The sequence below is a fragment of the Delphinus delphis genome, chromosome 14, assembly GCF_949987515.2.
Source record: "Delphinus delphis chromosome 14, mDelDel1.2, whole genome shotgun sequence".
Lineage (NCBI taxonomy): Eukaryota > Metazoa > Chordata > Mammalia > Artiodactyla > Delphinidae > Delphinus > Delphinus delphis.
Window position 1 is genome coordinate 85797367 of NC_082696.1, and position 72089 is coordinate 85869455.

Here is a 72089-nt window from a genome sequence, read left to right on the forward strand (position 1 = left end):
GCGTAGACGAGGACCTGTCCCTCTCTGGGAGCGAGGAGGGGCTGAGCTTCCGCTGCGCAGCCTCCCGCCAGACGGAGACCAGTTCCTGGTGTCGCCCCCACGTGTCTAAGCGCCCCGAGGCCATGGCAGTGGCACCGGCTTCCCGGCAGCTCCAAGGACGGTAGCGCCAGGTCCCAGGGGGCGGTCCCAGGGCGGGCGAGAGGGAGCTCCGGTGGCTGAGGTGACGCTGTCCAGTCGGTTGGCGGCTCCCGGCACACTTTGTTGGACTCAGACCCTCTGCTCGCCGGTCCCTGCAGCGCGGACTCAGATGAGAACTCGGAAGATTTGGGGGCCAAGTTACTCCCTCGCTGTTCACCCCGCCGCATCTGCATGGTGGAACCCGAGATGCTGCGCCCCGAGGAGGCCCGACGGGACAGAGGTTCTCAGCAGGACCCGGAGTCCCTGGCTCTCCCCAACGCTGGCAGCGCGGCGCTCAAAGCCACCACGGTGACGCTGCCCAAACTCGGCCAACTCTGCGCCTGGAGGGAGCCCAGTGCCAAGGGCGGCCAGGGGCTCCTGTCCTGAAGGTCCTTAGTCCCCAAGACGGCTGCTCTAGGCCTGTCCACTTCAGCCCACCTACCTGCTCGTAGGTCCAGCGCAACTGCTCAGCTAGTCAGCAATGACCTAGGCCAGCGCAAGAAAGAGGGCAGGCGGCCGGTCCTGGATGCTCCGCTGGCCGGCAAACGGTAGTGGGACCGTGGCCTACAGGTGACTCTGATCTCGCCTTCGATTCTGTGACAGTGCGCTGTGGTCCAAGAGACACACGACCCACAGAACATCATGGTGCTGGGCCATAACACATGGTGTCGGTGCAGGGCGAGGCCTTCCCCACCCTCAAGGTGGAGTTCCAACCCCGATGCAGACACCCACCCCCTCCACCCAGAATCTGTCGCTGTCTTGAGATTCACGTGTCAGAAATAAAGCAAATGCTCTAAAAAAAAACAACAAAAAAATCCCACAAAAAAAAAACCAAAAAAACCCACGCAGAGTACCACCCCTCTCCCCAATGTCCCCCAATGTCCATGTATTCTGTGAATGTTACCCTACATGGCAAGAGGGACTTTGAAGGTATAATTAAGGTTATGCGGAAATTATCCTAGATTGTCAGAATGAATTCAATCTAATAAAAATGGAGAAACTTTGAGACACCATGGAAAATGTGACATCACAGGGAAAAAGTCTAGAGCCTCCAGAAAGGAGTGCAACCTGCTAACAACTTTATTTTAACTCAATGAGACCCATATCACATTTCTGACGAATAGAACTGGAAATTTACAACGTTTAGTTGCTTTAAACCATGAAGTTTGTGGTAATTTATTACAGCAGCACTAGATATAATTCGGTCATGGTCATTAGCATCTGGAGCAAGACTGAATTTGAAATCTAATGCAATGGATGTACTTGAGAAACAGTAAACTATACTGTATGTTGGCAAGTAAAGGTGTCTGACTAATATTGCACAGAAAAGGGGAACGCACGCCATGAGCATTTGTTTTTGTTTCTGTTTTGTTGTTTTTCTTTTACTATGCAATTTCTAAATATTTTGGATATAACCAAGAAAAGTTGGATATGGGGCCTGGCTGTCAGGGTTAGAATATTAAATGAGGACAACAGGCCTCTTCTCAGAATCATTTTGGAATAAGTAGGAGCATAGGAAGTGGAAGCTAAGAGATGTGGTGGTGAATGTTCTGGAACATCTAGATCCTGTGGCATGGCAACAAATTTCTAGTAGGTGGAGTCGCCCTAACAGATTCTTTGGTTTATGGGGTTTTCTTTAATTTGTGCCGCATTCCATTTCTGTAGTTGGTTAGCTAGATAATATATTTTCTGGGCCTCCTGATAACTGTCCAGTATTTTTTTTTCAGCAGAAATGACGTAAGTTGTATTATATTATTTGGTATTAAGAATAGTAACTGGGCATTTACTCCCTGATCCTAACACAACCCCCTGGCCCCAAATCCAGGAGTGAGCCTTAACTGGCTTTTATCAGTTTCTACATCCAAGAGGTACTATGGTGGTTGGGGAGTGTGGTCCAAATGGGTCCATCAACAAATGAGGCAGCTTCTCCTAAGGCATTTTATTTGCTTTAGGGCTTTGCTACCTAGTGCCATAATACTCTGAAATGGTGATTTTTTTAGAAAAAAAACCAAAAAGACAAAACATAAAATATCCATCATTCAAAACAAGAAATGGAAAGTCTATAACTTTATTTTGGAGTCAGAAAATCCTAGATTCTTATTGCTCAGTATCTGGGTATTACAACAAACACCAAAAAATGTGTGTGTGTGTGTGTGTGTGTGTGTGTGTGTGTGTGTATGTTTTGTCCTAAATAGTGACAGAGGTAAATGGAAAAATTAAGCTTGAAATAGGTATAGGGAGCAAAGGGGATATTTACCTTTAAACAGTATGGGAACAGGATGCATTATGTCTTGAAAGGCCAAGATTCTTACCACAGTAAATAGAAAAGAAAAGAATACATTGTAAAACAAAAAGAAAAAATTATTTTTAAAGACATAAGAAATGAAAGGAAGCAACAAGGACCAGATGCTCTAAAATTCCAAAGATAGAAATGAAATGTTTGCCAGCATTTCATTCCTCTGGGAATGTGCCATATCTTGGCACAAGTTGTGTTTCTACTGGCCCTGATGAACAGACTTTATAGGGGAGTAAAGAAACGGCAGAAATTTTGACTATCTCATGGTGCTGAGATCACAGACTGGAAACTAGAAGTTCTGGTTATGCATTTCTTTGAAACAAATCACGCCAAATTTAGGCTTAAACTTAGACTTAAAACAACAATCACATTATTTTCTCTTATAGTTTCCATGGGACAAGAATTTTGGAAAGTTATCAGCGAGGTGATTCTGGCCTAGAATCTCCCAGGTGGTTGTAGTCAGATGTGACTGGAGCTGGAACAGCGGATGGATAGAATAGCTGAGTCCTAGATGCATCGCTCACTCTCTCTCCATGTGGTCCCACAGCTTCTCCACGTAATCTCCATGGAACAGTTTGGGCTTCCTCATGGATTGGTGGCCTCAGGGCAGTTGAACTGTTAATATGGCAGCTGAAGGCTAAATGAGTGCGAGAATTCCAGTGACAAAGGCTGAAGCTGAATCACTTTTTAGGAGCTAGCCTAGGAAGTCATGCTGTGTTGTTTCCATCCTACTTTATTGGTTGAAACAAAATCCTGCCCAATTTCAAGGGGAGGGGACAGGCATCCCACGCTTCAATGGAAAAATTGTCAAAGTCCCATTGTATAAAGAACATGTAGCATGGGAGATATTGTGGCATCTTAGGGAAATACAACCTGCTCCCAACCAGACATAAGGTGACTTTTCAATGTGAGGCATTTTCTGTATTCTGAGTCAATGGTGAAGAGTCAGGAACTAGGCCAGAAATGTAGGGTGAATTCTCCCATAATTTTCCAATGTGTGGGAAACAAGTCTAGCTGGAAAGAAGGGTTCTGCAACAAAGCCAAAAGGGGTCTCCCCTCAATCATTCTGTAGATCATTAATCTGCTTGGAGTGAAGTTAAGAATTTAGCCTCAAACTTTGGAAGGTAGAACTCTCAGGGCTAAGGAAAAAGCCTAGAAGGAGCCTATCTTAGTCCGTTTGGGGTGTTCTAACAAGATTGGGTGGCTTATAAACAACAAAAATATATTTCTCCCAGTTCTGGAGGCCAGAAGTCCAGGATCAGGTGTCAGTGTGGTTGGTTTTGTGAAGGCCTTCTTCCAGGTTGCAGACTGCTAGCTTATTGCTGTGTCCTCACACAGTGGCAGGGTCAAGCCAGCTCCCTGGAGTCTCTTTAATAATGATACTAACCCCACTCATGAAGGGTCCCTCTCGTGACCTAGTCACCTTCTAAAGGCCTCACCTCCTAATACCATCACCTTGGACAGTAGGTTTTTCACTTATGAATGTGGGCGGAGGGAGTCATAGCAGAACCCATGTGTGGATTTGGGGAAACAGCAGTGCTCCGAGTCTAACCTGTAGACACGCCCCCTGACCCTGCTCAATGCCCTGTTAGATTGCTCTGACTGGCCCTTACCCCATCTGCCCAACCCAAGGAAGTGTATGCCCTTGCTCTGGAAGATCTTCTGGAGCCTCTACAGCCTATTCTGTACACTGTGGTGGTTGTTTCTACATCTGAATCGAGTTTTAAATGCTTTTACTTCCTCTTCCCATTAGTAGCAAAAGGAATTCCCCAAATGAGAAAAAGCCACATGTAGAGAAGTGCTGGGGACTTTGGGGTCTCACCCTCTAACAGTCCTCAGAGCTGTGAGTCTCTGTGCCTGACCATGTTGACAACTGGGACCTCTAACAATGGGAAGCTGCCCGCCTTGAGGATTCGGGCTCGTTCTCTCCCTGGCATGTCAACCAGACACATTTATTTTCAAAAGCAGCCATTAGTTTATTATGAAATTCTTGTATAAACTGAGCACGTGACCCATGGTCTGGTGACTGCCGAGCCCGATATTCCTGTTTGGGGGTAGATCAACTCAGACTCAATGATTAACAAAGAACGTAGGTCCCGGAAACCTAGCTAGTCAAACGGAAAAGTTATATTCCAGAGCACAGCTGACTTGCTCCAGTGGCCTCTCAGTATTTTCATGAAAAAGTGGCAACTATCTAATTAGGGAAAATTTCATCCCCACTCCCTTGACTGAAGCAAAGCTGCTGCCTCAACAGGGCCCTTGCTCCACAGATGGTTCATGGATGGTTTGGCCAAGGTGGAACCTGATGGTGTCCACGAGCCTGCTGCACTGTTCAATCTCATCATCAGCTATGCAGATTAAAATGACGGTCTCTTGTTTAGTGGGCCAAACCAAAGGCTGTTCTTGTTTACCTGAACAATAGTACCCTTGATTAGCCTTGTGATAATATTTTCAGTGATGCTTGAGCTATTTCCCAAGAGGCTGGGTTCCAGTTTAATCTCCTACTTTAGAAAACTAGGGACTGGTGGGTTAAAGACACCACTCTTGGAAGATGCACATGGTGGAAACAAATCATGGCTACTAGTCAGTCTCTCGATCATCACAAAGATGCCCACAGTAAGGGGCCTTTAACTGAAAAGACCAAATGGAGTCAAGTTCCTCATCAAGAGACTTAAAATCCAGATCGTCCCCACTGCTGCCTATATTGATAATTGTACCAAACATGGCAACAGAACTGCTCTCCTAGACTAGGCACGGAGTAAACAGACCTATGTGTCTGATGCGGAGGCCAGCACTGACTGCCAGATTTGTGGCTCCTGACAGAAGTTGGTCCATTTGTCTCATGACAACATGGTGTGGATTGTGGCCCTGCTCACTCCTGGCACACCGATTGCCTGTACTGGACTTTGACCATTCTCATGACTATTTGGTGGGGCCACACCAAAGTGGACACTTTTTCAAGATATGGTGGTGCTGTTCTAGTGTGATCAGCTGCCTTTGGTCACATGATCATGGCTTTTGAAATTAATCTGTGTTTTGTTTTCAGCTTTCTGACAATCTTATGTGATAATAAAGCACACTTTTTCACAAAAGCCACTCAACAATTGTCTGGTAACCAATGTTTTCAATAGAGTCTCCACATACCCTAATAGACACAGGCATTTGGTGTCCTTGATTATTGAAGCATCCTCCTCAAAATTTATCCAAATATCTTATCACTCTATTTCCCTCACCTGCTCCTAGTCTGCACACCTTAGTAGGGCAGTTTGGTCATGAATCTGACACGGACATTGGAGACAGCAAGAGATGACCTCAGACTCTGCATATCCCATGAAGGAATACTTGTCAACACCTCCATTTGTATTTCTCGCCCTATTCCCATAGCCAACTATCAGACGTTCTGTGTGGAGGGAGAATGCCACATTGCTGGTGATGTGGACAAATAGGTTGTAATGAAAGCAGTGAGGCAGTCATTCCAAAAACAAGGGCTAGATTCAGTCATTTTAGCTGAAAAGGGAGCTATGAGCCTATGAGGTTTACCATCTGAGTGGAGAGGCACATTGGAGGCACCATCAACGGCTCCTGATTGATATAGGTCCAGTGTGCTGGTCCCCAGCAAATGTCAATATTTTCTTCCCAGTGAAACCATGTGCACTCTTGGGACTTTGGAACCAGGTATTAACTTGTTTCCTTACCCCAAACATGGTGACTTGCACCTTAAGGGTTGTCGTATGAGACTTGCATGTACTTGAGGAAATATCACCAATAGATCATGCATTTGAATATGTCTGCAAAATGAAGTGAAGCTATTTTGGTTCCTCAGGGAAGACTCTGGAAGAATGTGTGTGTGTAAACATCAATCTCTCCCTTCCATATTCTCCAAAACCAAGTTCTTAAAAATAATTACTTGGAGTTTTAAACACATTTCCCATAGAAATGCTGTTATTAAAAATAACAACAAAAAGCAAGACATGTATCTATTGATTTAACTGTGTCTGTAACTAATGGCTGGCAACTTGGTTTCTGAGGTCAAAGGATCCTGTGGCTCAAGGGAAAGGAAGAGTTGGAAACTGATCTGGTCAGCACTGTGGTCCAGGGCTAGCCACTGAAAACAATTCAAATATCTACAACTCATCTTTGGCACTCAGAAAACAGGACTATAGGGGGGTAAGGTACTTAACTTGGGCATAAAGTTTAAGAAGGTGCCCCCCAAAATCCTCAGGAACCAAAGACATAATTTAATGTGTTATTTTTATTTAAAAAGTACATCATATTGACAAGGCAATACCAGTGGACTGGACACTGGTTTTCATAATGAAATTTATTGGGATTGGGACACCCTCCTAACTAAATTTATGCATTTCTTTCTCATTTCCTGGCAAACAGACTCTCTAAATTTCAGCCTCTTACATTGCTTTATTATATCTACTGGACACAGTTAGTTTAGGGCTATGATGGCTGAGGAAGGAACTGTTTAAAGATGTGTGCACCCACCTGAATGTCTTGTTAGGATTTGACAGTATATCAAAGTGAAGTACACAGTTTATGGCATTGTCCTCTGGGCCCACACAACTGGGTAGGAGTATTTGGATTTAAACAGATAGGGAAGTCAGCCCCAACTTTGAGTCTGTTCCTGGTTCAATACTTGGAATCAATCTTTCAGGTTTTTAATACCTCTGGCTCCTATTTTGGAACTCACATATTTTCTGAAAACTGGGGTTCACATGTGAGTTGTTGCTTTATTTTCACAGCATTTATCATGACAAAGGCAGCAGCAACATCTCTGACATGAGGAGTGAGGGAGAGGACAGGATATGAATCATGGTTGGGGATGAGGATTTGTAATTTAGGAGTTTATTTGGGTAAAAAGCCCATATACGACACCTATTTCTACTGTGACCCAAAGGAGCTGAAAGAGTGTGAATTATTTGATGGAAATCCACATTGGTGTTACTTATGTAGACAAGCCGGTGATTACTGGTATGCTGTATAGCATTTCCATTATAAAACTAACATTTCCGCTATGGGTAATGACACAGACAGGAAATCTCATGAAATGCTGCTTGGTAAATAAAAATGAGAGGCCTAACATTTTTCTGCTACTAAAGGTTTGTTACCTTCAATACTAAAAGAGTAACTATATTAATATTAGTGAAATAATATCTTTATGAGTCCTTGTTGTTAAAATTGTGAGAGCCCCACACATTCTTATTCAGATTATTATATTTATACTGGATTGTAAAATAACCATCCAGGAGACAAGTGGTAAAACTATTTTTAAAGTGCAGAGACTTATATTGCATATCAGGTGATGATTTTTAGGGAGAAAAAATCAAATTCTATCTTCTATGCAGCAGGATGGTATTTTATGATAATAGAAGACTCTTGCAAACAAGTCTTGGTGTAGTTTTTAAAATTAGACCCTTCTCTACTTCTGAACATCACTTTTATAAATGATCCATCAATGGCTGCTGCCAACATCCTCTCTCCCCACTTATCTTATTTTCCCTTTCTCATTTTGTTTTGATTCTGGCAGCTAATAATGTTTATAAGAACTGGAGGGACTTCCCTGGTGGTGTAGTAGGTTAAGAATCCACCTGCCAATGCAGGGGACACGGGTTCGAGCCCTGGTCTGGGAAGATCCCACATGCCGCGGAGCAACTAAGCCCATGAGCCACAATTACTGAGCTTGCACTCTGGAGCCCGTGAGCCACAACTACTGAGCCCAAGTGCCACAACTACTGCAGCCCGCAAGCCTAGAGCTCATGCTCTGCAAGAGAAGCCACCACAATGAGAAGCCTGTGCACTGCAACGAAGAGTAGCCCCACTCGCCGCAATTAGAGAAAACCTGCGCGCAGCAACAAAGACCCAATGCAGCCTAATAAATAAATAAATAAATAAATAAATTTAAAAAGAACTGGAGATGCAATTCTTAGAAGCTGACATGTCTGGAGCACAAACCAACACACTGCATGTCCTTGTATTGCAGCATGTTCCCCACCCTACTCCTGGGGCAAGAAGAGTGATTCTCCATCTTTATTTATGGCCTAGAAACTTAAAAAAAAAAAAAAAAAAAAAAACCAATTCTAGAAAACAGAGAGTGATTCATGAAGAGGGAGAAGAGCCCCAGTTGGAGAAGTAGAAGTACTTCATGTTCCCAGAAACTAGAAACCTGTACCAGAATAAATATGACACTATTATATAAGTATTTGTAATTAGAAAATATGAAAGAAGAGGAATAATAACCATATATACAAATGAAACTGTCAGTAAGATAAGATGAAGTACTGTCTGGGAAATTCATCCAAGTCTACCTGAGTTATTGTGGGAGTAGGTCACAGAGAAGTGCAAATGTGGCTTCTTCTTAAGAGGAGTGAGAGGAAGAAACCAAGACTAAGAGAGTGAGAAACTCAGGAAGTGAGACCGAACAGCCAAGCTGGGACCAGCAGCATTAGCCTCATTTATGGAGTTGGATCTGATACAGATATGACTCAGTCTATCACACCCCAGTACCTTCCTCCTGGAACAGTGTTTTCCCCTATCATCAGAATGTCCCTTAAACTTAGACCAGGTCTCTGAGCTGTGTATGTTTGTGTGTATGTGTGTGTGTGTGTGTGTGTGTGTGTGTGTGTGTATGTGTGTGTTTCTTTGCAGAAATAGGTATGGACTCACTATTATTTGGACAATAAGAAGACAGGAATCTTTCCTAGCTCACTTGGCTACAATGAAGATAGGTATTATGAGGTGGCCTGAACCAGCGAGAATTTTTTCTTGTCCTGTGGAAGGAAAGTTAAAGCAGGGTTAGTAAGACATGTGATTCTGACTCCATGTAAGAAAACACTCAGTATACAAAGCATCTATCTCATTTAACAAATCAACAATTAGTGGTTGAGGGTCTACTATGTCCCAGGCATTTGACAAAGTCCCTGGGGATTTGATAAAAGGCAACAAAAACAAACAAAAATTCATGCCTGGAAAGAACTTCCGTTCTCATGGGGGAAGAAAGTGTCTTCAGGAGTTCTTACATAGATAAAATTATTTGTAATTGAAAAATATTCCTTGAAAATTCTTTTAGGGTAGAAGATATAGTGCAGATATATCCAAGTTCTGTGAACGGAGAGAGAGAAAGGAAAGGGAAATGAGATAGATTTTGCAGAAGACTGTCTGCTTTGTTACACTTAAGACTCCTTCAATATTGAATAAAGTACAATAATCATGAAATGTTTCTATGTGTGCAGACTTGTTGTCATGAAAACCAATGACAAAACCAAGCTTTGGATCTGGATAACACACACACACACACAATCTGAGACAACCTTTGGACAGCAGAGTGCACATGAACAGGTAGCAAACACCAGGAGGGGAAAGGCTCTACCTGTGGACACAGTAGCATCAGCACAGAGCCTCTCCCTGATGAGGTATGCTTACCATGGCCAGATTAGGTCAACTTTCCTTCAGCCATTCTACCTGGAGCTCCCCTTCCCCCCTCCCCACCTCGTTCTTTCCGCAGTAATTTCTCAAGCAGATTAAAACATTGAGAGCAAAGCTTTTTATCCCGTTTTGGACAGACACTTAGGAACTTTTGAGCACACTTAGGAACTTTTGAGCTAAATCTCTACAACTTTACAATTTGTGAAAATGTTATTCCCAAATATTAAGTCTTACATAAAAGCAAGTTCCAGCTTGCTTTTACTTATACAAATTATAGAAATTTCAAAGTAGTTTCTGTTAACTAAATAGCACAGGTGAGAATTCATCTTCTGATGGAGACAAGCATGATTGTTTTTGAAACAAGGCAAAGTGTTAAGTTTTATACATAAGTTCATAGCCTTTCAAAGTCATTAAAAAATATTTTCTCACTCCATAAAGAGTTTTATTTTATTTCAGTAATTATTTTATTATTTATTTCTTTAATTATCCCTGTCATTAGACCTGAATGTGTCTTTATAATAAATACATATTTTCTGACTTTATTCTCAGAAATCTGATTCTGAAAGCCTAGGATTGGATCTATCAACACACTTCCCAAGTAACTCTGATGTAGTTGGTTTAAGTAACACACTTTAAAGTATACTGAAATCCTGATGATTTACTTACAGTCATAGGTAAGCGTATTATAGTGGCCTTTCCACCAATTATACTACAGTCGGCTTTCTTTTATTCTCAAACCACTGAAATTGATAATCTTCTTTCTGAAGACATTATGAAATGACTATTATTAAGGCTGAATTTTCTTACAAAAGTTTGAAAATTAAAAACCACAAATAAGTAAATTTGCAAGTGGTTTTGTTAGTACAAGTTTTTGTTTTAAAAAATATATGAACTCATTTTGCTAGCAAAGCTATAAATGATCTTTGACATTCCTCCATATGAAAATTTAAAATCAGAAAACTTCACTAGAACTGGGTCTATATCTTATTAAATTTAAAGCAAATTCTATAAATAACTCTAAGTCATGTAGGTAGGGCAAATAAATGTACCTTTAATGAAGGAAGAATTTGACTTGTAGAGGTAGAAATAAATCTCAAATTTAATCCTATTATTTTGGAAAGTGCAAAATGATTAAATTAGATCAGTCTACTATAAAAATGTTTAAATATTCACACAAAAAATGGTGAATTACAAGGAGAACAAAGACATTATATTTTGGAAGTCCTGGAATAAATCATATTTATTTGTTTATATGTATTATCTGTCAGTAGTTCTGTAAATAATTTAAAAACATTTCTTCCTCTGTTGTTGTTTATGAATACTATAAAGATCCCTTTGGCCAGAGGTATAAATGCAGTATTCTCTTTTGGGGAAATTGGTGAAGTTTACATTTTATAGTCCCAAGGTTGGAAAGGGCATTAGAGGACATCTGATCTAAAGTTCCTTTGATGTTTCAATCCTTTCTCACTACCTTTGTGAGAATAAAGCCCAGTCTCATTATGGATTCAAACCATAAGAGTAACTCCACTGATGGATGAGTAACTCGACACTTCCTGATGGAAACTACTTCATCTTTTAACATTGCTGAAGTTTAGGCTGTTATTATTTTCTTTTTTATTTATGTTTACTCATATTGTGCTAAGATCTAGTTCTCTTTAGGACTTTTTCCTTGGGTCCAGACATTATCATCTGGAAAATATAGAAAAATATCTTATCTCTATTACCCTTGAAATGAGATCAAAGTTTTGAAAACAGCAGTAATACTCTACCTCTTCTCTCTAGTTTCTCATTTCAAGATGATTAGGTTCTTGTAATATTTTAATATATAAGGTACCTCCAACTTCACTGAATAATAAATTTCAAATTGCCAGAATCCCTCTTAAGGTGTCAGTTTATAATTCCAGAATTGTAACTTGTTAAACATGATCGAATATAAGCAAGTCTGTCAGTGATATTTTAAAGTTAATAAGTCAATCGTCCTTTCAAATATGGCAAACACATGAAGAGTATTTTAATACACAAAGGGTTTCTAGAGAATTCATCTTTGAACTGTGAAAAGGATCTAGACTTCCCTTATATTTTACAACTCCTTACAACTGATAAAGTATATAGATAATTAATTTTTCAGAAATATATATATAATTAATATATAATTATGATTATTATATATAATAATAATTATGTATAATTATATTATATATTATTAATAACATAATATATAATAATATATTATATTTCATTATATAATAATAGTATTTCTATAATATATATCTATGATATAATGGTATACAAAATATGACACATGTTATAATATATAATGTAACATTATAATATTATAAATATATATTAAATTATTATATTTTCATTTATTATTTTATTTATTTTCATAAAAATGATATATAATATTATATTATTATATATAGTATAACATTATATATAATTTATATTATATAAAATATATATTTTTAATTTATATATTATATAAAATATATTTATTTATGTATTATATATTATATATGTTATATATTATACATTATATAAAATATAATAACACATATATATTATATAAAATGATAATTAGCAATAATTATATATTACATATCATTATGTATTATAATCATATTATAATTATATTATAATTATAGATTATAATACATATTATAATTATATATTAATATATATGATTTTATATATATTATACATAATATAATATATATTCTGTACATATTTTAAAATTATATGTATAATACACATAATATAATATAAATATATTAAATGTATAACATATAATTGTATAATATATATGGTTTATAAAATTATGCAGAACAATATATTATATAACATGATATATGTAATAATAATATTATAAATATATATTAAATATTATATAATATACATTATAATCATATTAATTTAAAATATCACATATATAAAGTAGCACTAATTACTACTAATAATTAGTAATTGTATTATTACTAATAATAATTGTTAGTATTACTAACACTAATTATGATACTAATTATAATTATTATGTATATTTTAAAAATATTATACGCTTTTATAAATATTATATTACCTACATAATATATAAGATGTAAAGAATATATTATTATATATTATAATTATATTATATATTTTATATTAAATATATATTTCTAAATATAAATTATATAGAATTTAATATTATATATAATATATATATATATTATATATTTTTGTTTGTTTGTTTGTTTGTTTGTTTTTTGCGGTATGCAGGCCTCTCACTGCTGTGGCCTCTCCCACTGTGGAACACAGGTTCCGGACGGGCAGGCTTAGCGGCCATGGCTCATGGGCCCAGCTGCTCTGTGGCAAGTGGGATCCTCCCGGACAGGGGCACAAACCCATGTACCCTGCATCGGCAGGTGGACTCTCAACCACTGCGCCACCAGGGAAGCCCTATATATTATATATTATATAAATATATTTTATAATTATATATGATTGTATGTAATATATATTATGTAACTATATATAATATAATATAATAAATATATGATATAAGATATCCTTATATATTATATATATTTTATTTGTATAATATATACGTTTATATATTATACACATTAATATTTATGTAATATATAAATTTATATATAATATGAATAATATATAAATTTATATATTTATATTTTTAAATAACAAAAATTTATAGAATCCTTACATATTTATATATTAGTATTATATTTAATAACAATTAATTATATTATATATTATTACATTATACTATGTAATGTATACCATATAATATACTATATTATATATAAAATATATAAAATAAGTTATATAAAAATGCATATACAAATATATATAAATAAAGATTATATACAATTTTATATATGTATATTTTATTTTATAAATAATATATATAAAATAGAGTATATTTAATATAAAAATATAGATTACATATAATTTTTATATTATATGATATATTACATTATATTATATATCCTATATTATATATAAAATATATAATATACATTATATATTATATGTGTATGTATACTTATATATATATGATTATATATATTAAATTATATATATAGGTTTTATAATTGAATATTTATTATATATAATTTATATAAAATCCTGTATGTTATATTTATATATTATATATAATACGATATGTTATATATAATGTAACATACCATATGATATTTAATATATAATTATATCAAAAATATCAATAAGGGCTTCCCTGGTGGCTCAGTTGTTGTGAGTCCGCCTGCCAATGCAGGGGACATGGGTTCGTGCCCCGGTCCAGGAAGAAACCACATGCCGCAGAGCAGCTAGGCCCGTGAGCCATGGCCACTGAGCCTGCCCATCTGTAGCCTGTGCTCTGCAACGGTAGAGGCCACAACAGTGAGAGGCCCACATACTGCAAAAAAAAAAAAAAAAAAAAAATCAATAAAATTATAATTTAAATATTTAAAAAATATTTATCATGTAATACATATGATATTACAGATATTATGTAAAATATATGTGCATATTATTATTCTATATAATTATGTAATATAATAATAATTAGTAATAATGATATAACATATATCATTATATATTATAATTGTATTAATTTTTATATATTAATTATGTATAATTATATATAATTTATATAAATGGTGTATATCATATAATATATAATAGTATATATAATTCAATATATATTATTATTTGATAATATTATAATATATCATATATAATTTAATATTTTATATATGATATATAGTATATGGCATAATACATATTATTATATAAAATAATTATATTAATATTATATCATTATGTTAATTACTGTAAAATAATTATATTTATATTATATTAGAATATAACATATTATATAAAATGTATTAATGTTATATTATTGTTAATATAAAATCAATATTCCTATTATATTATATAAAGTAGATATGATATGATAACATGATATATGTTATATAATATAAAATATATAGTATGATAGATAATATATTATATGTAATAAATATATATTAGAGTATTTTAAATCCTAAAAATATTTTTCTTATAATTCTTAAATTTCTAGATCTGTGTTCATATTACCTCCACCAAGCCTAACTCCAGGGACACTCATTTCATTGGATTAAGGGAAAAGAATGAGTAATTTGTTAAAAAATTAGAATTATAGGAGAGATAAGGTGAAAGATTCAGGCCCAAATATTATGTCAATGGAATGAACAGTGGCAACTAAAAAGGGACATACTTTTTATCTGCAAGAGATGGGACAGAAAGGGGATACTTTTTATCTGTGAGAGATGGGACAGAAAGGGGGAAGGTAGATTTTGGTGTAAAGAGGAAGACTATACAGGAATTTTAGGTCAAATGACTTGAATTTTCATTAAAATTATAGTAACTACAATACCTTCCACCAGTTAGGGTGACAACTGCTTGGTTAGAGATCTGAGGAAGTAAAGATGATCTAGCCAACAACTATGGTAAATGCAACACAGAGGCCATAACAGTTGTGTAAAAATAATTGTCAGCAACAGTGAATCCCTAGAGAAGACAAATCTGTACTGGGCATCTTTGATGCTGTGACAAGTTATCCCCAGCAAGTCACAGTATCTTAAATGAAAGGGAAATGGAGGAAATTGAGATATTCTAGAGATGGAAATAATTTTATCTAAATTGTTTGAAACCATTTTCATGAATTTTACCACAATATATTTTTAGGATTTCTGGTCTAGACAAGATGATGCAGACTCATTTCTCTGTTCTTCTCCCCACTAACTACAAAAATTTCTGGAAATATCAGAAGAGGCAACCATAAGAGAACTCGGAAACACTGTGTATTTGTCACCCATAGTTCTCAAAAGAAACAGAACCAAGGGGATATATGTATATACATGATATATTGAGAAAACAATTATGGAGACTGAGAAGTTCCAGAATCTTCTGTCCTGACCTCCACTTAGGAGATCCAGTGGTGTATTTGAGTCTGCATCTTAATTCCTGAGAACACGGGAACTGATAATATAGATTCCAGTTCTGGTCTGAAGGTCTAAGAAGCAGGAGCACAGAAGGCAGGATTAAACTCATGTCTCAGCCCAACAATCAGGCAGAATTCTTCCTTCCTCCACATCTGTGTTCCATTCAGTCCCTCAACATATTGGGTGATCCTCACCCACACAGGGGAGGACATACTGCTTTTCTTAGTCGCTAAGAGTTTGCTAACATAACTAAATGTCTAGGATATAATTTAATAAAAAAAAATCACCCTTCATACTGAGAACTAAGAAAATCATAACTTCAATAGGAAGTGATAATAAACTGATATCCACACCAAGCAGTGTCATCTATTGGAATTATAGGACAAGATTTTAAAGCAACTATCAAAAATCTTTCAATAATTAACAATTATTTTGAAATAATTGCAAACTAGAAAATTTTAGTAAAGAAATCAAAATTATTAAAAAAACTAAATGAAAATTTTAAAAAGAAAAAATACAATAAATTTTTTTAAAAACTTGCTGAATAGACTTCAATAATAAACTGGATGTGATAGATGACAGAATCAGTGAACTTGAGGACAGATTAATAGAATTTGTCCAATCTGAACAGAAAGATAATAGAAGTAAAGCCTTAGGGATCTGTGAGACAATAACTCAAGATTGAACATTTGTATAATCAAAGTTCCAGAAGGAGAGGGGAACAAAAGGAGACTTAAAGAATATTCAAGGAAATAATGACTGATAATGTATCAAATTTGATGAAAACTCAAATCTGTAGATTCAAGGAGCAACGGAATCCCGAAAAGGATAAATTCAAGGAGATCTACATTGAGACAAATTATAATTGAATTTCTGTAAGTTACAAGTTAAGAACTGTAAATTGCAAACAAAAAGTTTTATATCTAGCATATAATTATATGTTGCTTACAAGAAACTCACTTTAAATTAATTCAATGATACAGGTAAATGGAAAGTGAAAGAATGGAAAAATAAGATATTCCATGCAAGCATTAATCAAAAAGAAAGCAGAAGTGGCTATATTAATATTTGGTAGACTTCAGAGAAAATAAAATTATCAGAGAAAAGAGGTATATTATATAATTAATAAAATATTAATCCACCATGAATATATATAATCCTGAGTGTGTATGCACCAAACACAGAGCCTCAAAATTTATGAGACAAAACCTGGTATACATCACAGGACAAATAAACAACTCCATAATTAGAATTATAGAATATCAAACCCTTTTCTCAATAATTAATTTAATAACTAAACTGAAAATCACCAAGAATATAGAATAGTTGAACAACACAATCAACTAACAAAGTCTAATGGACATGTATTTGAACACTGCACCTAATAAAAGCAGGATACACATTTTTTAAGCACCCAGGGAATATTCAACAAGGTAAGCCAAATCTAGTACCATAAAACAAAACTCAACAAATTTAAAATAATATAAATTATACACAGTGTCTTCTCCACCCTTACTGGAAACTAACTAGAAATAAAAAATGGGAGACAACAAGAATATTTCTAAACATGTGGGAATTAAATAGTGTATTTCTAGGTAATCCGTGTGTCAAAGAGTAAGTCTCAAGGGAAGTTTTTAAAAGTCATGTAAAGTAGAAAGAAAATTAAAAACAACATGTCAAAATATATAGAATGCAACTCAAATAGTAATGAGAGAGAAATGTATAGTACTAAAATGCTTACATTAGGAATGAGGAGAAGTTTCAAATAAACAGTTTACCTCAAAAAACTAGAAAAAGTAAAGCAAGATAAATGTAGAAGGAAGAAAATAGCAAAGATAAGAAGTCATTGAAATTGAATATGGAAAACAGAGAAAATGAGTAAAACAAAAAGTTGGTTCTTTTAAGTCAACAAAACTGATAAACCTGTAGAAAGATTTCAAACAGTATACTTTTGCATCTTTAGAAGCAATGGGTTTCCAAAATAATTTGCATTACATTAACCAAATTCAGATCTAGAATGGCATTTGACTCAGAACATGAACACACGTATCTTCTTTGGTTCTTTGAAAAAGTATTGGATGAGTCACCTAAAACATCTCTATAGCAAAGTCATCCAAAATATTTTATATGATTTAAATATGTTATTCACATTGGAAATTAAAATCATATGGTAAAATTTGTAGAAGCTTACACTTGCTTTTGGAAGACCTGAATACAATCCATGATCCAAAATGTCAAACTACAAAAAAAAAGTCAAAGACATATGTGCTGAAATGTTCAAAAAATTCAGGACACATGTTTCTTTTGGAAATGTTTGCTTGATTAGTTTATCTCATTTATCAGCAATATCAAATATACTTTAGTCTTTTAGGAAGGAATTCTTGCAATACTCATGTTCCATTTGAATTTTCAATTATTCAAGTCCATTTATTGTGACAATTATCATTATCATACACAAATCATTCCCTAGCCCTTTCTTTGGCATTTAATTTAACAGAAAGTTAAAATGTATTTTATAATTTTAATTTACTTGATTCAAATAAATACCATGTGTATATATATATATATATATATATATATATATATATATATATAATTTCTCTGGTAGTGTTTGTATGAAATCTTCAAAAATATATCTCTAGTTATACAGAATCAAAAACAAGATAAGTAAAATAAAAACTATAAGAAAAATGGTAGAAAAATTCAAATTTTGAAACATTTACTTTTGAGAAAAAGTAGCACTTTATTCTTCTGGGTAAATAAAAGAGGTAACTACAAATCCAGTGTAATATAATCACATGAGGCAAAGAAGACTGGGATTTGAAATCTGAACAAGTTGCCCTCTGGCCACAAAACTTCACCATTTTTGAGCTGGAAAGAAAGAATGGCTTTTCAGCTTCTACAATTAGGAAACTCCAGCTGAAGTGCTGCATGGCCACACGTCCTGGAGCTCCATTTTTCTCCTTCAGTTAACACACTATAAGGAAATAGCTGACAGATTTTCAAAGACAAATTTGTAGTGTGATATTTGTGCTGTCTCTTGCCTATGAATTGCATCATTTTCTGTTTCATACTTTTTCTTTATGTGTTCTGCTGACTGATTTATAATTTATAGAAGATACACATATCTCCACTGATGTTCAACACCTTGCAGCATTGTCTGTTTTCTGTAAGGAATAATGCTATAGGATGCTTCTGGCGTTCCTGTAAGATTTTTAAAACCCAGAGTTAAAGATAAATATTATTTAATCTGCATTCAATAATACTGTGTTCTTTTGAAAAATGGCTGTTTCTGCAGTTATTGTTTTAATTTGAGCTAGAATATGACCTTCTTAACTCTCTGTAAAACAGAACATGAAAACATACTGGCTTTAACTGAAAATTAAAATTCAGAAACCTCCTTAATAGGATCAATGATTTCTGTAACACAGGTTAAAAATGAAGAGAAAAGTCATGAAGATAATTTTTCTGTGCCTTTGAGTAGTAATGATTTTACCTGCTTACATATCTGTTTACTTTTCTGCCTGTTAGAGTCAGTGTAGAATACCCACCTCATTAGTATAAAGAATCTAATAATAATAAGATACATATAATGCTGGGCTCACGATGGAGATCATGACTTGTGTTGTATAACATCCCTTCACATTTCTTTCTAAACTTAGTAAACAAGATAGTGATGTGAAAAACTATAGCAGCTTTCTGTTAAATATTTTTGAACATTAGATCATCTAAGATACGTTTTAGAAAGATGATCTCAGTATAGGAAGAGGGAACTGGTGCTCGGGCTCTGATGTATCAAAATTCTCCTATATCTGCCGTCTTTAACTAACTCATGTTTTGATTACAGTGCTGATTAGGTAAGGATGCTCTGCTCCACTTAACACTCTTGCCTAAGTGGCAGCTTCCATCAAAATCCCTAAACCATCTCTGACTCCAGGCTGGGTTAACAGCTTATTGAATGCTAGGGAATAATAAACAGCAAATACTTTTTGTTGACTATGCGGCAAACATTACATAACCTAATGTTTACATCTCAGAAGTTCCCTTCTATCCTGTGGGATCCCAGGATGTGTCCAGATTGTGGTAGAAAAGTAGCTTTTCCTGTAGTGTAGAGTAGTGCTGAGCAATGGCTGCTGAACATGGGCTGTATTTCTAAACTTAGCATTTGGATGGGGACATTTGACTAAGGTTCGACTAATAGTGGTTGAGAAGAAAATACATGTACCACTTCTAGTCTGGGCCCATAGGCATCTCCCACACTACTCTCTGTTTTCTCCCAGCCAATACCTCCATCAGTCCATCCATACTTTCCTCTGCTTAGATCCACAGTGCTGCACATTGGCTTACCCTGCCTTATAGACCAGACAGCTTCTTGGGTGACTGGTCATTGGAACACGATGAGAGTCTGGTGCAACATTTAACTTAGATCTTGCTCAGTCCTTCTTGAAGATCAACACAAAACCAAAGGTACACAAATGATATCAAGCTTCTGTGATAAAAACTATATACACAAATCTTCACTTCCCATTTTACTATGAAAATAGTGAAAACATCCCCCTTTTCACTGCCTGTGTACTTGTGATTCTGGGTGTGTGTGTATGTGTGTGTGTGCACATAACCATGAACTGACAGTGTATATATACACACACATGCATATATGTATTTCATATCATACATGTACAGTATATCATATGTGTGCATCTATATGTATGTATTTCAATGTTAAAATTCAAATAAAAATTTTGGTCAATTATAACATCAATCATTTCAGTCTCCCAACCACACAATTCCTTGTCTTTGCAATCTCTCCTCTAAGGTAAAGTGAAAATTATTTCATCAGGTTTCATATACATTTCTAAGTCTTGGTTTCTGAAGACTGTGAGCATAAACAACATAGAAACAAGAAGCTACTCTCAGAGCCCCTTTCGTGTCTCTCTCTCTCTCTCTCTCTCTCTCTCTCTCTCTCACAGACACACACACACACACACACACACACACACACACACAAGTGTCTTCAGAGAAAATGCTCTGTCTAAATATAATAGAAAATAATACCAGACCACCAAAAAATATATATATACTTACCTTCTTTGAGGCTGAATAACACAACAAAAAACAAATGAAATCAGGGACATTTTGGTTCTTTGATTTGTATTTATGTTACTGAATGGTCCAGGCAAGTGGTTTTTAAAGAATAAGAGATTTTTGTTTAACAAAACAGTAATCAAACCCCCACATATTTTATAAATCAGAAAACACATCAGCCATAGTGAAAACAAAATGAGAACAGAAGTTTGCTTCCATATTACCATTCTCATGAAGGCTTCAGAATTTTTCTATATGTTTGTTTTGGGGTAAGATGTTATATTTCTGTGAAATTGAACTCATCATGACACATAGTTCACCTTCTTCTGAATAATCATTGCCATAATTCAGCATCTCCTGTATAAGGCTAGGGAAGTTTGTTCAGGAGTGTTTGTCCTTGAAGGTTTGAAGCAGCTTCATTTCTCCATCACTTCCCTTATTTTTAATATGTCAGAAACAGCCTAACCTTTCCTTTGTTTCATTTTGATGTATGTTATGTACTGAATTTTGTGTTCCCCCAAAATTCATGTGTTGAACCCTGCCTCTTGATGTTATTACCCTGGAGGTGGGGTGTTTGGGAGTCAATTGGGCTTAGTTAAGGTCATAAGGATGGAGCCCCCATTAATGGGATTAGTACCCTTAAAGAGTGCTAAGGGGATTACTTCCTCTCTCTGCTTTCCACCTTGTGAGGATATAATGAGAAGTCTGTAGCCTGGAAGAGGTCCTCCCTGGCACCAACCATGCTGGCACCCTGTTCATGGACTTCTAGCCTCCAGAAGTATGAGAAACAAACTTCTGTTGTTTATAAGCCACCCAGTTTATGGGTTCTAAATGTTTTAGTTTTAGTTTTGTTTTTAATATGAGAGGTATTAAAGAATGTTTGTAAGCTGCTGGGGAGAGTATAGACTGTATGTCTAGCATAAGTTGTGGATGCAGGATGAAAAGTGGATGACTTTAAAAGTAAAGTCCAAAAGGAGGCAAGCATATTCCATTTTTAAGTTGGGTTGGTCATAGGAACACAAACGGAGTTCTCATTGTTACTGGAGGGAGGATGAAGTACTGGTGTCCAGATGCATGTGGTTTTGTAGACATAGTAGTAAAAGCATATGGAAGATCTTGTCTTACAGATTTTATTTCACAATTATACAATAAGAGAGGGAAAAGTATGAAATGCTGTTTTCAGAGAACTTGGAAGTAAACTGTCTATGGATATATAGTCCAATAATGAAACATAGCTGAGATTTTCATCATTATTTTAAAGTTAAGCCATTTAGCAATGTTGACTGTTCTTACCAGACAAATTCAGTTTCAGAGTTCAGGCATAGAGTAGGCAGAAAATAGGGTTTTGCTATTTTTGGAATGTTTAAATGCAATGAAAATTAAAGTGGAAAGAAAGGATAAACAGATTTTGACTGGCTATAAGAGAACAATTACAGTGACGTACACTAGACTGTAAGATGAGGAAGGAGATAAGTGCTGTGAGGTGAGTGATGGGTGGTGAAAAGGCAGAAAGGTCAAATGTTTATAGTTCTGTTCTGTTTTAAAGATTAAATATAATTCTACTCTCCAGCTTCTAAGGATATCCGTGGAACTCTCACTTGACTTACTGCCTCACAGTTCCCTGATCCTGCTGGACTTCTGGTCAGTATGATGTTGGTGACAATGTCAGGGAGTCACTTCTGAGTGTTATTTTGCACAAATCTTACAAATTGCAGTTTCCCTATGGTTATTTTGTCACTCTCAAAACTTCCTCAAATACTAAACAAATACTGTTGAACAGACACATCGCTGACTATTAATTAATTAATTTAGTCTTCTCAATCCATTCTGCTCTGTTAAACTTGGATATTTTTTTCTTGCTTACATCTCCGTATATATCTTCTCTCTATACTCCTTGTTACCATATCATCTGTTCTACCCCCTGAAAGAAATACCCCATCCTTTGATTTTTCATTTTTCTTCCAACTTCCTGTCATTCAACCTACAAACTTTACTATATCTAAATATATTATTTTCTTCAATTTCCTGGAACAAGATGTCCTTCCTTCTGTCTGAGGGAAATTTCATTTCTCATTGCTCTAGGAACTTCTTCCATCAGCTACCTCATCTTCTCTCTTATAGTGCCCCTCACTCCATGAACTTTACTCTTGTATCAATAAACAGGGTCAAGTCTTTCTCATTCACCTCTGTCAAAATCCCTTTACTCTTTCCTTCCCATTTTTAACATCTTCAAGTTTCATAAAATATTAATTTCTATACTATAACTTTACTCACCCTTCCTCCACCCCTCCCCCTACTTATTTAGACATCAGCCTAGTACAAGTCTTTTACCTCCATCATTTACTAACACTAATCATCCAATGAATTTCCTTCCAACTGAAAAACCTAATGGGTAATTTTTCATCTCATGTTACTGAAATATTTTGATACAGCTAATACTGTTCATGTCTACTTTAAATGAAATTATCCTTTTATTCTTTAATCTTCATTCAACAGGTTCTTCTTTTAACTTTCTGACGTCTATTCTCATCCTTTGTGGAGATCAAGTCTCTTCTTTCTTTGGAGCTTTATGGTCCTCCATGTTTGATCCTGACACACTGCTTTTCTCTCTCCACACTCATCCTGGCAAACATTTCCACTGAACTTATTTTAACTCCCAAAGACTTTCAAATATATCTCTAGGCATGACCTTCTCCTTGCTCCTGAGACAAAAAGATCTTTGAACAGATCAATCTGAAGGCCTCAGAATCCATAATTTTCTTAATGTGTTAGTTACAATCTATTACATATCTCTGTTGGTAATATAATTATTCAATAATATAAACCAGAAGTATTAAGGATATTCACAAGATCGTGTGTCCTTTCTCCAAGTACCAAACATCAAACCTATTCTGACAGAAATGTTTTCTGAATATTAACGTTTAATTTTTTTACTGTATTCCTATTTTTCTATTTATATTTCCACTGTTCTTATTCGTATCTTATCAAATCCCTTCCAGAACATTTCAATTGCTATTTTACTATACTATAAGAAGTTCAACAAGTTTCCATAACGAGAGCAAAGCCAAGTTCTTTAACAGGTAAGTCAGTGGTTCTATAACTCGGCCCCTATTTTTCTCTCTGTGCACATTTCTATTATTTCTGCTCCAACGATACTGAACTATATGCTGTTCCCTCACACACTACTTTCCATCCAGTATATCTTTAGTCATGTCTCCTAGTTCTTGGAAGGGTCTCCTGAAACTTCTTTTACTTGGCCTACTTCCATTCTTATTACTCAGTTTGAGTAAACTCTTCTCCTGGAAGCCTTTCCTGAAAACCCAGGTATGGCAAATGCTCTACAAAACTCACATAGAGATTTCACTGACGTACGTCCCTCATCTTCTTGTAGTTATCATACTTTTCTAGCAAAGCCATGCTATTTCTATTTTCATTGTTGATATATAGCATAGTACCTGACACTTTGTACCGTAATATCTTATGAAAAACTCCGAACGAACTTTTTGGCCAACCCTATGTTATATGAATTAAAAATCATGTTAAGTCAGCTATATATGACTAATCTTCTAGGACATTTCTGTCAATGGAGCTGTACCCTGTCAGCAGGCAATTACATTATTTCTAATTATGATAATAGTTAATATTTCCTGAATATCTACTATGTGACAGACTCTTCTAAGTTTTTCACTTGAATTGTCCCTGAAAAGTATTATTATTATCTCTACTGTCTTAGCTGAGAAAATTAGGGCATGAAGAGTCTGAGAGATAGATAACTATGGTCAAAATGTTAGTAAGTGATGGAGATTGATTTCAAAACCTGAGAGTCTGATTCAATACAGTGTTTTGAACCTCTAGCCTATTCTGACATGGTGGGTTTTCACCTTCATCTTTCTGGAGAGAGAGTAAAAGAACATACATTACTTTGATATACTTATTTAGAGGTCAAAGTCAGGTGAATGATAGGTCTAGATCTATCCATACATTTCTATATGTCAATACTGATATTGAAAAATAGAGCTGTATCTCTACATATAGAGTAATGGTGATCTTTAACCTGAATTTGAATACATAGTATCAAGTAATGAGTGTCCAAGAACAAGCATTATGGGTTCAAATGGTTATTCAACAGTAGCATCCCAGCAGACTCGGCATTCAAATGATGTTCTTACATCTCTTTGTTGTTAATACAATGTGTTATCTGGCATAAGCTGTTATAAGTTATGCATGAGGAGAAGCCAGGCAGAGCAATAGGATTCAAGAATGAAAGGTTCAGTGACAAAGAGGAGGATGGGAAAGCAGGTCCAGGGGAATTTAAAAGGAGCTCTGAAAAGGCTCAGGCATGGGAGACCAGGCTTGCATTATACATTGGCACATATGGGAATTCTCACTGCAATACCCCATATCTGGTATAATACTTTCATTATGAGAGTTATTATGTTTTTAAATCATTTTTTTTTACAGGGATTCCTTTTGAGCTTCTAGGAACTCAGTTTCCTTTAGGGGAAAAAAAATTACTTCCCCCTCTTTCAACAGACATTTTCTGCTACCTGATATACAAAATACTTCAAATTCCTAGGAGCCAAAAGGCAAGATATAGAGGTCAAAGTATTCACATTCAGTTTAGCGTTTAAATTTTTTTTAAATGTTCAGAGTCTAATATGTGCCAAGTAAACCTTATGTTCATTCAAAGAGCACATTAGTGCAGTCACAAATCCTAACACAAATCCTGTATTTCCTAAGCAGAAGCCTTAAAGATTATCTGCTGATGGAAAGTCATAGAGCTCTAAAAACAGGGAGATGCTATGCGGAGAGTTGAAAGGCCATTGCCACCCCACACGTCAGGCTTCCAGCTAAAGATCCCTAGTGTAGTAGATTGGGAAAGTAATATTGGCACTTCCCAGAGATTTTTGAAACTTAGAATTTAGGAGAAATCTCCTCTAGTTCATTCAGGCTGGCTCTGGGAAATGTGAATCCCATAAAGTTTGAATACTCATTTTCTTTGTTTAAAAAATGTGTACAGATTATCAAATTGTTCCTTGATTCAAAGTTTCTTTACTGAAAATACTGTATCACTCTATGTGAGACTTTTTTTTTTTTTTGCTTCTAAGGACCATGCTTTAACTTTTATATCTTTTTAGTTCTTTTGGATAGTGTGGAAACAATAAGTAGCCAGCAATGACCATTTTCAGCCATTGTCAAATTCTAGTCCATCACTCATCTATGGTAGGGATAAGACAGAAAGTCTTATAATCATAAATGTCTGTTTAATTTCATTGCTATGTTGCTTAGCATAACATCCTGTGCATTTTTTAAGTAGTGTATATCATGTGACAGATGTCTTAACAAAACATCCCTCAAGTAGTTATATGCTGCAACTTTTCTTGCTTCGTGAACACCTGCTGTCATACTTTGTAATTTCTGGAGACTTTATCATGAGCACTCCCCCTACTCAGTCACCTTTTACAACAAATAATGATGCTAATAAAGATAATAATGGTTAGAAAGAGGCACCAAATAACCAAGTAAGTGCTTTGTTATGTAAGTACAGGATTTCCATCAGTCTGAAGTGTATATTATGCTATTACTAACATGAGCATACAGAACCTGACAGAGGTTAAGTCTCTTGAGAAAATCACAAATCTAGTTAGGCACAGAGTCAAAATCTGAACTCAAATTGTTTGACTACAAAGCTCAAACTTCAACTCCTATGAAACTGTACCTATGAATTCAAACTCCTTCCCATGACCTGTAAATGCACCTGCTTCACTTGATCCCATTACGTTTATCTCATTTTCTTTCACCACTGCTCTAATGATGTAAATGTAACATGCACTCATACTTTTGAATTGAAAACTTCATCATTGTCTATACTCTGAATCACCTAGTTCCTTCTTCTCTTTACCTTTCTCTTAAATTTTATATCTTCCAGGAATCTTTAAATGTTCCAGGTTTTCATGATTCTCAAAATCCCAGAACACTTAGCTTATGGTTGCGTAGCAAAAGATTTAAAGAGATGACAAAAAAGAATCATTTTAATTTGCCAGTCAGGCTCAGGGACTGAGCTAATCAGAAGAAGGAAGGGTTTAGGAAGACAGGCTTCCAGCAGAGGGCATGCTACCCCAGCCCATGCTCCTTCTTCAGTGCTTGCTCGGCTGCCCTCCACTGGGAAACAAAAGCCAAGAGGAGCAGTGTGCTTCCTGTCAATCCCCCAGTGCTAAAAGAAGAAGGAAAGCAAAAGGATCTACAGAAACAACCTTGGACTGCAGTGAGATACTGTCAGGCCTGAGTTATTTAACTGGTTAAGATCATTTTGGTCAAGGTTTTCTGTAGGCTCTAGGGTACAAAATAAATGAAAATGCAGCCCTGGGACTTCAGCACAGGTGCCAACACATAAAGACAACGATACTGGATCAAGAGCATTCGTGAGAACAATAGCCCAGGAGCAGCATCAAGCTTGGCAGTCACAGTGTCTTTGCAGTGCAACATTTGTCCTTGGAGGTGGCAGCATCAGGGCAGGAGGCATCCAAACGCCATCCTGAAGCTGCTGCCCTCCACCTAAACTCCGGGAACCAAGACCCTGGGGATGCCCAGGATTCTGAATTTACCACTCTCATCCCCAGGCTTTTGGAGGTGGAGGTTGGACTAGACTAGGTCTAGCTGATACTATGCTATAATAGAAAAGATCTATTGCTATTTTCTACCTCAACTTCACCTTCAGTCTGACGGAGCCTGACAGAAAACAGAACAAGGCGTGTTACTGCTGCTGATGAGGTTTATACACATTTTGAATATATTTATGCATCCAATTACATAATTTTTGTAAATTTTGTGGGAATCATAACCATATTTAATTTATTTACTCTATAATCATTTATTGAAGTCCTACTATGGAGGCACTAGGTACACCATGGTTATGTTTCCTGTCTTTATTGAGCTTAAAGTCTGGAGAAGAATCGGAGAGTAAGTACATAAACAAACAGGACAATGTAGAATCACAAATTGTGATAAGATGAAGGAAATAACTGACTAGGAGAAGGGGGATCGGTGATGAGTGGGGAGGTAAGGAGGTATCTGAATAAGGAGATAAGGGATGTGATTTTTAGGCTGAGGATGGTGGTTACCTGGGTAACGCCTTCTAGGAGGAAGGATTTGGTTAAGAGAAGGGGCTGGGGCAGGAAATGGCTCAGTGTTTGAGGAGAGTAAAGATGCTGGGGACTTCCCTGGTGGCACAGTGGTTAAGCATCTGCCTACCAATGCAGGGGACACAGGTTCAAGCCCACACATTGCGGAGCAACTAAGCCCGTGATCTACAACTACTGAGCCTGTGAACTAGAGCCCATGAGTCACAACCTCTGAGCCCACGTGACACAACTACTGAATCCCATGCACCTAGAGACCGTGCACTGCAACAAAGAGTAGCTCCCACTCGCTGCAACTAGAGAAAGCCCGCACACAGCAATGAAGGCCCAACACAGCCAAAAATAAATAAATAAATAAACAAACAAACACACACACACACACACACACACACACACACACACACAAAGGATGCTGGTGGGGCTGCAGTGAGCTAGGTGGGAGGAGAGCCCAATGAGATGAGGATGCAAGGCAGGTGGGGACTGAGCTAGTGCAGGGCCTGGCAAGCCAAGATGAGGATGCTAGATTCAGCTGGGACAGCGGCTGAGAGCACACACTGACACCAGCCACTGTGAGAAGAGTCTGGCTTCCTGCACTGAGTAGCTGTGTGACTTTGGGGAAGTTTCTTAACTTTTCTCTACTTCAGATTTTTTACCTGTAAATATAGGAATAGTAATAGCCACTACTTCATAGGTTGATTTAAGGAATGTTCGCGTTAATAAATGCACATCACTTAGAATAGTGTGTTACTCCGTCTTTGTGTGGGGGGGGGGGTTGGGGGGGAGAGAGAAAAAGAGACTCAAGGGTTTTAATGAGAGGAGAGATATGATCAGAGTTGCGTTTTAAAGATATAACCCTGTCTTTTGAGTGGAAAATTAATAGGAAAATGAAGAATTGACATGGAAAGGATAAAAATGTGAATGTAAGGTCTTAATACAGTGCTTTGATATTAGGTGTTATTCAATAATTATGCAATATACTCTAGTTTGCACTCTCCTTTTTTCCTGTTACCCTTTAAATACCTTTAACTTGCTTGAATATTTAGTATGAGGGTCATGTGTCATAGTAATAATGCAGTGACAAAAAATATTTTGAATGCTTTTGTCAGCTCTAGAAGAATGATTGAAAAGACTAGTAATATTCATTTTATTAAAATGAAAATATTGAGAGTAAAATAGTTCCTAATTAATTCATTTATTCAGCAGATGTTTATTCAAAATTAATTATATGCCAGACATTCTTCTGGATATTTAGAATGTAGAACAAACACAAGAGCCTGTCTTATGAACTTTATATTGTTTTTGGCAAGGCAAAGTAGTGACCTAACATAGCTGAAAATTCTATACCTGAGAGATAGTTGCTCAAAGTATAAAGTAAATATTAATCCTATTTAGTGTATTAAAATTTAACTCAGCTTGATAGAATTTAGTTGGCCTTCTTCCTGAGTCTAGGCCCTGACTTTTCTTTTCTTAGGACATTTTCTTTAGAAAACTTGTAATTTTAAATTCTTTCTCTACCCCTTTTAGATGAAAATCTTCTTAAAAGCCATTTTTGCCAGTTTTATGACCCAGGGATGTCTCTCTCTCAGACCTAGAATCCGTTCCTTTGAAATGTAATCTCCAAGGAAGATTATGCCACTATGTCCCATCTGTGTGGAGGGTGAGAGCCTCATTTCTGATGAGCACCGATGAGCAAACACTGATGGCCTCAGCACAGAGAAAAGCGTTTGCAAAGGCAGGAATATCTCAATGTGCAGCACACATCTCATTGGTCAACTTCTTTCTAGAACTTTCCCACTAGTTCCCAGCACTTAGAACTCTCTCACTTTTGTTTCAGCAGAGGTGAGTTTAGTTGGGGTTCTGCTCTCTCTTCTGTATTACTGTAGTCTTATAAATTCTTCCTTACAGTTTAAGTTTGTCTGGTGCAATTTTTGCCTTGACATACCAACATAAAGCTCTAGCACAATTTATAGATCCTTGAGGAAATGCAATTTTGTTGAGGATGTTAATATAATTCCCTAAAGCTGGGGATCAGGGAAAGTGAGTGTATGTACATGTGCGTGTGAGCATGTGAGTGTGTAAAACATGTTCATGGTGTATCAATAGGAGCAATGAATAACTGATATCTGAAATTTCTGGAGAAAAAATAAAGTTCAGGAGTCTTTATTGTCTAAAATAAGATGAAAATTTTCCAAGAATCATTAAAAACTGAACTTAATAGTGTCTGTCAAAAATGAAAACCAAGAAAAATGGATCTACAAAAAGAAATTGCCATTTATGAGGATTTTTTTTTTAAATTATGTCTCTAGATGTCAATGTACACCAAAGCATACTGGAATTATGCTGTCTAAATTATGCTAGTCTGGGGATAAAGTATCTCTAAGTAATGAGAGTAGTTTTAAATCAATGCATTTGTCCAACAAGTAGCCAATAGGGAAATTTAATTGTGAAATTCATGCTTATTATCTTAACTTAAAATGAATTCTGTCTACTAGTTTGAGTCAAATTACCATATATATTAGACCCTATTCACGCGGTAGACAAAAAGTACATTAATTTGCGCTTTGGGAGAGAATTTCACAATCTTTTTAAGCTCAAAAAAGAAAAAGAATAAATGCACATCCATAACTTATAGCATGAATGATAATGGGTAGATAAATTTCAGTGTTTTACAGAAAAAGAATCCAAGCTGTAAAATAGTATCCATCATCTTGTACACCCAGGCTGTTAGGATTCAGTTGGCATTAGCTAAAGAAACAAAAATACACAGAAAGAGCCAGGAGCCAAGTTTTCCTCCTTTTAAGTGATATGACCTGACAGCTGACATCAGTGATATTTAACAAATATTCCTGTAGTGCCAGGGATTTATCTCACATATCACTGAAGAGTGGAATGGTAAATAAACTTTATATCTATGTGACAGTGATGACTACAATTCAATTTCTGCAGCTATGACAAGAATAGAAAGACCTGGAAGAAACTAAAATTAGGCATTTATGTACATTAATGGGCCTACAAATGTGGCATATTCATTTAACTTGCTTCTTTTCTGAGGACTTCTTTGAATTAAATTGTAATGGAAAAATTTTGTTCAATGCTTATATCTTAAATAGTTTGTGATCTGGCATTTAAATAGTATCTAAACATACATAAAAATCAGGTTGGGGGGCTTCCCTGGTGGTGCAGTGGTTGAGGGTCCGCCTGCCGATGCAGGGGACTTGGGTTCGAGCCCCGGTCCGGGAGGATCCCAGGTGCCGCGGAGCGGCTGTGCCCGTGTGCCATGGGCGCTGAGCCTGCGCGTCCGGAGCCTGTGCTCCGCAACGGGAGAGGCCACAACAGTGAGAGGCACGCGTACAGCAAAAAGAAAAAAAAAAAAAAAAAAAAATCAGTTGGGTACCTAGTAAAGGGAAGAAAGTGTTCATGACATCCTAAAGAAATCAAAGGAAACTAAAAATGTTTTAACAGATCTTCTCTTGATAAGGTAAAACTAAATATAATGATATGCATAGATGGATAAATTATTAGAAAGACTTATTAATGCTCTTCTGTTGCCCTTATTACATCCTTCAACGTTGATATCTTTTGAGATTTTGGCAATTTGTTGTATGTTTAGTTTAAATTAAAATGTACTAAGAAGGAGCCCAATCATAAAGATTTCCCTTGTGCATTGTCTACAATACTTTTTAAAACTTTCAAAAATTCTCCTTCAAATATCAATCCATAACCACGAAAGTGACTCTGAATTACATTGTTTTTTTAAAAAATAAATCTCCTAGATTTAATTGGTTGCACACAAGCTGAGCATCTTTAGCGAATCTAAGGTTCATCATGTTGGTTTTACTGTGGAAGAGGGGAGGACAGATGTAGAGCATGGAGAATCACTGTGGACACATGTGCCTTGGTAGGGAACACGCTAGAGGTAGGTGACATAGGACAGCAAACGGGTGATGGTTTGGGAAGATTGAAATGACTCATAGGTGGGGGGGTGAAGGAGGGCTTCACAGAGAAACATGGCTCACTAGAAAAGCTTAATCATTTTCCCAAGGTTAGTGTCTAGTCAAATCATTTTTAACTTTTTATGTTTGTGTATTCTTCTTAGGAGTGAATATATAGTTTATCAAACAGATTAAGAACAACTGGTTGTGTAATGTGTGCCTTCCGGACACAATGGGAAAATATAAATTCCATAATCATTAACACAAAGGATAGAAGTTGCCTCTATTTTTGATAGAAGGAAGTGTTAGGAGGAAAAATCCTCCCCAGGAGCTTGTAAATACCGTGATCGGTATTTTCATGGCTGGGAAGTCCCAGATGGATGCATCCTGGAGAGATTTCAAATGGAGATAAAATTACATAAAACACTTCTTGTTTAAAATGTATAAGCTGTACTAATGAAAATAGATAGTTAACTCTGATTATTTTCCTTATATTGTATTCATAAGTAAAAATATAATTAAAGAAATGGCACTCTGTTATGGGCTATATATTTTTAAAGGTGTACAGCATAATTTAATATATGTATACATTGTGAAATGATTACCACAATCAAGTTAATTAACACATCCATCACATCACATAGTTATCTTTTTTTTTAATGTATGGTGAGAAAACTTAATATTACTCTTTTAGCACATTTCAAGTGTATAATACAATATTATTAACTACATTCATCATGCTGGACATTAGATCCCATGAAACCTTATAAGTGAACATTTGTATACTTTGACAAGCATATCCCAATTCACCCTGGCCCTACCCACCTAGCCTTTGGAAGCCACCATTCTACTCTCTGCTACTATGAGTTAAATCTTTTTAGATTCCACGTATACATGACATCAAGTAGTATTTGTCTTTCTCTGACCAGTTTATTTCAGTTGTCATAATCTCCTCCAGATCCATCTATAATGCTGCAAATGGAAGGATTTCCTTCTGTTTCTGTGGCTGAATTTGTCATTGGACACATAAGTTATTTCCATAGCTAAAGTAGTATGAATAATGCTGCAGTCAACATGGGAGTCCAGATATCTGAGATAATTATTTCACTTCCTTTAGATATATACACAAAAGTGGGATTGCTGGATCACATGGTAGTTCTATTTTTGTTTTTGAGGAACCGTCATACCATATTTGATAGTGGCTATACCAATTTACATTCCTACCAAAAGTAGACAAGGATGCCCTTTTCTTCATATCTTCAACAGTATCTGTTATCTCTTGTCTCTTTGATAATAGCCATTTTATCAGGTGTGAAGTCATATCTCATTGTGGTCTTGATTTGCATTTATTGGATTATTAATGAAGTTGAGCATCTTTGCATATACCAGTTGGGCATTTGGAACAATGTCTATTCAGGTTCTTGTTCATTTCTTAATTGGGTTATTTGGATTTGTTGTTGTTGTTCTTGAGTTATATGAGTTTCTTCTTATTTTGGATATTATTCCCTTATCAGATACATGGTTAGCAAATATTTTCTCCCATTTCATAGATTGCATTATTGTTTTGTTAATGTTTCCTTTGCTGTACAGAGCTTTTTAATTTGATATAGTCCCATTGTTCTCTTTCATTTGTTTATGTATCTCTTTTTCAACCAGTACCATACTGTTTTGATTACCATAGCTTTGTAATGAAATCTGAAATCAGGAAGTGTGATGCCTACAGATTTGTTATACTTGCCCAAGATTGTTCAGGCTATTTTTGGGTCTTTTGTGGATCCATATATACTTAGGGCTTATTTTCTCTATTTCTGTGCAAAGCATCACTGGAATTTTGATAGGGGTTGCATTGAAGCTTTAGATTGCTTTGGGTGGTATGGATATTTTAACAATATCTATTCTTCTAATCCATGAAAACAAAATATATTTTTGTTTATTGACATTTTCAATTTCTTTCATTTATTTCTTATAGTTTTCAGCAGACAGCTCTTTCACCTCCTTGGTTAAAATTTTTTCCTAAATATTTTATTCTTGTCAATGCTATTATATCAATAAAGCTCATGTTATTATTTTTTCTTCATTCTCTATTACCTGAATAAGAAAACATATGATTCATTCAATTAAGTGATTCTCTGAATTTTTAAGATTCTTGGTTAATAAGATAAAATATTTAATATAATTACCTTAAATGTTAATTCTACAAAATATGTTCTAGAAAGGCTAATTCACACATAGCAAAGTACATTTCATAAAACTCATAATGATTTTATCATACAAAGGTATGGGGAAATATACTATTTAAGAAAAACATAACTCATATTATCAAGGAAAGTAGCATAATTAGTATATGGAACATACTTTTTAATTAATAAGAAAAGGCCTGGTGAATTTAGAAGATACTTTGCTGGTGAATTTAGAAGATATTAAGAGACTTAATCTAGATGAAAGTAAATAAAGCCAAATAAGATAATTATTTTTCATAGTAACATAAGAAAAATTTGGCATTTCTTGGCAGCTAGAAAAAGGTGATGAAAGGACAGAACAGGAGACATGAGCAGTTACATCAAATCCAGACTGTAGAAGAGGGTCAATAAGAGATCCTCCAAGCAATAAGTGGTCAGTAAAAGGTAATTTAATAAAGGCTAATATTCAGTTTTTAGTTGATGCTCATACAGTACTATGCTATTAGTTTTCATTATTTTCCTCAGATCTTCAGTAAAATGTTGGTCCACAGTCTTGTTTTAATGGTCTTTTGAAAAGCTAGGGATTGGGAGTAACATCCACTGGTGATCAACATGGTCTGAAAACCTAACACCAATGAGAATCAAGCACATGGATGGAGAAGTTGATGGAGGTAAAAAACTGGAGCTGGGAATCACAGGAAAAACCATAAGGAACTACAGTCGCCTCCATTCCCAACAATTCCAGAAAAACATTATGGAATATACTTGTTTTCCTAGCACATGAAGGCTCAAGCAGTTGTAACAAGCTATTAAATAGGAGGGTTAAAACAATAAACTGAAAAAATTTGGTACCCAAAGGCAGCTGACATTTTGATTCCAAATATATCTAAGTATAATCTATTACAATAGGAATAATGAGTGTCCAATACCTAGGTCAAGAATAATAAAATTTTATGTTTATTGAATACTAATCATTATCTTATGGCTACTAGCTGTAGCTCTTCCTATGTATAGGTGGAGAGCTATAGAACAACAAGTATCCTTACAGAAAAAAAAAATTCTAAAAATAAGATAATCTTTCTAAAGTTATCAATTAAAAATATAAAAAGAATTAAATTTGGAAATTATTTTATATATTTATCTCAGTGAAATATATAGGGAACATTCAAGTATCAATTGTTTATTTAAAACTTGAAATATTCATTCATTTGTCTGCTTAATACTCACTTTTATGTCAATATCTTTATTACATGCTGTGAGGAAATTTTCTAAACCTTTTTCTACTGTTCCTTTAAGTAAGCAATTGATTCATACTTTGAAATAAGAAATGCAAATAACCTTGATTTTAGCATTTGGTTTCAAAATAAAAAGTACTTCAAAAGCTTAGCCTAAATTTGCATATCACAAGAACAGATGAATTCTAAATCTGAAAAAATGTTTATTTATGATTATTATTATTCATATGTTCAGAGATTGTTACAATAATACATAATTATTAAAAATAATACAGATTGTTAAAAATTAGCTGTTGGTATTCCAAGTTCATAATACTTTGTTATGCACAAAACAATAAATTAATGAAACAATATTTAAATGAATAATACTCATTTTTAATGTCAGAGTCACCTTAAGCATAGAACATCATGTGTTTTAAAAAATATAGGTACCACTATATACTTTCCCTAAGCATAATAAAAATATGTCCTTAGCATTTTGTAGGACATGAATATAATCAGCTACCAGCTTCTTTATAAAAATAATGTTGGGATTTGAGTGTGGAATTTTTTTTTTTTTTTTTTTTTACGGTACGCGGGCCTCTCACTGTTGTGGCCTCTCCCGTTGCGGAGCACAGGCTCCGGACGCGCAGGCTCAGCGGCCATGGCTCACGGGCCCAGCCGCTCCGCGGCATGTGGGATCTTCCCGAACCGGGGCACGAACCCGTATCCCCTGCATCGGCAGGCAGACTCTCAACCACTGCGCCACCAGGGAAGCCCGAGTGTGGATTTTTTTTAGGGAATACAGTAGCAATATAAAACTAGGTGGCCATATGTAGTTATTAAACAGTGATCAACCATTTTTTTTAAAGTATGTTTGCTAATCCTTCAACTCTGGCTCAATTCCAACTTAAATAATTGTTTATACATATTATTTTACAATTTCTTTCCAGTGAACTAACCTTTAAAGTCTGCCTTAAATCACAAATGGTATTTTCTTATTAGTAATCTCTAGCTTTCTCTTAGAAAAGAAAACAGGTGCTTAACTTGGCAGCTTGGAAGCTATAGCTGCAAGCTTGTCCCTGGCATTCACTTTCCATGGAGCAACATTCAAGTCATCAAGGTGTCATAATCCTTCAACTGAAAATGAAAAGAATGCATAATTACCATTATACTCCCCAATTTCCTGTATAAAAGTAATTTTAAAAATCTGTGTTCTCTAAAGATTACCCACTTATTTTATAGGTAAATAATTTCTAGCTGAATTATATCTATTTCTAAACCACAATGCACATGCCTGTGTGTTATTCATCTTACTAATAACCCCTAAAAACAACTTGAATGGTCTGTTTAAAAAACTGAAATATACAGGTCATAATAACCAGTAAATCTTATTAAATATATGTTGAAATACAGGGAACAATATCTGAGTGAATCTTAAATGTAACTTTAAACCTTCCCCAAATAACATTGCTATTGCCAACAAGGGAAAAAGATACAACCCATATTATGAAGCTGGGTTATGATTATTCAATCAGTACTTACATTTTGAACTATGGCAAATTATTTAGTGTCAATTGCCTAATTTTTCATTTATAATATTATTACTAATATTTATTTTGTAAGATTGTTGTGAGGATAAAGCATCATATCTTGTAAAAATGTTAACATGAAGCATGACAAAAACCATGTATTCAAAATTATTCATTTTATGTGTTCTCTCTTTCTCCTGACCATCTGATTATTTTTAAAATTTTAAAATACATAAAAATTTTCAAACCTCTTTCTAATATTAATGATAATGGTTCAAATAATCATAAATTTTTATTGTCTTCCTAAATGTCATGATTATGATTATGAATATATGGATAGGTAATTTATTTTATTTTTATATGTTGAAGTTAGTAATTCTGAAGCTAGGTCTTGAAATACATGATTTGACTCAGTAAAAAGGCAACTGGCTTTCAAATAATGAAAATTATGAATGAGAAAATGAAAAAATGACTCTATAAGCAGGGTATGTGAAGGAGAAATAAAGAAATTGGATGAACAGAAAAAAATGCAGTTAGAATATGGTGAGAAGCAAAGTCTGACAGGTGCAGTGACACAAATATTAAGGGTTATGAATTTGAATATTTGTGATGGTTAATTTTATGTGTCAACTTGATTGGGCCACAGAGTACCCACATATTTAGTCAATCATTATTTGGGGATGAGATTAACATTTAAACTGGTAGACTGAGTAAAGCAGATTGTTCTCCTCAATGAGGGTGGGGCTAATCCAATCAGTTGATGGCCTGAATAGAACAAAAAGGCTGACCCTCTCCTGAGTAAGAGAGAATTCCTCCTGCTTGATTGCCTCTGACCTGGACATTGACTTTCTCCTGCCTTTGGACTCAAACTGAAATATTTGCTCTTCTGGGTCTTCAGCCTGCCCACCTTCATACTGGAATCCCTCCATCAGCTCTCCTGATGCTCAAGCTTTTGGATTCTGAATGGAAGTATACCCTCAGCTTCCTGGTTTCCAGCTTTCCAACACACCCAGCAGATCCTAGAACTAGTCAGCTTCCAGAATGGAACAAACCTATTCTTTATAATAAAAATCATATATGTATATGATCTCCTATTGGTTTTATTTCTCTGGAGAACCTCAGTAATAAAATGGTGTTTTAGGCAGGTTTTTGAAAGTCATATTTATCAAGATATAATTTATATCCAGTAAAATTCACCCTCTTTAGCATACCATTATGTGAGTTTTGGCAAACATATACAGTCATATAACCACCATCAAGATCAAGATATAGAGCATTTCTAAGGTTACAAAATGTTTCCTGTGTCCACTTGTAGTCAGTGTGTCTATTTCTGTCCCTACAAGTTTTTTTGTTTTTTTTCTTTTCCAGAATATCATATACATAGGCTGGTTTTACGCAAGAATAATATAGAATTTGAAGGTGAGTGGACAGTAAAACTGAAACAAGACTCAAAGACAGATGACAAGATAGTTCCACCTTATGGACGCTGGAAGTGGATACCTATCTTATCTTGGAAGTGATATAATACAGTAGAAAGAGCACAGATTTTGAAGTCTGCAATTCCCAAGAATGAATCCAAAGTCTTGTGGTCTTACATGGTCTGCTTAATCTTCCTGACATTCATTTGAGAAATGGGAGGAAATACACACTTCACTAGGTTCTCTTGATCTATTAATATGATAGTATCTGTATATTGTTTAATAGAACAAAATGTATTAAGCAGATGATTAAGTAATACCACAATTAGAATTAGGTTGCACTAGCCAATGGGCAATTTTGATGTGGAGAGTGACCTGATCAGAGCTATTTCTTTAATGTAAAATGATTTGATGTTAAGATATTGAGACAATAATCAGTTTAAAAATACTCTCCAATATTTAGCACTGATCAAATAATGACCTTGGTCATAGCTATGCCTGGATTCATGGCAAGAGAGGAGCTGAAAGAGACTTGATGAAGGCTTATATGGAAATAACAAAATGAAGAATTGATTTTTTAAACAAGATGAAGATGTTCATCTGAGCCAGGTAAAATTTGAAATTACGAATCTAGATTTTCATTAGCATAGAATAGGTCAATGGCAGAGAGACTGGAAAGAACTGAGGTTAAGTTAGACAGTGCCATTAAATATGAATTCACTCCACTTTAGAGACAAACACAGGGCTGGAGAAGTGAAAGACAGACAAGGGGTAGGAGAGTATAGTGTCAGTCAGAGAAGCCAAGGAAACAGATTCTCAAGGAGGGAGCCAGAGCCAAAAGACTTAAGCCAGAGGAAGGAAGGCAGGATGGGCATGCTGAAAAAGGAATATCATCTATATGGGTGTTTTTATTATACTTGGTGTTTTCAGATATGTTTTAGAATATTCTCTTTACAAGAATTCTGAGAAGTAAAAATCTGAGATTCAAAAACTGTAATAGGTTGACCAAAGTCATACAACTAATAAAATGAAGAACTGAAATTCAATCCTAGATGTTAGAAAAAGAGAGAATTATGGGGTCTTTTGAAGCGGTCATAAGGAGAATACTGGACATCATCAAAAAGGTTATTTCAGGAGGATTGTGGAAGCATAAAGGAGATTGAAAGAGATTAAAAAGTGAACAGATAGTGAGAAAATGGTCTTTCAAGTTTCAAGAAAGTGGAGACAAAGATAGTAACTCAAGGGATTAACAGTGTCAAAGGGGAGATATCCAGGGATAGGTGGAATTATAATTGCTGGTAAGAAGGTTGCAGAGAATAAAGCTTTAATAGCAATCAAACATTATCACTTTCTGGAATGCACTTCTTTAGCTGATGATTGAAATATACATATTTAAATATTTTTGAGAGCTTTAAGTGAAGGAACACTCTGTTGTTTTAGCTCTTAGCATTGTTTGTATATTTATTTTTAATTATTTTGAGAATTTGAGTTATTTTCTGAGACCAAATGTATTCTTTATTTTGAAAAAAAAATTGCTTGAATATTTAGGCAAAGACTCCATCCTGGAATGGCGAAATTTGAGAGACATAAGAAAGAAAGCAATGGGATCCCTAATGTAAAAGGCTGATTTTGTTGTGGATGGAGTCTCATTCCTTTTTTTCCCTTGTGTGTCTGTTTGACAAATGTTTACCTGTATTGTAAGTGTGTGTGTGTGTGTGTGTGTGTGTGTGTGTAATTATCAGCCAGTTTTACAGAAATTAAAATTTGTTATTTGCCTGAGGTCACAAAACTAGTAATTGGAGTAGCCAGGCTTGATTCCTGGACTTACAACTCCAGAGCTAAGTTCTTAACGACACTGCTCCATGGCTTCTGTAAAACACAGACACTGGGGGAAGAACTCATGATCTGATGCTTATTCTCCTGGAGCAGCCATGGGATAAGAAAATTCCCCATGAGTGAGAGACTTTTCCAGATGTGTTTATTCTGAATGATCTGGGAGGAGGATAATATTGGGGTGAAAAATTAGGTTGTGGCTCTGTCTTCCAAATGACAGCTCTGTGGACCACATGACGGTGGCAGGATGATCTAATTTTCCTAGCTAATATATTAACAAGATGTAATACTGTGACGGTTCCAATCCCTAATCTGTCTTACGTGGAATATCCAGGACAGCAATCACAGGGGAAAATGGCAATCATTTTTGGCTTTTGAGTTCAAAAGTCTCAATTTATGAATAAGAATATTTGGAAAGAGTCATGGTTGAGGAAGAATATTTTCCCTTCCTCCTTGCTTTCAGGCTGAGAGAGATGAGGAAGAAAATAGCTTTCTTTTTAAACTTGGGGAACAGAGAATAGAAAGGGACTGTGGTCTTACTCTCATTAAGAAATTTAAGATCTGTCTTCCTTACCACATAGGAATGGGGGCATAAAGTAGAGATAGCCTCAAGGATGCCAGGAAGGGAATAGCCCTGAGGTAGCCCACTGGACTGTGCTTCCTTGGACTGTTGGGCAGGATGTGATTCTGTCCCATTTCTCAGCTATGTGTGACAGTCACAGTAACTGAGTGGGGCCTGTTTCCAGTGTTCCCAAATCTATCTGTAGAATATGCCACACATTCTCACTCCCTCCTTCTTAAAATGTTCCTTAACCTGCCTTCTGGGACACCACTCTTGTTTTCCCTCCCATCTCTTTGCATTTTCATTTTCTGACTCTTCTTCATTTTCACCATCTCAAAATGTTGCTGTGACCCATAAATGAAGAATCCATCTAGTCTCAGAGCTTTATAGACAATCTATATGCAAATAACTCCTGAATTTATATCTCAGGCTTGAATCCCTTTTCTGACCTCTAAACATGAACATTGAATGTTTCCACAACTTCATCACTGCAGGTTTAATAAGTTCTATCAAACTTAATATGCCAGGAGCTAATGATTGAACCCTTTCCCTACCCCACCCCAAACCTATTTTTCCCATATTTTCCCCCACAAGTAAATAACTCAATTTTTCCATTATTTCAGGTTATAAAACTTACAGTCCTCATTCTTTCATTTACTTATTCAGCAAAAATGTATTGAGCACCACTAAGTGCCATACACTGTGCTATGCAATTGCACAGCAGTGGAGAAAACAAAGATCCCTGTCTTAATGATTACGATTTCAAAAACCAAACAGAAACCTCAATTAAATAAAGCTGGGAGACCAGCAGGGGGAGTTCTCATGCCCTGTGACAACAGCTGAGCCAATAGCAAGAAGAAAGTCGTCTTCCTTCCTGGCAAGGACTCAGCCAATAAAAAGCCATGGACTCTTTGTTTACTAGATCCCTCCTGCTTTCCTTTTTCCCTCTATAAAAGCCTTCTCCTTCCCTTGCCATGTGGGAGTTGCATATGGCTCACCATGGTTGCAGACCTTAAGTTGCAATTCCCTGCTTGTTCTGAATAAGCCCATCTTTGCTGGAGAAATATCTGGCAGTTTCAGGTCAGTATTTTGGTGGCCCGCGTGGGGACCAGAGAAAAGCCCAGACAGTTCCTGGTTTGGTGAGCAAACAGATGCTGTCCCCATGATTGAGCCCATTGCTGTTTACTGTTTTTCTTGTCAACTCTGGAGTTTGAATATATTTTTGGAACCAACTTCACACCCTCTTTGCATTTGAAGCTCTCCAGGCTTTATTCAAGATCTATTTAAAGGTTTGCTATTTTTGGTTAAAGCCTTGTTCTGCATATGAGTAATCATTTGGCACTTCAGTCTGATTTGAGACCAGACTGTTTCACTGAAGCTGGCTAATCTTCAGCCTATTTCCTTCAGAACAGGGGCTGCTTACCCTGAAACTGGCTAGCCTTCAACAGATTCCTGTGGGAACAGGGGTTGTTTCTCTGGAACAGTGCTGGAGACTGGCAAAAAAAAAAACAACAAAACAAAACAAAACACACCTTCAGCCTGGCTCCTCTGAGACCAAGCTCTCTCCTTTGGACTGGCAGGGATTGGCTTGGAAGCTGTTTGAATTAAGCCATTTGTGCTGTAAGCTGTTTGAAAATTATTCTTTACTCTAGGGGAAAAACCTCTAGGAAATGAGATCCCAGATATCTAAATATCTTTAAGCCCCTCTCCTGCACACAAACATACACACACACACAGGAACTCTGCCTGATTTTATGTTTAAAAATTGCAGTCCTTCTTATGCACATTTCTAACTTTAGTTAGACTGACTGAGCAAAAGCAATTTAGAATATCAGTGGCCACTATGAGGAACTTTTGAAATTCTCAAACTTAATTTCCTTAATATTGAAATGGACTACAATAGCTCAAAAATTTCCATAACTGAGTGGAATGTTTATTTTAATTGGCATTTCAAGGCTTCCCAACATTATCAGGAGTCTAAAGTTTCCTCTTTTCAAAACAAGATTTTAAGATTAACCAAGGCAAACAAGTAATTAGAGAAAGATAAAATGGCTCCCAAAGTCTCAGGCTCTCTCCCTTGGATTTTTGACTCAGGCTTCCCCTCTAGCACCATCTTTCTCTCCTTGAGATCCTCATGGACAGACTCCACCTCTGGAACCATATTCCTCCTTCCCTTCTACACCACATATGTTTCCAATGTACCCTTAAATCCCTCATGCTAATTTTCTAGCCAAACTTCCCCTATTCTCTGAAACTCTGCCTACTCCCTTCTCTGAACTTTTTAGAAACGGTGCTTTTAAAATGAAGCCTTCTGAGGATCCGGAGTCTAAACCATTAGTTTTTTATACTCCTTGGACCAAAGCTGAACTGTAAGTGACAGTAACTGAAGTCCCACCACATTTGCTAAGGAATTTAATGCAGTCAATTAAATTTATCAACCTGGCTTCTATGACTTATATCAGCAAGTTAATATGTTGTCAAGGAAGGCCAGACCCAGCTTTGAATGAAAACCACTAACTGAGAAAGTCTCTAGAATTACAACTAGGAGATCAGCCTACTAATTTATTATATGATCAGATTCAGGTAATTGCTAGCCAACTTCATCAGGCAGTTCCCTGGGCTCTTCCAAAGCCTGTTGATTCAGACTTGCACACAAAAATTTGATGAAGCTGTTCATGACCAGATTGTTTTTAAAGAAAATTCTTGTCTTCCTTTAGATGTTGATTCCACCTGGGTAGCTTTTAACCCTATGTTTATTTTATTTATTTTATTTTTTTTTAACATCTTTATTGGGGTATAATTGCTTTACAATGGTGTGTTAGTTTCTGCTAACCCTATGTTTATTAATGGACTAATCATAACCTTTTTGGTAAACACAACCAGGATAGAATGGGAAACTATGTCCACTCCAGATTTAGTTAATCTAGCAGGCCAGTTCTCTCACACTCTAGATGAGCCACTTCCAATGAAGATCATCAAAATTCTTAATATTCAACACCACCAAATGAAGGCTCCTAAGTGAAGCAAAAACCCTTCTAGTTTCTGCTGTTATTGCAAACACCTGGGGCACAACAAAAGCGATTTTTTTACAAATTTAAGTGCTTTGGGCACCTTCAACCCTCTAACCAGGCTTTTAATGTCTTCCCACTCTCAGTGATTGAACTCTGAGGAATTCCAGGGGCTCTTCCCAATCTTCCCCCTTAATCAGCTTGGAAAAACATTTCTCCAGGTTGGGGATGAATCACTTCTGGTCCCAACTGACAGTGAAGCCACACTTTCAGTGCTTAACCCCACTACTATAAAACAGCCCCACATAAGAGTATTAAAACAGTTCGAATAGTGGGGATTTTGAATGAACCTCAACAGGTTTCTGACTCTGAACATATTCTCTTTTGTTTAGGTCCCATGCTTTCTCCTTAGTTCATACAACATAACCTTTATTAGGCTGATATTTCTTAGAGAAGTATCATGCTTAAATTTCCTTCTCTCAAAAGGGGAAACTATTTTTAGAATTTGACAGTAGTCACCAAATAACCCACCAGGTAAATTAAATGACCCTTTGACATATTTTATTCCATCTGTGATAGGTCTAGAGCTGCTTCTGTAAACACTGATAATTTGCCCCTATACACTCAGCTCTCACTTTTCTTGGGCAAAGATCTCCAAATGATGTTGACAAAATTCACAGTGCACCTCCCATCAAGATTTGCATGGACCCCTCAAAGCATCTTTCCAGAATTAATCAATATCCATAGAGAAGCCCTTCAAGGCATAAAGCCCATAATAGAAGATTACAAGGCTCATTATCCCTTGTACCAGCCTCTGTAATATTCCCATTACACTGATGAGAAAACCTAAGAGCCGGGGCTGGAGGTTTGTACAGGAGCTCTGAGCAATAAGCAACATTGTTACCCCTAGACACCCTGTTGTTCCTAATCTCATGTGTTACTAACATCCATTCCCACTGGAAGCAGACTCTTCACCATAATTGATTTATTTAGTCCATTCTTTAGTATTTAGTTTATGAAGCTAGACAATGGCTTTTTGCTCTCACTTGGGAAGAAAAACAATTCACCTGGACAGTAACACCTCAGAGTTATACTGAAAATTCTTATTTCTCCCAAATCCTGAAGGTTGATCTGGATGACATAAAAGTTCCTTAGAAGTTCTTCCTTGTTGCAATATGTGGATGATTTGCTTCTTTGTGTTCTTTCTCAAAACTCTTCACAGGAAGAGAGCATTCACTTGATAAAAGTTTTTAGCCTTAAAGGGACAAAAAGCTGGCAAAGAAAAATTGCATTTTTCCCAGACCCAGATTTGATATTTAGGGCATCTTTTACCAGAACAAGCTATCCCTAGATCCATACAGGTTATATAGTGTCCTAAGTTTCCCAAAACCAAAAACTAAGTGCCAACTGAGAGGTTTCCTCAGGCTAGCTGGTTATTGTCTAAAATGGTCCCAAATCACTTTCTTATGACTAAACCTCTGTTTTACTCAACAATAACAACTCCAACCCAATTTTATGAGAACTGTACCACATAGCCTTCAAGGGCTTAAAGAAGAGTTGGATGAACTTACCTGCCATTGGTCTTTCCAATTATCAGATTACCTTTTTCTTTTTTGTATATAGGAAGGAAGGGAATGTCATTGGGGTACTCACTCATAAAAGGGGTCCACCATTGACCCACAAAGACATTTTATCCAGTAACTGAACCCTGTGGCTCAGGGATACTGCCTTTGCCTTAGAGTTATTACATCCATTGCCTTTTTGGTTAAGGCCACCAAGAATACTGTTGTGATAACCTCTTTAACCATTCCTGTACCTCATAAGGTACAGCCATCATGAATTCTCATCACACTCAACATTTCTTAGCCAGCTGCCTCACCTCCTATGAAGTCCTTTTGCTAGCTGAATCTCACATAATTATTTTGCATTGTAATAACCTTAATATGGCTACTCTTCTCTCCTCCAATACCCATGGAGTCCCTCATGACTGCTTAATGCTGATGAGCCAACTCCTGACTCCTTGTGATGATCTACAGGAAATTCCTCTGGGTAATACTGACTTCTCATGGTTCACTGATTGTTATTATTTAAAAGACAACAATGGCAAATATTGTGCTGGATATGCTATTAAAACTCCTTTGATGTTGTTGGGACAGAATCTTTACCTACGGGTACTTCAGCCCACCAGTCTAAATTATACACCATTATATGAGTTTGTGCTTTAGAAAATAACAAAATTACAAATATTTATACTGACAGTAGATACACTTTAAGAGTAGCTCATAGTTTTGGAATGTTGTGGAAGCAACATGGCTTCCTTACTTCCAGTGAAAATAAAATTTTGAATGGCTCCTATTTTCAAGAATTACCAAATGTGGTACTTTTACCAGACACTTTAGCTATTAAGATTCCAAGACATACTAAACTTGACTCTCTGGAAGCTAAGGAAAATCACTGATATTTCTTCAGGGAATGCTGCCTTTAAAGAGACCAACAACAGCCAAACTTCTATTATGGTGCAAAGGGCTCCTTCTCCAAATATTAATTTAGAAAAACTGGTTAGAGAAGCCCAACAATTGGCCTCAGAAAAAGGAAAACAAGATTGGCAATTCAACAATTCTTGGTTTGATAAAGAGAGAAAGCTCTGGTTTGGACTATATAACCACCCTGTCTTACCAGACACTCTAAAATTCCAACTCCTCAACCCTATACATGCATTAAGCCATTGGTCTACTAAGAAAATGATAGCCTTCGTGAATCAATACTGGTGGGGAAACATTAACAAGGCCATAAAAGGTGTCTCCTTCAGTTGTCCAAAGTACAACCCAGGGAAGTTCATACTGCTCCTAAACCTTTGAAACTGCCTAATGGACCATTTGAGGTCTGGCAAATGGATTTCATACAACTTCCTCTGCATAATGGATATAAATATATTTTAGTCATGATCTGTGTTTTCACACTGGACTGAAGCCTTCCCTTATAGACAGGCTACTGTTTCTTCTGTGAATAAGCTCCTTTCGGAAAAGACTACCTCAACCTGGGGAACTCTTTTTGAACTTCATGGTGATGGAGGAACCCATTTTACTGGCCAGGTGCTTTGACAAGTCTCTGCCGTTTGGGTGGTTTTAAAGCACTTTCACTGAGCTCCCCACCCTCAATCCTGTTTTAGTCGAACACACTAACATCATTATTGAGACTCAACTGGCAAAGTTGGTAGAGGCCCTCTAAATACTTTGACCAAAAGTGTTGCCATTGGCCCTGCTAAATTTCAGATACACCCCTTTTGGAATTTATAAAATCTCACCCTTTGAGATAGACACCGTTAGAAATAGTCACAAGACACCCAATGACCTTGGCTCCTGCCTCTTTTGACCCACAACTGATAAATGGAGAGATACTCCAATATTGCAAAGACATAAATGCTTCTATTAAAAATAGCCACGTTTTGGTAGAGGTATGTTTTCACAGTGTCCTCTTGGGAGATGAAGCATCACACTTTATAACCTGGAGATTTTGTCTTTTGAATTACACACCTCCAGAAAAAGTTTCTTCAATCTTGTTGGAAAGGCTCCTATCAGGTGCTGCTCACCAACCCCTGTGCCACCAAACTCCAAGAAATAGATGCTTAGATTCATGTGACAAACCTAAAGAAAGTAGCAAACTCTGAGTGGACCTACACATCATCTGGTAACCTGAAAGTAAAGATTTCCTAGAATCGAAGCAGATGACATCTGAGGAGACAGCTTTCCCAAGATATCTGGGCCAGGCTTGTTGGAATTTTCTTGTCAAACCTTTGGCTATTATATAAAAGATAATCTCCAATATATGTGATTTTGGCAACATACACTTTAGATAAAAAGTGCCTGAGAATTCTCCCTCCTACCCCTTCTTGTTATTCAAATGTGACCTTACTAAGTTTTCAATTTGCTCACTGTTTCTCTGATGTGAGACAGTACACCCAGGAAATGTCCTTCCTAACACAGAGAAATAAAAGGCTGAGGAAACTAGAAGAACTGACTTTTGATCAGTGATGGTTTCAGAGAAAGATCTTGATCAAAAGGGGAAATGTAAAAAACACTTTAAATAGAAACCTCAATTAAGTAGAGTCAGGAAACCAGCAGGGGGAGCTCTCATGTCCTTCAACCTTAGCAGAGCCCAAATGGAAGAAGAGAGACTCCTCTTCTTTCCTGGTAAGGACTCATCCGATGTAAAGCCATGCATGAACTCTGTTTACTACAGCCCCCAACTTCATTTTCTCCTCCACAAACCATCCTCCCTGTCTTGCTGTGTGGGAGACTTGCACATGGCTAACTACGTTTGCAGACCCACGTTGCAATCCTCTGCTGATTCTGAATAAGCCCATCTTTTCTTGGGAAATATCCCACAGTCTATTTGTTTCAGGTCAACACAATCCAGAAGGAAGATATTGACAATAAACAACACACATAGTAATAAGCAGATAATATAGTATCACAGAAGATAACAAGTACTGGCAAAAATTAAAAATGGAACAAGTTGATGCAGATTTGGAGGAGGAAAATTAGTTGTAATCTTAAATGGGAAGGTTAAGATAAGCTTCACTGAAAAGGTAGGAATTATTGAAGCACTTGATGGTGAGACAGTTCACCTGAGGGAATTAAGATAGCTGGGAGAGGAGTGTTCTCAGAAAAGGGACAAAGAGAAGAAAACTAAGGAGATAACATACTTGGAGTTTTTGAGAACTAGAAGGAAAGCATTGTGTCTGAAACAGAGTCATCAAGAAAAGAAAATTGATGATGTAATGAACAGATTCTGAAAGACCTTTTAGGGTCATGTAACAACCATGGCCTTTTACTCTAAGTGAAATGGGAAGTAAGATAGAGTTTGAGTGGATGTTTGACATTATATATCTTATGTTTGAAAAGATTGCTCTGGCTCCTCTCCTGAGAATAAACATGGAATGGGGTTGGTGGGCAAGAGTAGAAACAAGGAGGTCTGTTAGAGGGCTTTGCACTAACCCTTGTGATCAACGGTGATGGTTCTGACCAGGGTGATTAGTGGTAGAAGTGATGTGAAGTGGTTAGATTTGAAATATATTTCTCTCATGCCCCACAGTAAATACATTCAGCTCACCTGTTAATTCTATATTAAAATTATATCCAGAGTCTGATTTTTTTTTTTATCACCTTCTCTACCACCATCTTGATCCAAGTTACGTTTGGTCTGTGCCTCCTATGTGGCTCCAATCCTTCCCACTCCCCACTCACTTCCGTCACCATGCAACAATTAGAGCGATTCCTTAACACATAAATCAGTCATGCCTTCTTTTCAAAATTTCCAGGAGCTTTCCATTGTATTTAGAGTAAAAGCTGAAGTCCATAAAATGGCCAAGAGAAACATATTAGGGTTGAAACATCATTTAAATCCTTAGCCTCTTCTGCTTCTCTCTCAAGTGTTTCTACTTTGTTCTTCTCTAGCTCGCTCTAGGATATTTTAGTTACTATTCCTTCTACTTAGATATGTCTTCTTCAGATGTCTATATAATTAAATTCCCTCCTGTATTTCCCTTTATTTTTTAACAAATGTCACTTTATCAGAGAAGACTTCCCAAGTCATTTAAAAGAAAGCAAGGAAGAAGAAAGGAAGGAAGGAAGGAGAAAGAAAGAGAGGAAAGAAGACAGAGAAGAAGATAGATGAGAAAAAGGCATACCTCTTTATCAAAGGAAATTGAACTAATTTACTACTAGTCTTATGAAAAACAATGTTTCATAATATCTATGTGAAATGTTTCCTAGATATTAATGGATGTGCATATCATAGTAGTTTGTTGTATTTATAAATGGCGCAGTGTCTAGGGAGGCCTCCATATAGTCATGAGTAACTCATTTCCTTGAGTCAACACCTAACATGTCTTTTCTTTGGATTATAAAATTTTAACAGCATCTTAATTCATTAAAAAAATATAATAATATATAACTATATATAGTAAATAATAAAAATTATATAAAAACAAATATATCTATAATTTCATTTATTTCTACAAATAGAAATAAGCTTTATTCTATTGTACAGTTTTACTGTTTTAAATTAGTATTACTTTCATTAGAAGACAAATGAAATATATTTTTCACATACTATAGGATCAAGTATAATACAAATGATTTATGATTAATTCAGTAATTTTAAAACATAAAGATAAAAGTAAGGCAAGTATTCAAATAGAACTGCAGGTTCAGATATACTAATACAACCTTAATTTGACAAAATTCTAAAGCATCCAGTAATTCCTGTTCTTTCTGTAAACTCACAGATGGAGGTGAGATTCCATTTATTCTACCTTACAAGGATATAAATTCTTTGAGGCCTTCTTTATTATAGTTCCATAACTCTTCTTTAGAAAAAGGCAGAGTCTACATTACTTCTTTTGTAAAGATCATTGAAGAATCAATAAGTAACATTCTAAATTCATTCTTCACATCAGCAGTCTCCCTTTCTGCTCTCTCCTCCTGACAGACTTTTCTGTACAAAACCATCTGAGGTTGTCACTAAACCTTCAGCATCGGGTTTCCCTAGTAACGAAAAGCCTTTTTCTTTCTCCCACTGTCTATATCTGAATTAAGAAAAAGAAATTCAATTTGTAATAATCCCTGAAAACATAAGTAAACACTCAGTCAGACACATATGAAGTTAGCAATGAAAATGGTGAGTTACAAATGTAATTGGAAATAATTAAATTGTGGAGGAGTATTTTGCTTATGGATTTATACAAAGCTCCAGATGGTAGCTTTCTGTATTCATCTCAAGATTAGCTAAATAAAGGCCAAGCCTTATGTCAGCCTGGACATGGCTTTAATGAGCTTACACTTACACTGCTACAGGTTAGGGCTTTTAGTGCTTCATTTCAGGAGCCACATATAAAAGAAAACTTATTTGACTAGGGTTCTGAGAAAAAAAGTGATATAGCATAGGCATGTACAGACATTAACAGTAATCAGAAGTGTCCCAGGGTTGCAAGTTTCCTTGGCTAATGGTTGAAAATCAAGGGTAAGTTGTATCTGATTCCACCTAGAAATTACTTTCCTATTAAAAGATAACAAAACTGCCTAGCTGAATACAACCTAAAAGATCTCTAATAGCCATCAGAAGTGTTTATTTAAACAACTATTTTTACCTGTTCTCTACAAAACCTTTTAGCAAAATCTTCTTTGTCATATGCTTAAAGATATTCATTGTATTTAAGTCAAGAAAAAATTGCTTTGTATTCTTTGGATCTGCAAACAGAGAGTATAATTTTCAACTCCTCTGAGCAATAGAATCTGGGGGATTGCCAAGAGTCTTCATTTAATCATAAAGTGCTTATGATAGCTTCAAATTTTTAAAGTTTTCTACCATTGTCTACCAGCATACATAGTGCTCTGAAATGTCAGTTGCAAAAGAAATTGTATAGTTTTCACACCTTGTTTACAATGTTAATCATAAATTTGGAAATACTTAAACCAGTGTTTTGAAAGTGCCTTTTATTCTCATGTTAATGTTCTCTAGTTTCCCCCCCTTGATGATACTCTAGAGACAGCATTTCCTTTTGATGCTGTTATTAATTTAACTTTCCTATAATTTATCAGATACTTATTTTTAAAAAGAAAATGTAAAAGAGTTTTAAATGTTACACACTCTTACCTCATTAACACCCTGCCAATCTCATTTTATTATTTAGGTGATTTATGGTTCAATAGGAATCATCAGTACTAGTTAACTCTTAAGATTTTAATTAATTTTAAAATATTTTGTTAATTATTGAAATATTCAAGAAATTATGAGTTTTGAACCACTAATAATTGCTTAGTACATTATATTAAAATGACAAGACTGTTTCTTAAAGTAAGTGTGAACTTTATTTTAAAAATTAATCTAATAGTATTATAAAATATTGTCATGGGGACTAATATGAGTATATGTTTTTTTCTATTATTCTGCATAAAGTTGACTAAATGTTGAATTTCATAAAATATATATGATGCTCAATATTGATACATGTATATAAATGTTGTAATGTAGTGTAATTCTATATGTATGCTATCATTTCTAATGGATATTTTTATTTAATATTTAAGTAATAATGATGTCAGTTTATATTATTAACAAGATTCAGGTTATACAATACTACTAGTGGATTAAGTGTGTTTATATTCTCAAGAAAAAATTAACAACTCAGATTTTTAAGAAATTATTAACAGACTCTTCTAGTCTTTACCTTTCTGGGATGGTATGTTACAATTAAAATTTTAATTGGTTTTTGGCTCTTATAAACTAAAGAGATGTTTAGATCACTTTGTCTTTATTTAGAAATGAAAAAGCCACAATCTTGATTTAATCCTCACTAAAACAGCTTTATAATTATTAATAATAAATTTTTCTCAGTGTTCAAGAACTCAAACACCTGAAAGAAGAAAATTGCATGTTTCAGCAGCTAAAAAACAAATTAACAAACAAAAACAAAAAAAGAGCAAATTTTTAAGATTTTGTGCATTATAACTAACTGGATAATACAATTTGTGAGGACATGGAACAACCACAGCTCCCTTCCTTCTCACTGAATCCTCAAAACTTGATACCAAACCTGTCATTTGGAGGGATTGAACAAATATTGAATTAGCATGTTAAAAAAAACAAAACTGAATTGAGTAACTCAGTCCCACATTCCACTTCTATTGTTGTTTTAAAACAATAGTAAGTTTATCTCAGGATATTGAATCTAGTTCCCTGTGCTACACAGTAGGGCTTTGTTGTTTATCTGTTCTACATATAATAGTGTGCATCTGCTAATCCCAAATTCCCAGTCCATCCCTCCCTCATGTCCCCTCCCCCTTGGCAACCACAAGTCTGCTCTCTATGTCTGTAAGTCTGTTTCTAAGTTCATTTGTGTCATATTATAGATTCCACATGTAAGTGATATCACATAGGGCATCCATGTTGCTGCAAATGGCATTATTTCATTCTTTTTTATACTTCAATTTTTTAAAAAAAAATAGTAAGTTTCTTAGGGAAAAAAGAAAAAGAGGAAAGAAACCAACAAAGGAAGGGAAACATTTCTGGTGGAGACTTGCCAAGGAGCCCTGAGCATATTAGGCTCGCCATCAGCTGTTCCAGACTTACATTTTCACCTTACGTGACACAGGTCCTTAGATTTCTGCCAGGTTCTTGCCCTGAAAAGCAGCACCCAAAGTATTCATTGTTCCCCATGTATGGCCCAAGTTGTCAGGAGGATAATCACTTAATAATCACAATAAAAACATATATATTATACTTGTTGGGGCTTATGGAAATTTCAGTGTTGCCCATATATTCTTGGAAGAGGCAGTCTAGTCAAATTTAAATCTTTTTGTTACTTTCTATCCTAACTGATATAAGTAAATGCTTTATTTCACTTCTATCTCTATGTAATGAGATCCCAAAAGTGAAAATAATAAAGAATACAATTTCATAAAAACTGTGTGTTCCCAGAGAAAAGTCTACCTTCAAAGGTCATAAAGCTAACATTTGTGAAGGTCTTTTCTTGAAAATAATGCTGAAGAAACAGTGCTTATGTTTGGATAAACAATAGAAACACAAATTATTGAATTATGACTCAGGCTGTATATTGGTTTTCACTTAAGGAGAGCTTAGAGGGTATCATGTCTTGGAGGGTTGAACAGCTTCCTTCTGTTCTGAGAAAACTGATTTGAGGTCATACCATGCTGGGTCCCATTTTCCAGGTCATGCTCATTTTAACAAAGTACATTTTCTAATGTGGATGATCAGAACAGTAGTTATTAAATTTATGGTGCTAACTTTACTGAAGAAAGAGAAGGTGTTCAGCCTTTGGTTTTACACTTTATATATTTTGGAAAGCTGCTCAGAAATCAAATATAATTGAAGGTTAAGTTATAAATTTGTCCATCTTATTTTACAACAAGAAATAGAATGGCATCAGAATTTCCATCAGGCACATGCTCTTCCTTTGAAAAAAGAAATGTAAACCTGAATTATGATCATAACTATACTTTTTGAATTTAGAATGTGAATAAGGGAACTATTAGTTTACCATGAGTTGAGTATGCACTCTAAAGTCAGAACAACTGTTTGAAAACTTACTTTGTCACATTAACTTTGCAAATTAGAGCAAATAATTTTTCTCATTCATGAAATTGAGATAAAATTACATATCTCATCTGGTTGAGTTGAGGAGTAAATAAAATATTGTATGTAATATGCTTACCACAGTATTTGTGAATTAACTCAACTATACGTGAGGGATTATGAGTTATTATGTGGGTTGCATGCTTTATTGCACAAAGAATGCCCAAAGCATCTGTGTGCACATTGGTTGTATATTTAACACACTGGGATTGTACCAGTAGGGTTTTATGTCAGAATGTGACCCTCCTTAGAAACTGGTTGCTTTCATGGCTTCATTTCAGCTTCCTTCTCAAGGACCCCCACTTCCAATTCACTCAGTCATTCTCCAGACATGCTAATATTGCCCTTATGAGATTACAGCCAGATCTGACAGTCTCGGAAGACATCTTAAAAGTGACCCTGGGGCTTCCCTGGTGGCGCAGTGGTTAAGAGTCCACCTGCCGATTCAGGGGACACAGGTTCGTGCCCCGCTCCGGGAAGATCCCACATGCCGTGGAGCGGCTGGGCCCGTGAGCCATGGCCGCTGAGCCTGTGCGTCCGGAGCTTGTGCTCCTCAACGGGAGAGGCCTGCGTACCGCAAAAAAAAAAAAAAAAAGGAAGTGACCCTGTAGCTCCATGCTAATCTAATACATGATAAATTTACATTTACTTCCCAGAAAGCGATTCATTTCTCTCTCCTCAAACCTTTGGGAGAACCTCATTAGACTTTCCAAATATCAATAACATACTTTACTCATGATAATGTCACCTTCTCACAATTTTAGATCAATATATTTCTCAGAACTCAAAGAGTTATCTTCCATTACTTTCAAAGTAATAATTTGACATCCATAGCATTATAAGTTGAATATAATACAGATAATAAATGGATCATTTTTATATTTTTATATATGAATAGAAACTCAGTTTTTTATTTGGAGAAAATAAATACACATGGAACCAATGAATTTTGTTTATTAAAATTCTTGAATGGAATATAATCTTAATCAAAATTTAATATTAATCTATTTAACTTATTTATACGTTAATATACAGTATTAAAACAACATTTATTAAAAGTTTCATTCAAATTTTATAATATAAATTTGGAAGTCATCAACTAACAATTTAACTTGTAAAAAAATTTCTTTATATAAACTAAATAATTTCTTATTCTATATATGTATAGGAATATATATATATGTGTGTGTGTGTGTGTGTGTGTGTGTGTGTGTGTGTGTGAATGTATACCTATGTCAGTAAAGCAGTAGAGCAGGCTGGAGATGCATGGAAGGGTTAACATGGCAGCTCTGAGTCTTAAGGCAGTATGGATGCAGGATTCTTTCTTTAAGGTATCTCAGTGTTTTCACTTAAGGCCTTCAAAAGATTACATGAGTCTCACCCACATTATGGAGGGTAAAAGGCTTTACTCAAAATTTTTTTTTTTTAATTTTTGTTGGAGTATAGTTGACTTACAGTGTTGTGTTAGTTTCAGGTGTACAGCAAAGCGAATCAGTTATACATATACATTTATACACTCTTTTTTTTTTTAAGATTCTTTTCCCATATAGGCCTTACAGAGTATTGAATAGAGTTCCCTGTGCTATACAGCAGGTTCTTATTAGTTATCTATTTTATGTATAATAGTGTGTATATGTCAATCCCAATCTCCCAATTTATCTCTCTTCCCCCAATTCCTTGGTAATCATGTTTGTTTTCTACATTGGTGACTCTATTTCTGTTACACAGAAAGAAAAATATCATATGATATCACTTATACGTGGAATCTAAAAAAAAAAAAAAGAAGGTACAAATGAACCTATTTTCAAAATTTATTGATTTAAATGTGATCATATCTAAAACATTTTTTTTTTGCTGCAACATCTAGATTGGTGTTTGCCCCCATACAAGGTACCATGGTTTAGCCAAGTTAACACATAAAATTAACATACACAGATACATACATATATATATATATATATATGTACATATGTGCATATATATATATAGACATACATTGCCTTGTATTTGATAAGCTAGTTTGTTTCTTTGGTAGTTACAAAAAATAATAAAGTCAATCATGTCAAATCAACATAAATACCAAGTCAGTTAAACTCAAATTAATAGTATTTTTTGTTTATAAATTATACCTAATTTTGAAACTGTTAGAAATTTAATATAAAATTAACTAGCTCTAGGGGCTTCCCTGGTGGCGCAGTGGTTGGGAGTCCACCTGCCGTTGCAGGGGACGCGGGTTCGTGCCCCGGTTCGGGAAGATCCCACATGCCGCGGAGCGGCTGGGCACGTGAGCCATGGCTGCTGAGCCTTCGTGTCCGGAGCCTGTGCTCCGCAATGGAAGAGGCCACAACAGTGAGAGGTCCGCGTACCGCAAAAATAAATAAATAAATAAATAAATAACTCGCTCTACTGAATACAAATACAATTAATAGGGAAAAAAAATCCTTTTCTTTTTGAAAAAGCAAAATCAAAGAGACAAGATAGAGAAATACTCCCTCCAGAACAAGAGTAAACAAGAGAGCCAATGAGCATAGCATGGGGAGAAAACGGCTCCTAACCTCCTCAGCACCTGTGTGTGGAGAGAATGACTTCTGAGAGGCCAGTCATTACCCTAGAGGGCACAACATGCTGAGATTATCTTGTTGGCCTCAGCTTGATGTTAGACATTTAATATTGCCTTTGTGGATTTACACTGGAGCCAGAGAAATATGCTTAGTTATTAAAGGAATGCAACTAAATATGTCATAAAATATTCCTAAACTGTGATGAAATTACAAAGTTTTCTACTAAAAATAAATGCCTCCATATATGTGTGTATGCTTTGATTCATTTATTTACTTATTCAGCAAACTGTTGTGTGCATGTATGTTCCCTGCACTTTTCTAGGTTCTGAGAAAACAGGAATTAATTTGAGAAGAAAGGTTTCTAATCTTGTTAAGCTTTTATTTCTGAAGAGGAACAGAAAAATCAACATACAAATAAAAAAGAAAATAATCAATGATAAACCCTATAAAGAAGATTCAAATCTAGTGGGGAACCATTGCCTGTGTGGGTGCTTTTGAGTGCATAGTCAGGAGGTGCCTCAAAAGTTGACATTTAAACAGACATCTTAACAACAGGGAGGTGCAATGGCCACCCAAATAGCAGAGAAAGGAACACCTAGGCAAATGGCAGGAACAGTGCAAATACCCTGAGTAGGGGACGGTATGGCATAATCAACTGTAGCACAGCCTGCAAAAGGGAACTCAGTACTGGATGCATTTGAAGAGAAGGCACAAGTCAGAGCCTGCTCTAGACCTTGGTAGGAGATCTGCAGGTACTAAAATGGGCAAATGAAAGCTGGGAGATTATTTTTTTTAAACAGAAGAGACATATTATTGGTCAGTCTCTTAAAAATGATCAGTGTGGCAGTTTTGAGGAGAATGGATTGCAGAGAGATGGGCAAAATGAAGGAGGATAGTAGAGGAACAAGAAAAATAGATCTCTGGATTCTTCTGCATTTTCTCCCACTATTAATATGACTTCATTTCTTCTCAATGTTTGAGTTTTTCCATGTGGAATTCATTTTGGCGTAAGAACTAAAATAGAATACATCTTATTATTGTATACATAGTTAGCCTCTTGCCTCAGTGTCATTTGTTGAATATTGAAAGGATGATTTAAAATATTTGTAGATCCATAATCAAAGAAATTACTCAGTACTCATTGAGGAAAATGAGTTGAAAAGTGCATGCAAGAATTCCTCTCCCGAATACATACCTCAGGGTAATTCTTGCAAAGATCCATGCAAGGATGCTGTATATGGCAACAGGGAGCTGGAATCAACCTGTGTATTCATCTCTAAAATAATGAATACATAAAATGTATTGAATCATACTATGAAATGCCACACAGCAATTGCAAGCAATAAACCAGATATGTGACATGGATTGGTACCTAAACAATGCTGGATAAAAAAACTAGGACACAGGTGGAATTCCTAAAACCCTAATGGAATTGAAACACACAGAAACCACACCATATTTTATAAGGATACATTTACGCTTAAGAACATATATCAAACACATCACTAACGGTTTCCTCTGAGAGAAAGGCAATGGGGCAGGGATTAGGGAAGTAGAGACAAAATGAAACATGAAATGGGCCTTGTGATGAGCAGTAATTTTGATGTGTTAATAGTAAGGAGAAATATAAGGTGCACTCCAATATCAGATGTGACAAATGTGGAAAAGTGTGCCCTAGATTTGATGACATATGGTAAACATTACAGCTAACATAGAATAAGAAAAAGCATTTCATTCAATACTACCATAAGATTTTAATATATGTTTTAAATTTTAAAATTTTAAATATATGTTTTAAAAGTTAAAATAATTAAAATGTGACAAGATATTTAACATACATGTAACCATGGTCTCCCATTTAACCTTAGGATGTTTCTGTTTTAACCTGGACCGGTTGTTTTACAGTTGTCACAAGCAGACTCTGACTCCTAATCTCTACCTCTAAAATCTCTTCCCTCCTTTACCCACATCACTGGCACAGTCTTGGTACAAGTTCTTATAGTCCCTTGTTTGGATTATTGCCATGGTTTTCCTAATTGGTCTCATAGGGTCTGGTCTTGTTGGAAGCTATAAAACTGCATGATCTTTCCAAAAATAAAAATGTGATTATAACTCCCTTTTTAAAACTCTTTTGATGTTTATACATTGCCTCAAGAATAAAATCCAAACTCAGCTTGGTTGTTAGTATGTGACCTTCATTGTCTGGTCTTTGATTACCACCCCTTTCCCATATCCTACCATGTCCTTCCAGCCTTTCTTCTCCAGCCATTCTTGTTCTCTTATAATTTTCTTCATTTTAGAGAAGAATGTCAGTAATTTACCCTTCTGACTCTTCACTGACTATAACCTAATCAGTTAAAAGCTCTCAATGCCTTAGGATGAATGGAGGACCCAGATCAGGTTGTTTAACAGCTATTCTGTGCACTCATGTCAGACACTGTCTGTGTATAAACCTAGGATCTCACTACTGCTCATCTCTTGACTCCTGTGTCTCTTCACCTCACTGTGAACTCCTTCAAAGGAAAGTCTGCATCTAAATTTTTCTTGCAATCAAGCAGTGCCTAGTATGATTCATAACATAAAGTAGAATTCAAAAATATTCATTTAGTAAAGGAAATTTGTAATTATCTTCAATTAAAAATAAAATATGTTTTTAAAATAAAAAATGACTTGTAAAATACCAATACACAACTTTGAAAAATTTTGGAAATGGTAAAACTATGCGAAGGTCAACTTCATTATGAGCACAAATAAGCATCCAAGAAACCCCATTCACCCAAATTCAAAACAATAACAACGACAAAAATATAAACATGATGATCAATGAATAAATGTGCAAGTGGAATGTAATAAATTAAACTGGTCTAAATCAAGTGTTATTGTTAACATTAATTAAAAGGTAAGAAAATTCAGAAGAAACATTTAAATAAGACGTAAATTTAATTGATGAATAGCATATAAGACCCATGATTGATCAAAGGTGAGCACTTGGGTGATTTTGTTTAACTTACTTGACTAGTTTGAAGTCTTAGTTTAGGAAATTACTAATAAGTAATCTGTTCTGAACACTATCAAGAAGACTTATTCCTTGGCCCTCCCTATGATGAAACAATCCTTGTTAACTGCTTTCTGTGGGGGATTTTAGAAGAAATCAAAACTCTGGAATTAAGGTAGCAAAAACCATGCTGATGCAAAGGTCATGGAATTTCAGTTAGGAAATGCATATGAGGAGTCAAAGAATAATGTATATAGACGTGTGGCTTGGTAAGTGCCTCAGTACTCCAGGTCACAGGAACCAGGGGGTGCAGGGAAACACACAAAGCAGTAGTGCAGACATAGCAGCTTTGGGAACACACTCAAGGAAATTGTGAGACAAGCATTCAGGGACGTAATCTGGGTTAGATGGAGTATAAATGATGAACACCTTCTTAATTAATTTTGGAATATCACAAATAATTGTGAATAGTCTTTATTAGTTTATATCCTCTATCAATTTGTACTCAGAGAAAAATCATAATTACTAATAAAACAGGATTTTAATTTATTTTTAATTTTATTTTTAGAGTACTAATTACATAAGGCCCTCAGGTATTTTGAGTTAGTTACAAATCCTTTCATTGCAGCTATTTACTACATTATGACAAATATTTTATTAAATCTACCTGATCTCTGTTTATAGACAGAGATTATCCTTTCTCATTTAAGAAGTAAAAGAACTTAGATGTTTCAATGCAAATAACATATATATATATAATTTATATTAATATAAAGATTTATCTTTTGTGTGTATATCTATATCTATATTTATTTTATTTTATTTATTTATTTTTTGCCTAAGTGCTTAGTAAGACAACCATTTTTTATGAATAACTAAGGCGCCACTTGCACCTTTGCCTGCCAAATGGGTATTATCTAGATACACTATTTGAAATACTAGAGTCTTTCATCCAGATAGTGATTTACACACCATCCTCCCTGTCAGGGACACATAAATATTATATTACTGTGCTAGTGTAAGAAGCTCATGAGATGGACAAGTATTTTAGCAGCTCTTTTTAAAATGTAAGGCATGTAAATAAGTTACTTATCTTGTGTATTAATTATGGTAATGCAGTATCTTTGAAATATCACATATTAGCTTGATTTCTAGGTTCTGAAAATATGTTCTTTTGCCTTAAAACCTTTGGCAATGGATACAATTTATTAGGCATTGGGCATACTGACAGGTTGTGACTAAGGTAGATGAAGTGACATGATTTCACGTCTTCATTGATGAATGCTTGGTGCTGGTTCCATTTCCTAATTTTATTACTTCACAAACCAGGCTCTTCTACAATTTAGAATAATTTTTGTTTTTGTTTTTGTTTTCAAATTCTAAATGCCTAAGACCTAATCATCTGGTAAAAACTCAGAAAGAGAAAAAATATTGTAGGTTGTTTATTTTGATTTTAAACTTGGGAAAAATGCTTAGGTCAAACAGAAATAAAATGCATAGTTGTAGTATTTTTCTCTTTGGGCTTGTAAACATTTACCTATATTGTTTACAATGAGTCTCATAAGATTAGCAAATCAAATTGATGGATGATCAATGTCTGATCTATTGAGTAACTGCTTATGTAGACAGACTAGCAGATCAGATCCTCCACAGTCACTCAAGCCTGACAATCACATGTGCATTGTGAAGCACGCTTGCAGTGAAAACTTACGGTAAAAGCCACCTTGTGTGAAACTGTACTTAACGTGAATTCCACTTTAGCATGTGAAAGAAAAATTTTTTAATGTCTAAAGTATATGATGAAGCAGCTATAACTACAAATATATTTTGAACATTAACTTTTTCATTTTAATTATTAGCAATTATTAATCATAATTTTGAAACTAAGAGGATAAAGGTACATTTTTATCCACACTGAATTCACTGGCATATATATATAGTCTATTTTAAAGGTTAAAAACATATACTATTCATTTGATCTTAATTTTAAAGGGGGAAAGTCTATAGAATAAATAGCAATTCTATATTCTAAACATTCTGAGAGATTAATTTTCTTTGTCTTTTTCTTGAGAGATTTTAAATTCTCAATTCATTTTTATTGTAAGCAATATGTATTAAAATTAACTGTAACTGTAATTAAAAAGACAAAATAATTTTTGAATTATTTCTTCATGTGAAAATTATTCTATTTTTATAATTTACAAGATTCATCGACCATTTTATATTTGCCAGTGAGATAAATTGTACTACACTTTTACATATTTTTAAAAAAATTGAAAATTTTGGAAAATGTCTATATTCTTAGTTCTCCACATGTTTTTCACTAATTTTTATTCATTTGCTTATTTAATTTATCAAAAACAGAGGAAGTGATTTGAAATACTGGCAACAGCTAAGAAAATCAAAACTCTTTGTAAAATATATTACACAAATGCAACTAGATTATTTTCAAAATAAATTATAAAATCAGATTAAAATGACCAACTGAGAATTTTCTAATAGACATATAGTATATTTATGTAATATATATAAGACATTAAATTGTATCATTAAATTTAGTATCAGTTTGTACTCTAAGCCAAATATGGTAATAATAAATAAAGATATTCAGATAAATGCTATAGGATTTTTTTTTTTACCAGTACATGACATATTTTAATCCATCTCTGAGAATTTGCCTGAAAGTGTTTAATGAGATCACAGGTGTTGGCTAGGGAACCAAGGTCAGAAGTTTTGAATAATAGAATAGAATTTTTAACTTTCATTCAATATTACCTGCTGGAGGCAAAAGAAACCTTTGTTTTATAAGACTGCTGAATTGGAAAGCAACCTATTAGGTCAGCTTATAAATTTTTTCTGGCCAAAATAGGACAGAGCATTCCCTTCCAGTATAATAACCATGCATTGGAAAATAGACCCCTTATGAGACTAATCCCAATGGAAATCTAGGATTTTATGAAGATTTAGAATAAATATTTTTTACCAAATTTCAGAATAAAATGCCAGAATTATAGTTAACTTGCCAGTTCTAAACATTTTGTAAAAATACAGAGCTCTGTGTGTATTTAAATATTCACAGAATATAGACTAGCCAAAATGTCACTATATAACTGTATAATTACGTTTATATAACTCCATACTTGACAAATGAATTAAAGTTTTCCATAAAAATCAACATAAAATCAGTTTTCTGATAGCGTTTTATCACCCGTGCAGATATGTCCTTATAAAATGAACATTATAAAGTCATATTTAAACATAACTTGCTAAGGTAGGAAGGTAAAGCATGAAGAATGATAATTATTGATTCCTGTTTTTTTCAGTAGGTACAAATTGACTATGGTTATCACACAACCCTTTCTCCCTCACTGACTTCTATCACCCTCCTGTTCTCCCACTGTAAAGTCTTATCACATGATACATGAAGAAAAATGAAAAGAGTATGTTGTATCTTAAATATATCCAACAAATGAAGTAGTATTTCTTAGAATCCTTGAATTGAAGCTGACTTTATGAAATGATAGAAAAAAGTAACGAGGCCTGCCTTTTAAAACACAAAATTGTGTTCTAACACCATTCCTTGTTAACTATAAACCTTTTGAAATTTTCAGGAAATATAAATAATACTACTCTAAGATTATTTGTCATAATCTCACCAAACAGAATGATTAATACCATGAATTGTCTCTTTTCTTATAATTTTGCAATCTATACTTAACATTGCCATGAAGGTGATATTTTTAGAATACACACATAACTCCATTGAAAATTCCTGTGTTGCCCAATCATCTAAGAAACAGAATATACATTTATTTCTAAGCACCTAGCCAACCTCTTTGCCTTTGCAGAGGACATTTATTCCAGCAATACTCCAATAATACTGAAGAAGATGTAGCTTCCCTGTAATATGTAGATTTTGATCATATTATTGCCTCTGCTCTCTTTCAATTCTTTCTAAGCTTTCAGATCTCACCTCTAATTCTCCCTCATTCTGATATCTTCTCAGACTTTACCAGGGAGTTTAAGGAATTTTCCTGTCATATATTTAGCAAACTTTTAGTCATTATAGCAAACTTTATACTTTGTTATATTTTTTCTCATGGAACTCTGTTTCTGAGATTAAAAATACACTGAGAGTTGGGAGAGCATATTTTCTTCTTTGTATTCTCAATCTGACATAGGAGGACAAAATATTAATAAATAACCAATGTCTAAAAGCTTTACAAATATCTATCTTTTAAGTGCATAACAACACAATGACTTACTTAGTTGGTACTTAACATCTTTCTGTACAAGTTCATCAATCTGCAGAAGGTCAAATAGCCAGTCAGTATTAGAACTGGGATTCCAAGTCAGATAGGATGACCTCAGAGTATAAACTCAATGGTATTTAGAATTAGGGTTACCTGAGCTGTGCTGCCTCGACACTGCTGATTACTCAGGGACAATGTTCTCAACCTAGAAATTAAGACCATGCAGGGATACGGATACCTTAGTTTGCCTAGGTGTAAATATTTATCTCTCTGTTTTTTTTTTTGTTTTTTTTTTTTTTTGCGGTACGCTGGCCTCTCACTGTTGTGACCTCTCCCGTTGCGGAGCACAGGCTCCGGACGTGCAGGCTCAGTGGCCATGGCTCACGTGCCCAGCCGCTCCGCGGCATGTGGGATCTTCCCGGACCGGGGCACGAACCCGTGTCCCCTGCATCGGCAGGCGGACTCTCAACCACTGCGTCACCAGGGAAGCCCCATATCTCTCTGTTTTTTAAACCACTTTATTGAGGTCTGATTAACATACAAAAAGCCATCCATAAAACTTAATGAGTCTGAAGATAAGTATACAGTACAGGGATGAAACTATCACCACAATCAAAGTCATGAACATATCACCTATAAAATTTCCTCTAACCTCTTTATTATTTACTTCATTTTTTGCTGATAAAAACACAACCTTCTTAGCAAATGTTTAAGTATACAATATAGTATTATTTACTCTAGGTACTATGATGTACATAGATCTCTAGGGATTATTCTTCCTGCATGATGAAAACTTTGTACCTTTTGATCAATACTTCCTTGTTTTCCCTTCCCCCCAAGCCCCTGGCAACCATGATTCTAGTCCCTGCTTCTTTTTTGTTGTTGTTCCCTTGTTTTATTTGTCTATATTTATACCAATATCACACTGTCTTAATTATTAGAGCTTTGAATAAGCTTTAAAGTTAGGTAGTATAAGTCTTCCTACCTTATTGTCTTTTTTTTTTTAATCGGAGTATAGTTGCTTTACAGTGTTCTGTTAGTTTCTATTGTACAGCAAAGTGAATCAGCCATATGTATTCATATATCCCCTCTTTTTTAGATTTCCTTCCCATTTAGGTCACCACAGACCACCGAGTAGAGTTCCCTGTGCTATACATTAGATTCTCATTAGTTAGTTATTTTATATATAGTATAAAATATACATAGTAGTGTATATATGTCAATCCCAATCTCCCAGTTCATCCCACCCCCCTTTTCCCACTTGGTATCCATATGTTTGTTCTCTACATCTGTGACTATTTCTGCTTTGCAAATAAGATAATCTATACCATTTTTCTAGATTCTACATATATGCATTAATATCTGATATTTGTTTTTCTCTTTCTGACTTATCTCACTCTGTAAGACAGTCTCTAGGTCCATCCACATCTCTGCAAATGACACAATTTCATTCCTTTTAATGGCTGAGTAATATTCCATTTTATATATGTACCCCATCTTTATCCATTCTTCTGTTGATGGTCATTTAGGTTACTTCCATGTCCTGGCTATTGCAAGTAGTGCTGCAATGAACATTGGGGTGCATGTACCTATTTGAATTATGGTTTTCTCTGGGAATATGCCCAGTAGTGGGATTGCTGGGTCATATGGTAGTTCTCTTTATAATTTTTTAAGGAACCTCCATACTGTTCTCCATAGTGGCTATATCAATTTACATTCCCACCAACAGTGCAACAGAGTTCCCTTTTCTCCACATCCTCTCCAACATTTATTGTTTGTAGATTTTTTGATGATGGCCATTCTGACCAGTGTCAGGTGATACCTCATTGCAGTTTTGATTTGTATTTCTCTAATAATTAGTGATGTTGACCATCTTTTTAGGTGTTTGTTGGCCACCTGTATGCCTTATTTGGAGAAATGTCTACCTAGGTCTTCTGCCCATTTTTTGATTAGGTCGTTTGTTTCTTTGATATTGAGCTGCATGAGCTGTTTGTATATTTTGGAGATTAATCCTTTGTCAGTTGCTTCACTTGCAAATATTTTCTACCATTCTGAGGGTTGTCTTTTCATTTTGTTTATGATTTCCTTTGCTGTGCGACAGCTTTTAAGTTTAATTCAGTCCCATTTGTTTATTTTTGTTTTTCTTTTCATTGCTCTAGGAGGTGGGTCAAAAAGGATCTTGCTGTGATTTATGACATAGAGTGTTCTGCCTATGTTTTCTTCTAAGAGTTTTATAGTGTCTGGCCTTACATTTAGGTCCTTAATTCATTCTGAGTTTATTTTTTTTGATGGTGATAGGGAAGGTAGTCCCTGCTTCTATGAAAACATTTCTTTAAAAAAAAAAAAAAAAAACTAAATAGGTCTCTTTGCACATTAATCAAAGAGATTAAATTTATATCATGACTTCAAAGGACAAAATAAATTGTAAGAGCCAAACAGCACTGTAGTTAAGCTCCATAAACAGTAAAAACAGTTAAATAGCAATGTAAGCAGAGTGCATATATTTTATTTTTCATGCTTTTTAAAGAAGCCTTTTTAGCTGTAGAACAAAGATTCATATTCCTTGTTTTGATCTTAGATATTGTCTTTCTTCTTCATCCTCCCTGTGGAGTTTCATGTTGGTCCATGACCATAGCGTCCAAATTAGAATATTCTTGAAAGTAATAAACACTAAAACAATTAAAACAAAGACAAATCTATAGGACATCCCATGTTATGCAGTCTCCTAGATCTCATTGCATTTACTTAGTGTCCCTTTTTTAAAGTGCAATCTAAACTCAGATACATAAAAGCAAGTCTTTACAGCCCCTATTTTTCTTTCCTAATTTTAGCTCTCATCATTTTTGTACTTAAAAATTCACAATTATCACAGTGTTAATACTTCTCTAATAATAATCATCACACTTGTGACTTAAGTAGATTTTACTATAAAATAATTTTTCTTTTTATAGAACCTCATTTAAGAAATCAGAATGGTACTAAAAAAAAAAGGCCCCTTAAACGCCATATAACCTCTTTTATTTAGCATTGTGTAAACCAGGACTACTACAGTTCTGTTTTTAAACTATGGCTCAAGTCTTATGAGAGAAGAAGAAGAAGGAGGAAAAGGTGAAGGAGATGAAAGGGAAGAATAAAGGGGCTAATTTTTGAGGTCTAAGCCTCAACCAGAGCCTCAATTCCAACATATCTTCCTTAATTTCATAAGCTTACAGGGTTACAAAAAACTCAAAATTATATAAACATATATCCACACACATATATATCATAGCAAACCAAAGTAAAAATAAGGTGACTGCTTTCCTACTTTTAAATTTAACTTAATTTTCTTAAAGAATCTTTATGTATTTAGATTTTTCCCAGAAACAGGTTTATTTAGTGCTGGGAAATTTAATTAATTAATTCAAGATTAACTGATTTATTAATTAATTTTCAAAAGTTAAAAAGTTGTGGAGTCTTTGACCTTGATATTTACCAAAATCTTTCACATTTTTCCATTGCAATTCATTTCAGCACATGTCATAGTTAAGCTGAAAATTTTCAACTCAACTGTTAGGTTTGTAGATCCTGAAATATTATCTTGAGTTTATCTTTTTCCTTGCATACAGGACCTTGTAAATTTTTTAGGAAGTTACTTTTTAAAGTTGTGCTGTATTCCTTTTAAGTAGTCTCAGTGCTACAGCTCATAAATTATTCAGGTGCAATTTTTATGCTTTAAAGATGTGCAAATTTAAATCTGAACATTTCTTGGTTTCAAAAACACAAGACCAACTATAATGTAGTTAATGCATCATTTATCACCCATCTATGGTACCAGCCTAGGTATAAATGTGTGACTAAAGAATAAATTATCCCTTTTATTTCAATAAAATAAGTATACTTATAATACTTTAAATTTAAAATATCATTGGATTCTATTAAAATGTATTTAAACTGTTTATGACATTAATAAATGCTCTCTCTCAATTTTTCATTTTGTCACCAAATCCTATCAATTCTAGCTTTGTAACTGTTTCAAATGAGTCTTTCATAACGTTTGTCAGTGTCAATATCCTACTTCAGATATTCATCATCTTTTATTTCATCTGCTATAATAACCTCTAAATTGACCCTGTTGATGTATACCACACTGCTACAACTTTTCTATTAAAAAATTGGATGTTACACTTTCCTGTTTTAGAAACACCATGTTAGTTAAGGGATAAGTTAATATTCCTTAGGTAACACTTAAAGAGTTTATAATGTAGATTCATCTTTTATTTTCTAATTTCTTTATCAAACACGTGAATTCTGCTATCTTCCAATGTGTGTGTGTGTGTGTGTGTGTGTTTGCATGTGTGTGTGTACAAGCACAAGCACACATGCAGACACATCTATCTATACAATCATAAAACCACACTGACTCCACTATATAGACTTCCTTACTGTATGATTAAGGGGCTATTAGAAAACCACAGAGAAGATAATGATTCAATAAATGGCATTGTAATAAATGGTTACTTATCTTGGACGAGGTTGCCTTATGAATCTTTTCTGTCACAGGTTAGATTCAAGAGGCAGAAGTGGATATTTGTACCAATTAAGGGCTCTTGGGGTCAACACCTGTAGAAGGTCAGGGAAGGAAACAGAATTGGCTAAACAGAGAAGATGAGCTCTGATAGAGTCTAAATAATGACCCCTCAAAATATCGGAGTGCTTCAAGTAGAGGAGAGGGGAACAGGATTTTTCCTACATCTGCATCCACCTGTCATTGGATACAGGCTGCTGCCAGGAAAGGCAACAGTCTTTGTCAAAGCAACACTCTTCAGCTGCAGTGATTCCTAAAGTTGAGTAACTGTTGAGGACTGCCTGTTGGAGCATTTCCAGCAGCTAGGGAAATAAATTCTTCAGTCCTTAAGGGGGACCAGGGAAGTGTATCACAGTGTCCACTATGCTTACTGTAGAGCAGTGACCAAACATATTCAGTATGAATTGAAAAATTAAAATATTGAGCATTGAAATATTAAATAGATGTACTGCAAACATTACTGTATCTTCTAGAATGTGAATGACTCAGTATATAACATATATTGAAGAGATTACAAAGGACAATATAAGTATTTAAGCATGTCACCTCCTCTCACATCATGTGGACATATATATTCTTCTGTTATAACCAAACTAAAGAGGATTAAAACAGCAAGAAGAAAATTTGAACAAATGCTTAAAATGATTAATAGTCTAACAACTGAGTTATTGAATTGGAGAGGGGGGTTGAACTCTATGCGGTGTAAATAGGAAAATACCTTTACTTTCCTCCAAATTCTGCCTTCAGTCATACTTCATTGAATTCCCTTCTTAACTCGAAGTATATCCAATGGATTCCCAATCTATTTCAATTCTAGAAAACAACTTATTAAGGTAACTCTGGCATATTTAGTTATTAAAATGTCTACTTCATCTAAAAAAACCTTCAACCTAATATTATACCCACAGCTTCTCTCCCCCCCAGCACAGGCCTCACCCTTGATTCTAGGCTTAAGGACCTATAGAGGAGAGGAGCAAAGGGATTGGAGGATGGAGTGTTATGCAATGGATGCTCTTGAAATACAGCCTTTAATGCCTTCATGTGGCCACCATCAAAGAGAGACTTTCCTTCAGGGAAGATGCTTGCTGTTCTTTGGAAGTGCTAGAGGAACTTTGACTTCACACAGAGGCCTGATAAGGCTGTGCCCTCATCCAGTGACCTGTGCACAAGCCGCAGCTCCATGTCTTGTTATCCCCAATACGGCCTCTCATGAGATGGACCGCTTGAAAGAGCACTGGCTAACCTATCATCTGTACTGTCTCCCCAAGGGCCTTGAAGTTATTATACACACTCATCCTACAAAATGATGTAGAGACACTTAATTGCTGGCCCCTTCCCCCTCACCTTGCCATGATAGATATTAGGCTATCAAAATGTTTTGAATAGGGCTTCCCTGGTGGCGCAGTGGTTGAGAGTCCACCTGCCGATGCAGGGGACACGGGTTCATGCCCCAGTCTGAGAAGATCCCACATGCTGCGGAGCAGCTGGGGCTGTGAGCCATGGCCGCTGAGCCTGCCTGTCTGGAGCCTGTGCTCCACAACGGGAGAGTCCACAACAGTGAGAGGCCCGTGTACCGCAATGTTTTGAATATATGACTAAATACACACATAAGTGATTGAATAATAAATTTTAAATTACTTTCACATAAAAATAAGTACATTTTAATATTTTCAAATGATTATGTACCAAAAGAATTAACCATTGATGTTGTGCATTGCATTATTACTTGTATAAAAGATTGTCTATCAGATATGTGTTGGGATAGTAAAGAGCCTTGACAGATAGAGATAAAATTTCCCTCTATGTCAGAGAGCAGGTTCATCTCTTGACTCTTGACCAGGATAACAAATATATTGTTTTCCTCTCACTCCAGCACACATGTTGGGAAGATTTGCTAGCAATACCTTTATAAGACGTGTTCCTAAACTTGCGTTTCTTCAACAATGACATAAACTCACTATTAGTGAACCATCATCTGGGCCTCCCCTTATTGCTCCCTAGGGATTTTAGGGTGTCAAAGAAAAATTGCACCCAGTAGAATTAAACAGATGAGGAGGATTTTATTCTGTCACAAGACTATTGTAATGGGGGAGAGACATTGAACTCAACTCCACTGAAACAAAAGTAGAGTTTTTAAGCACTAGTGTGAACTAATGGAAAAGTACTGGAGGAGGTTAGTGGAGGAGGTTTATTGGTAGGATTGTACCACCTGTGTTTACTAAATGGTGTTTATCAGAGTTAGACCCCCACTCTCACAGAGACTGGGAGGTAGGAGCACTATCTTTCTTAATGATTACATTTCAAAGGGATAGATCCCAGGTCCTTGACAAAAACATTTCTGGTTTATTAAATTGTCAAGTGAGACTCAGCCCAGGGTTGCAAGGATGGTTCAATAATTGCAAATCTATCAGTGTAATACACCACATTAGCAAATTGAAGAATAAAAAAACATATGATCATCTCAATAGATGGAGAAAAAGGTTTTGACAAAATTCAACATCCATTTATGATAAAAACTCTCCAGAGAGTGGGTATAGAGAGAACATATCTCAATTTAATAAAGGTCATAGATGATAAACCCACAGCTAACGTTGTACTTAATGCTGAAAAGCTGGAAGCATTTCCTCTAGGATTAGAAAAAAGACAAGGATGCCAACTCCTGCCACTTTTATTCAACATGTATCAGAAGTCCTAATCACAGCAATAAGACAAGAAAGAAGTAAAAGAAATCCAAATTGAAAAGGAAGAAATAAAACTGTCACTGTTTGCTGATGACATGATACTATACATAGAAAATCCTAAAGACACAAGAACTCATCAATGAATTCAGTAAAATTTCAAGATACAAAATTAATATACAGAAATCTGTTTTATTTCTATACACTAACAATGAACTATCAGAAAGAGAAATTAAATAAACAATTCAATTTATAATGGCATCAAAAAGAAAAAAAAATACCAACAAATAAACTTACCTAAGGAGGTAAAAGATCTATACTCGGAAAACTATAAGACACTGATGAAATTGAAGATGACACAGATGGAAAGACATACCATGTTCATATATTGAAAGAGTTAATATTGCTAAAATGACCATACTACCCAAGGAAATATACACATTCAGTACAATCCCTATCAAAATATTAAGGGCATTTTTCACAGAACCAGAACAAATAATACTAAAATTTGTGTGGAAACACAAAAGACCCTGGATAGCCAAAACAATCCTGAGAAAGAAGAACAGAGTTGGAGCTTTCAAGTTCCCTGACTTCATACTATACTACAAAGCTACAGTAATTAAAAGTCTGGTACTGGCACAAAAACAGACACATAGATCAATGGAACAGATAAGAGAGCCCAGAAATAAACCCACAGAATTATAGTCAATTAATCTACAACAAAGGAGGCAATAATGTATAATGGAGACAACAGTCTCTTCAATAAGTGATGTTGGGAAAACTGGACAGCTAAATATGAAAGAATAAAATTAGAATATTTTCTAACATGGTATACAAAAATAAACTCAAAATGGGTTAATTTAAAGTTTTCTACAATAAATGCTCAAAGAAAAGGGAAGTCAGTGGTCTGGATGCTGGAAGAAATTGCCTAAGGTTTAGCCAAGCAGAGGGGAATGAATTTTAAGGCCATCTTGATCAGAAAGCATGGAGAATTGATTTTCATGCTGTCTGTTATGCTGTGGATGATAAAGTCTTCATCTCTTACCCAGGAGTCTCATGTCTTATGCCAGCACATAGTTCATGTCTAAGGAG